The 72089-nt window shown below is 41.9% G+C and overlaps 3 protein-coding genes across 5 annotated transcripts; 1 reads left to right on the plus strand and 2 right to left on the minus strand.

The window, feature by feature from the left end:
- Positions 1 to 21744: 21744 nt before the first annotated feature.
- Positions 21745 to 29408, plus strand: tigarb (TP53 induced glycolysis regulatory phosphatase b). Its single transcript, XM_079494244.1, has 7 exons — positions 21745 to 21848; positions 22289 to 22326; positions 23592 to 23713; positions 23816 to 23893; positions 24090 to 24200; positions 26315 to 26440; positions 27055 to 29408. The coding sequence occupies exons 1-7, from the start codon at positions 21817 to 21819 to the stop codon at positions 27373 to 27375; spliced, it is 828 nt and encodes a 275-aa protein (XP_079350370.1). The 5' UTR covers positions 21745 to 21816; the 3' UTR covers positions 27376 to 29408.
- A 3192-nt stretch (positions 29409 to 32600) lies between these two features.
- Positions 32601 to 35760, minus strand: fgf23 (fibroblast growth factor 23; the record flags this gene model as incomplete). The annotated part of the gene is made up of 4 exons (XM_079494730.1): positions 32601 to 32750; positions 33378 to 33662; positions 35015 to 35118; positions 35523 to 35760. 4 exons carry the CDS (start codon positions 35758 to 35760, stop codon positions 32601 to 32603), a joined length of 777 nt encoding a protein of 258 aa, XP_079350856.1.
- A 3002-nt stretch (positions 35761 to 38762) lies between these two features.
- fgf6b (fibroblast growth factor 6b) lies at positions 38763 to 53168 on the minus strand. 3 transcript variants are annotated; one of them, XM_079494014.1, is made up of 4 exons: positions 52374 to 53168; positions 51357 to 51460; positions 48788 to 49012; positions 38763 to 38857 (listed from the first exon to the last, which is right to left on the minus strand). In XM_079494014.1, exons 1-3 carry the CDS (start codon positions 52720 to 52722, stop codon positions 48836 to 48838), a joined length of 630 nt encoding a protein of 209 aa, XP_079350140.1. In that variant the 5' UTR covers positions 52723 to 53168; the 3' UTR covers positions 38763 to 38857; positions 48788 to 48835. The 3 variants fall into 3 exon arrangements, with proteins under 3 accessions (XP_079350140.1, XP_079350141.1, XP_079350139.1); XM_079494015.1 differs by lacking the exon at positions 38763 to 38857 and adding an exon at positions 45084 to 48573; XM_079494013.1 differs by lacking the exon at positions 38763 to 38857 and having other exon boundaries at positions 45084 to 49012.
- Between the last annotated feature and the right edge of the window lie 18921 nt (positions 53169 to 72089).

A 72089-nucleotide genomic window follows, 5' to 3' on the forward strand; every position in this document is an offset into this window, starting at 1 on the left:
GGATCTCCATATATGGGGATAAAAGGCTGTCACTTGGATCTCCACATATGATGATGATTTATGGCCCATATGTGGAGATAATGGAAATATCCAATGCTGACATCGGATTGATGTGGGAACCCCATATAGGGATGTACACGTGTGTCATCGTCATATGCGATTGGATAGCATTGTCATTATGACACACATATAACTAAAAAGTATAAAAGGATTACAGTCAGAGACTTAAGGGGGCAGAATATCTTCTAATATCTTTGGCCTGAGTCAGTTGGATAGGACGGAATATCTGGCCAAGCAAAATATAGAGCTTTTCATTGGAGGTTTCCACATCCCGGTTAAGTTCGTATCGAACACCACTGTCGTGGGTCCTAACTAAATAACCAGCACTGGTTCGAGCTATTTTACAATGACCCTGTCTGACACAATATGTGTTAATGACTTGTTTCACATGAAGCCTGGTGAGATCTACCACTACCATCACCAGACAGTGATACAATTATTCTTTTCAAAATTCCCGATTGGCTAATTCCTGATTGGTTAAGATTTGACTAGTTTTTAACAAAATGGCTCAAATCATGAATGCAGCGTGCGATTGCCGTGCATTCCCACTAGGCTGAGGAAGAAATTCCACTTTTCAAAATGGCCTGTTATAGCGCCACCAGCAGGCCGATTTTTTAACAAAATACCCCATCATCATCATCAATCGTCCGATTTCCATGAAAGCCAATACTAAGAAAAGTTACCAATGCCTTTCTCTTAGTTGTGTGCATGCTTGGTAAACATTTCCACTCCATATTTATTCCAGTGGTACCCTGGACAGTAACATCCCATTTGAATGTCCTATACTGTAAACTGAAACCGTGCAAAAATAATAATGATTTGATACACAAATCCACACAAACACAAGTGACTGATTACATGCTTTTATTATTTTAAGATGCACCTGTGATTTTTTTACATTATTATATTTAATCTTTAAGAATACTAAACAGTACATTTTTAGTTTGTGTACAAAGCCTCCAACAATGAGGATCAAAAACATTACAATATACTGGTGATAAGAATGGTTACATTAGTAGTACAAACCTAACCCATCACAATAAAAGCCCAAAGTCTTTCGATTCATGGCTGCAAAAACATTACAGGCATCAAAAAGGAAGGCCGACAGAAAAACGTAATATAACAAAAACCTTTTAGTTTTAACCCAAAAATATCACGTGCACTTTCTTTAACTATAACAACCCTGAAATCAGGCGTTATAAATTTCCACAGTCATGACAGGCGTGTAAGTGTCTGTCATGGTGGCCTCGATTTTAAATTCACCGTCTGAGTAAGAGAAGGACTGGCCTCCTTTGCGTCTTTTAAATCCACTCTCATAATTGTTGTACATCTCGTACCAAAGATCGTAATCACAACTTTTGCTGCGGCTATAGAACCCCCCTGCATGCCAGTTGGAGTACAGGTTGTAGTCATAGGGCACAGAGAACAAGTAAGCCATCTGCTTGGTGGCTGAATTGTTGCGGGGATTTTGAAGCTCGTAGGTGAAGCAACCGACAGCACCCCTCGCAGTGTGTGGCGTCTTCTTGAACTCAACCATGTACTCGCTGGATGCGGGGATCCGGTGCGGTAAAGATCTGGTACAACTGCCACTCGAAACATACATGCTTAAAAGTAGAAAGAAAGAACAAAGTTAGAGCCAGAGGCGTAATTTCAGGGGTAAAAAATATTTACCAATTAGACCCCAAATTTTCACAATTTGTTGGGGTTGGGAAAGAATAAATGTTTGAAAATGTTTGCCTAATGACATGCCCAAAAGAGGAATGTTGTTGAATGTGTAGGCCTACTGTAAGTGTAAATGGTAATGGATCAGATTAATCCTCAACAAAATGTTCAGAGTTGGGGATTATACAGTACATAAAACAACTAAATTTGAGGTTAAATATGAACACTAGGTGAAGAAATTGTCATCCCGGGAGACTCTAAATGACACCACTGGTTAGAGCAAATGATGATGATAATAATAATTATAATTATTATAATTATAATTATAATAAGGGTATTAATAATAATAATAATAATAATAATAATACAAAAAAGGAATAGAAAACACATTAGTAAAAATAAGCAAATACTTGGGTTGGTTGAGTATATAGTTGGTGTAGTTGCTGATCGTAATGCTGCACTGGCGATGAGTTGGAATGAGTTCAGCAACTGAGGAACCAATTGACACAGCAGTCTGGGCAGCCATAAGATGTGCCGCCATGGTAACTGGAAAAGCAAAGCATGGTTAGAGTGCAAATAACATGTTAATCACTGATCACCACTGATGTGGTTCAGGTTGTATGTATGTGTGTGTGTGTGTGTGTGTGTGTGTGTGTGTGTGTGTGTGTGTGTGTGTGTGTGTGTGTGTGTGTGTGTGTGTGTTTGTGTGTGTGTGTGTGTGTGTGTGTGTGTGTGTGTATATAATATTACTACAATACAAGTCCCAAAAAACAAAAAAACAAATATTCTTACCTGGAATCAAAATGTATGTTCTTCTGTATTCAGTTCTTCAAGAGCTTCTTGGGTTCCTTTTCATATGTGACAAATGGCAAGAATATATAGGCTACAGTGAGAGCATTTGGGGCGGAGCTATGTCATCATATAGAGCATGGGGGAGGGCATTGTGCCATCATATAGAACATGGGGGCAGGTCTTTGTCATCATATAGACACCTCCCTTTTAATGTAAAAAAGTGAAGCCTAATAAAAGTATCAAAAGCCATGCACCAGAATACTGGAAAATCTCCTGTTCGTCTCCACAGCCTTGCCTTTAGCACAGCATTTGATACTGTGGATCATACCATTCTGCTGCACCGCCCATCAACCCACCTTGGTATCTGTAGCTCTGCACTCTTATGGCTCAGTTAATTCCTATACTCCATAGAACCCAGTCCGTTTCACACAGCTATTTAATGTCAAGTCCAAAGTCAGCTTTGGCGTCACACAGGGCTAGCTGTGCTTCATGGGCCCCTGCTCTTCTCGTAATACATGCCTGGCCACATATTTTGCAGGTGCATCCAATTTCACTGCTACGCTGATAATACCCCAATATTCATACCACTCACTCCCAATAACCCCTCTCAGATCACTAACCTTGAATTATGCCTAGCAGCCATCACAGATTTAACGTCCTACAATTTACTGAAACCCAATTCCAGCAAAACTGAGACACTTGGTCATTGGTCCTAAATCTAAACTTATCCTCTACACAGATCTCACTCTCAACTTTCATAAATGTCTAATCATCCAAAGCCCCACTATGAAGAACCTTGGCGTTGTCTTTGATTCCATTCTCCCTTTTAACACTTTTGCCACTAGTGAGCTTGTAGACCTGCTATTTTCACTGGTTCTTTTTTGAGTGGTGCAAACCACTCCAACAACTGGCTTTGTTAGTACCCGTGTGTGTTTGTGCCTGTACGGGTGAGCATGGTTGCTATGGTTAGTGTGTGACGTCACTGCACCACTCAGTTCACACGGGTGTGATTTTTATTTAAAAGTCTGAAAAATCTTAGATTGTGTGTCTACATTTTAAAGGGGATACCACTCATTTTCAACATTTTACTATGTCATTAATATACCTTAGAGCTGTTGTGTGGAAATAATAAAAAATAAAGTCCCCCCATTCTGTGTTTCCTAGAACTGGAGGTCTGAAAAGGTCTGTTTATTTTTTTATTATTTCCACACAACAGCTCTAAGGTTTAATGACATAGTAAAATGTTGAAAATGAGTGGAATTTTAAGTATCCTAAGGTCAGCTGACCAGAGTCGATTAGTCATTCCTCATGCCAGGTCGGGCGGCCATACCTGAACAGTCAGAGAGCCTGCAGGGGAAGCCAGGTTTAAAGTGTCCCTGAGAATGACACTTGACCGCTAACTGCTTCTCTGTGGCCATGGGAATCTGACGGGCCAAAAAGAAGATTAATAAGGTGACAGAGCCTGCGGTCTCTGTCACATTCACAGATACTGAAATGATGTTCCACAGGTCTTGAGAGTTGCACCCTCTGTGGACATTTTTAAGCACCACCTAAAAGCTATTAAAATATTTGTGGAATGTCTTTTATTTGAAGGGCTTTGTTTTTTGCCGATCATGCCCCGATAGAGTCAAGATTCGGGATGCACAAAATCGGTAGCATAATTGGAATCGGTCGTATGGGCCATAACAATGCCATATCGGAACGGTCTCAAAATAATCCAGATTATTTCATTGGTTTTCACCAGGAAAATAAATAAAATACAAATGTAAAAATAAAATATATAAATATAAATCAATATAAATCAAAGGTTTTCTAGTACCTCTGGTCTAGAACAAAAGCCAAATCAAATATGATTCTACATTTAATTTGTGTACTCATCTCATTCAGTAGTCATTTAGTTGTGAAAACAGACACTTTACATTTATTTAACCTTTATTTAACCAGTAAAAACCACATTGAGACTAAAGTCTCTTATTGTGAACTGGCCAAGAGAAGAGGCAAAATAAGTAACACAGCTCTGCCAGTAACAATAAATACAAGACAATAACAGGACAGACATGCAACGTTCATAAACTCAGTACCCACTAACGTAGAAGCTTAAAGGAAGAACTGGACGTCTAACGCAACCAATAAAGGCTGAAATATAAAAACTAAGCAACACATTTTTCTAATAAACTAAAAAGCAAGAGAACCAACAATTGCTATACGTCAAAGCAGGAGCAATGTTTGGGAAGTGTGGCCATGGCAATCCTTTTAAAACTCACTAGGGGAATCACAGTTTCAGCCAGTTTGAGTCTGGTCTGTGGGTCATTCCATGTAGGGTCCAACAAAAGCAAGGCTTTTTTTTCCCAGACTCAGATTTTGTTGGAGACACGACATAGCGCCAAGCCAAGCATTTGATCTGAGGTTAAGAGAGTTTTGGACAAGTTCAAATTTAGAACAAATGTAAAGTGGGAGATTACCAAGAATGGCTTTGTAAGTGAGAATATAGTAAACCAATGTAGCAACCTGCGAGACGTTAAGGAGCACCAACCCACTAATAAGGTGTACAGAGTACAGTGATGAGTCCTATAGGGGGAGTTGGTTATGAACCTCAATGCAGAATGAAACAGGGGCTCAAGTTTGCTCAGAGTTGAGGAAACGGTAGACATAATCGCCATAATCGAGCTGCAACAGGAAGAGACCTGTGACCAGCTTTTTGCGAGAAGCAGTGGAAAAGCAGGACTTCATTCTATAGAAGAAACTCAGCGTGAACTTTAGCTTTTTTGCTAAGGCATCGATGTGGTGTTTGAAGTTTAACTTATTGTCCAACCAAATCCCAAGATATTTGTACAACTCAACCCATTCAATGGATACTCCATCCAGAGTGGTGATGTTTGAGGGGACATTGACTATAGTCAGCCGACATGCTTATTTTGTTTAAAGTGGGAAATTTGGTATATGCTGTAGTATTGTTTTATTGGCCTAAAATATTGTCTATATACATACATTCATGAATCCACTTGCTGACCGGCTGTTAGTATTGGGCAATGTTTTTTGGCAGGCAAAATTGTCAAAAATATCAAACTTTCCATGTCAAACTAGGGGGTTTTCATGATTCTGAATCCATTCCAAGCATTAGTTTTGCACAAAAAACACATGACGTCTATGGCTAAAAATGGCCATAGACGTCATGACAAATGTGATGAGGTCAGGACAAATGTGTTGAGGTCAGCACATGTTGGGCAAGGCTGTTTTTAGCCCAAGGAGTGGATTTTGTGCAAAACTAATGCTTGGAATGGATTCAGAATCATGAAAACCACCTAGTTTGACATGTTACATGCTACTTAAAGCAAAAGGAAAGTTTGACATTTTTGCCTGCCATAGGATGTTAATGGTAGGGTCACAAGAAACCCATATAAAAAAGATTGCCCAATACCAACAGCCGGTCAGCAAGTGGATTCATGAATATATCCGGATATAGACAATATTTTAGGCCAATAAAAAAAGATTATATACCAAATTTCCCACCCGTCCACATCGACTGCCGGACTACTATGCTATTTGGAGAAAATAGCATGGACTTGGTTTTATGGCAATTTAATAGCAGTTTGCTATTAAATGGCTCCTAAGCTTGCGGTTGCTGTGAAACTTGGCCAAGGAAGTAGACCTTATCACAGACTTTCAGATTCCGAAAGTACCTGACAGGACCCGAGACCTCTACTCTGGATCCATATTTTATCATAATCACCCGAGACCGGGTCGGTATTGGTTCTATATACCTTGGAACTGGTCTGTCTATCATTATGTGTAATACCTGAGTGGATCCGAGATGATCTGTGCTGTGTGTGACTGTGTGGCGCCCTGCACTGATCAGGAGAGAAACGCAATTAAGTGTGATGTTTTAGGCTGACCTAGGATCAGGTTAGTGTAGCAGCAACATGAATGGCTGTGTAACTTGTGTGATTATACTGGTTAAGGATCACACATCGGGGGGGGGGGGGGGGGGGGGGGGGATTTGATTCCTGCTGGGGACGCTGTGGGCGTTATGGGCGTGTTCCCTCCTCCGCGTCATCAGTGCCCATACCCTAGGTGGGGTTGACAAAAGGGCCTTTCTGTGTGGAGTTTGCATGTTCTCCCCGTGTCCCCTAGGGTAGGTAATAGGTACCCTCACAAAAAACATGCAATAATCCTGGTCTCTAAACTACCTTCCCCTGGCCAGCCGGGGTGCCTGATGGAGGGGAAAGGAACTGGTCAGAATAACGTGTTCCTTCCACGTGCTACGTCCGGCTGGGGAAACTCTCCCTTGTCAGGTGAAAAGAAGCAGCTTGGACTCCTCATGCATAGAAGGAAGCATGAGGTCAGTCCGCTGCCCCCCCAGGTTGGCAGAGGAAGTGTAGCGCCCAGGATTACATTAGATAATTGACACTGGGTGAAAAAAATGGGTTGCAAAATCGTGGGCTAAAAAATAAATAAAGGTCACACATCAGCACAAAAAGTGTGTACCATACTGCACGGCAAGCCAGCTGCCAGTCTGATTTGAAGGCGTGCAATCTGGATTCCTCTGACACTGTTGTCCTCAACGAGGTGAAAGCAAAGCTTTCAATAGGTCTGATATTATTTCATAATGTCCACATTTATTTACGAAGAAAATAGAAAACGTCCACTGCCACGTACACGTTGACTCCACTGCCTCACCATCGTTTCTTTCTTTTCTTTTCCAACTGTTCAAAAGCGATATAATGCGAGTTCAACGTTTTCTAATTAAAAACCCTTTAAGTGTTTCCATAACCCATTTGCGCATTTCTTTTTTTTTTATATAGGCCAAAATTCACCCCCTTCCAGCGCAAAAGTGTTTTTGCGAAAAATGAAGACAGATTTTGAGGTGTTTCCATTCAGGATTTTATGCGCAATAAAGCAAAACCATGGCTTAATGGAAAGATGCCTTAAAGACAAAATCTGTAGGAGTAGTAGCAAAAAGTGTGTTTTGAGGAAAAGGCATGGCCTTCTAAGTAAAACAGCATCTGAAAGTTTGATGGGATGCATTTTTACACATGGGTGCAGTGACCACTTGTCCATTGTTGCATCTGCGGTGGGATGCGCGCATACTGTTTTTTTATCAGTGTGACGTCCTCTGATAAGGGGTCTATTGGCGAGTCAAGTGGGCTGTTGTAGCACCACCATGAGGTCGATGTGAAACATGTGAGGTGGAGGTTCCTCCTTGGCCGAGTGTATGTGCAAAGTTCCATAGCAATCGGAAGCTTATTTGAGTTTCGTATCCAAGGACACTCATTTTTATTGTATGACCTACTGTAAGGTTCAAGAGTTATAGGGTAAAACGTGAATCTGCCTGTTATAACAATCGGTTCATGATTTGAGGCATTTTGAGCAAAACATAGCACAACCTTTGAAGGAAACCACCTACAGACAATACAATTTGGATTAAAGGAATTCATTAAAGTGGTTATTATTAATTTAAGCACATTGACTCTATTACAGGACAAAACCACAACAAAACATACAGATTATATTTCTGTTTATACTAAAGGCTCGATTTTTCTGACCAAACTGCATAGTATGTATATTTTAAGATTCTGCCAGGTACCAGGCTGAAATAATGTCCCATGGGGTTCCATTTTTAACCATATCTGACATTTTCCTAACTTTGCTTCTACAGGGAAAACATGCACATTGCTCTTTCTTGCACTCTTTGTTCTATCCCTTTGTTTGCTGTGCTTGCTGTGTTTTTGTTGTTTTGAATGTTACGCTATCTATGTTGCTGCATTGTCTGAAGGAAGCCAAACAAAAATAAGGTTTACTCTTAAGTACCTGCACAAGATGTAACAATAAAGTACAACCTTGATCCTTGAAATATCCTACCCAAACCACCAAATGGAGCTAATCTTTGAAAGTATACAAGATACAGAGACAAAACAACACATTTTTTCCACTTAATGTATTAATTAAAATTTGTACTATTAAGATTCAAACATTGTATCTCTTCAGGGCAAAAATGAATACCACTGTCCCCAGAGGCTGCAGCTCTCAAGACCTGTAAAATGACATTTCAGAATCTGTGAATTAGTCTCTGTCACCTAACCTTAACCTTAAGCTTAACTTTATAATTGTTTGGCCCGCGGGGGAACTTCAGTATGTCAGTATGTGACCCTTTTCCACCGGTTGGGAACCGGTTCAAGTTCAAGTTTATTTGAAAACATCATTGCATAACACATGTCCTCATGTGTTTTATTGATGCGTCCCGTGCCTTCGATAGGATTAACCATAATAAGCTCTTTATGAAAATGAAGCAAAGAGGAGTGCCCGGTTTTATTGTGAGGGTCCTGGCCTACTGGTATGCCCACCAGACCATGCAGGTCAAATGGGGTGGGAGTATATCAGCTCCATTTGGTGTAAGCAATGGCGTGAGGCAAGGGGGAATTTTATCTCCTATCTTATTTAATTTATATATGGATGGTTTGTCTGCTCAACTGAGAACCTGTAACACAGGATGCATGGTCGGAGAAACACTAGTAAACCATCTGATGTATGCAGATGACCTGGTGGTCCTCAGTCCCAGTAGTGCTGGTCTACAACAGCTCCTTGATGTTTGCTCTAAATATGGTGTGCAACATGATATAAAATATAATGCTAGCAAAAGCGCTGTTCTAATATGTAGAACTAAAGAGGACAAACGCCTTAACTTTCCTATCTTTAAACTATCAGACAATAGTCTTGAGGTCTGGAATAAGTATAAATATCTTGGCCATTTTATTACGGATCAAATGACAGATGACGATGATATATACAGACAATGTCGGAAGCTGTACGCTCAAGCAAACACTATTGCCCGAAAGTTCTGTCATTGTTCCACTAAAGTGAAAGTGTCCTTGTTCAAGGCATATTGCACACCGCTTTATACTGCACACCTGTGGTCATGTTATAAAAAGTCTAGCATGCACAGGTTGCAAGTTGCATATAATGATGCCATGAGAATACTCCTTAAACAACCCAGAGGGGGCAGTGCTAGCCAGATGTTTGTCACTGCTGGAGTGAGCACTTTTAAAGCACTCAACAAACAGTATCATTGTAGCGCTTTCAAGCCCCTCAGTGAGCTGTTCACATTATACATCTAGTTTAAGGGTACACTGGCTAAAATGCCTGTATGTTTTACCTGTGGGTTAAGTTATGTAAGTTTTGTATTTGTTTTACATGCTTTTATGATTTTTATTGCCTGTTGTATCTCTTGTATGTTAACCCCGTGTATGTATCCCTATGGACCTGAGTCTGCTAATAAAGTTGAATTGAATTGAAAATTGAATTATGAATTATGATGTTTCTTACAAGAGGGAGAGACACAAGAGGACCGCTCTATTAAAAAACAACCAAAAAAAACTAATACAAATACAACACTAAAAACGTTTCTATTACTTCTGATAAAGTTTGTACGCTCTTGGGAGGAACGACATCTGGTGCCTTTTTGTGTGACTCACAGGTTGTGTGAGTGTCCTCCCATTCCGTAGTGAGTAGCGACTTGTATGTGTAGCCAGGCCCTGGATCATTGGACTGGTCCCTTCTCTCAGTAGTCTATTGAATTCCCAGTTCAGCACCAGTTTTTAGTCCATGAACCATCCATCCATCCATCTTCAACCGCTTATCCGTAGTCGGGTCGCGTGGGTAACAGCTCCACTAGAGTGTTCCAGACTTCCCTCTCCAGAGCAACATTAGTGACTTCCTCCTGGGGGATCCCGAGACGTTCCAAGGCCAGTGAGTCGATGTGTTTCCTCCAACTGCGTCTTGGTCTGCCCCGGGGTCTCCTCCCAGTGGGACGAGCCTCGAGGACCTCCCTAGGGAGACGCCCGAGAGGCATCCTAACCAGATGCCCGAACCACCTAAGCTGGCTCCTTTCCAGGCGAAGGAGCAGCGGTTCTACTCCGAGTCTGGGACGTTAATGATGAATTGAGTGGGCAAAACCATACCCATATTAAATATAAATATAAGTAAAATAATATATGATAACCCTTCCACAGTAGTAGCTTTGTCATATTTTCTATTCTTTGCATATTTTCCTACATAATGCCTATTTTGCATATTTAAATGTACAATTTCAGTAATTCAATAAATCATTGTCTTCGTGTAAGTAATCAATTGGGGAAGTTTCACGGTGATAACTATTAATTACATTTTTACCTATTCACCTATCACGTACTGTAGGTAAAAATTACAAAATGTGTGATAAATATGAAAAGTTACTCCTGTGGAAGGTTTATCATATATTAATTTACTTAGATTGATCCTATAAACAATTTAATATAGGTATGGTTTTGCACACTCAATTCATAATTAACATTTAAATTTTGGAGGTCTGGCTCATGGACTAAAAACAGGTTCTGAACTGAACCGGTTCCCAACCGATGGAAAAGGGGCCATATGTCAGTATGTCAGTGGTTCAAATTTTAGTTTTATTTAGTTTTTAAGTGCAAAATCGCACAAATGTTTTGAAACACTTCACACCATATTACAACGCAATGTACAGCAACATAAAAAAAAACAATAAGATCTTCATAAAAACAGATATAGGGCATAGATGCCAAGATTATAGAGCACCGAAAAGTGTCACTGTTGCACAGCCTAACACACAGACACAGACACACACAGGCCAGGGAGGTGGGCTTGTACAGTACAGTACAGTACAGTACAGTACAGTACAGTACAGTACAGTACAGTACAGTACAGTACAGTACAGTACAGTACAGTACAGTACAGTACAGTACCACTCACTTCAGGCGGGTCTGATTTGTATTACTTGCGCAAGCAGAGCGCGCAAGTATTGTGGTCGTGCTGGTACGAATGCACGTGTATGCTTGGTAGGTATTGATGGTGTCGTAATTAAGATATGTATCAATGCCGGGTTATAACTGGCTTTTGATGGTGACATAATAAAGAGAGGTTTCTGATTACATACATGTATACTGTACATACAGACATTACCTTTAATTCACCCGACACTGAAACATATCCTAATTTGTTTAATTTCATTTTATTTTGTTGGTGTTTGTAATTAAGATGGTGTTTGACCCCAAGAGTATTGGTGATCACAGGCCTGTGGTCATCCATGACTCGACCATCTCACAGGTCCCCTCATATAAATACTTGGGGATCTGTATTGACAACTCACTAACTTGGAATACACATGTTGACAATCTCTGTAGTAAACTACAGCAAATACTGCACTTCCTTCGGCGTCTCAGGGTTCATGGTGTTGACCAAAGATTTATGTTAGTGTTCTATCGAGCAGTCTTAGAAAGCCTGGTCAGGTTTGGCATCACAGGTTGGTTCGGTAATCTCTCCAAATTGTTCAGATTGGTGCAGACTGCAGGGAAGATCATAGGGGTAAAACAACTGCCCTCTCTGCAGTCTATTTATGAGCAGGCTACATTAAAACAGGCTCAAAAAATCGTCAGTGATGTTACCCATGTTTTAAATGGCGAGTTTGTACTTCTGCCCTCTGGGAGAAGATACAAAGAACCAAAGTGGAAGTACATCAGATTTTAAAAATCGTTTGTACCAGCATCAACTAAGATGTTGAACGAGGCTCTGAAACAGCAGTAACTGTGTGAGGCTTGATTATCCACATCATGTGTGCAATTGTGTAATGTTGTGTCTTCCTCTGTAATGTATTTTTGTTTGTCATTGATGTTTTATGTGTGGCTGTAGCTGGGGTGAAAGCCCAAGACAAATTTCCCTTGTGGACAATAAAGTTTACCTTGACCTTGACCTTGACGCCAGACAGAGTTGCAAACAATCCACTTCTCCCTGTCAATCAACATGCTTACCTTAATTGTCTTTAAGAAGACAGTTATTACTGGCATGCATGGCATGCAGAGTATGAATGTCACAAATGTTCTGCAAGTTTGGAAGGCAATCATTCCCACGTGGAATGGGATCTGAAAAACCTAACTTACATGACCCCAGATGATGTGCACCGGTTCATGTGAGTCTTGGTCAGTAGGAATAGTAGCAAAAAGTGTATGAAGAAACCCCATAATGGTGGAAATTGTAGTAAGTGTAAGTGGCCAGTGGCCTACAGTATAGGAGAGTGAGAATCCAAGGAATCCAGCGAAAAGATTATTTGAATTGCACAAACCATGTTTCAAGAGTTATTGACCACAATGAGGTCGATTTGAGGTGGAGGTTCTTCCTTGTATAGTGCTCTTCATGGGTCCATAAAACTCTGCAATTGACCGTTCTTTTTATGGACCCTAATTAGACCCGTGACATTTCTTCAGAGAACCGATTAATTCTGAGATTTTACCCAGACACCCCTTCAAAAAATTGCATAATGAAACAAATTATTGATTTAATCACTGTGAAATTGGATGCACCTGCAAAATATGTGGCCAAGCATGTATTACGAGAAGAGCAGGGGCCCATGAAGCACAGCTAGCCCTATGTGACGCCAAAGCTGACTTTGGACTTGGCATTAAATAGCTGTGTGAAACGGACTGGGTTCTATAGAGTATAGGTATGAACTGAGCCATAAGAGTGCAGAGCTACAGATACCAAGGTGGGTTGATGGGCGGTGCAGCAGAATGGTATGATCCATTCCACAGTATCAAATGCTGTGCTAAAGTCAAGGCGGTGGAGACGGACAGGAGGTTTTCCTGTATTCTGGTGCATGGCTTTTGATACTTTTATTAGGCTTCATTTTTTAACATTAAAAGAGAGGTGTCTATATGATGACAAAGTCCTGCCCCCAGGTTCTATATGATGGCAAAATGCCCTCCCCCATGCTCTATATGATGACATAGCTCCGCCCCAAATGCTCGCACTGTAGCCTATATATTCTTGCCATTTGTGTCACATATGAAAAGGAACCCAAGAAGCTCTTGAAGAACTGAATACAGAAGAACATACATTTTGATTCCAGGTAAGAATATTAGTTTTTTTTGTTTTTTGGGACTTGTTAGGAGTCAAGTATTATATAAAGCATATAGAGTAGTTAACTTGACATTGTCATATTGCATTTGTAATTCTACCTACGTGCAAACTACAAATATTTGTTTATTCTCCAAATGGATAAAACTGGTATCCCAACCGCGGATACTCTGGCCTGACTTTGTTATTCCAGTTACCATGAAGAAGGCCGGTTCTGCAATGAAGGGTGTGGATGTGGATCAGGTTGTGGCAATTGGTTCCTCAATTGCTGGCCTCATTCCAACTCATCGCCAGTGCAGCATTACGATCAGCAACTACACCAACTATACACTCACCGAACCCAAGTATTTGCTTATTTTTACTAATGTGTTTTCTATTCCTTTTTTGCATTATTATTATTATCATCATCATCATCATCATCATCATCTGCTCTAACCAGTGGTGTCATTTAGGGTCTCCCAGGATGACAATTTCTTCCCCTATTGTTCATATTTAACCTCAAATTCAGTTGTTTTATGTATAATCCCCAACTCTGAACATTTTGTTGAGGATTAATCTGATTGCCATTTACACTTACAGTACACATTCAACATGACATTTCTCTTTTGGGCATGTCATTATGCAAACATTTTCAAACATTTATTCTTTCCCAACCCCAACACATTGTGAAAGATTGGGGTCTAATTGGTAAATAATTTTTGACAATCCCAATTTTTTCCCCCTGAAATTACGCCTCTGGCTCTAACTTTGTTCTTTCTTTCCACTTTTAAGCATGTATGTTTCGAGTGGCAGTTGTACCAGATCTTTACCGCACCGGATCCCCGCGTCCAGCGAGTACATGGTTGAGTTCCAGAAGACGCCACACACTGCGAGGGGTGCTGTCGGTTGCTTCACCTACGAGCTCCAAAATCCCCGCAACAATTCAGCCACCAAGCAGATGGCTTACTTGTTCTCTGTGCCCTATGACTACAACCTGTACTCCAACTGGCATGCAGGGGGGTTCTATAGCCGCAGCAAAAGTTGTGATTACGATCTTTGGTACGAGATGTACAACAATTATGAGAGTGGATTTAAAAGACGCAAAGGAGGCCAGTCCTTCTCTTACTCAGACGGTGAATTTAAAATCGAGGCCACAATGACAGACACTTACACGCCTGTCATGACTGTGGAAATTTATAACGCCTGATTTCAGGGTTGTTATAGTTAAAGAAAGTGCACGTGATATTTTTGGGTTAAAACTAAAAGGTTTTTGTTATATTACGTTTTTCTGTCGGCCTTCCTTTTTGATGCCTGTAATGTTTTTGCAGCCATGAATCGAAAGACTTTGGGCTTTTATTGTGATGGGTTAGGTTTGTACTACTAATGTAACCATTCTTATCACCAGTATATTGTAATGTTTTTGATCCTCATTGTTGGAGGCTTTGTACACAAACTAAAAATGTACTGTTTAGTATTCTTAAAGATATAATAATGTAAAATAATCACAGGTGCATCTTAAAATAATAAAAGCATGTAATCAGTCACTGTTTGTGTGGATTTGTGTATCAAATCATTATTATTTTTGCACGGTTTCAGTTTACAGTATAGGACATTCAAATGGGATGTTACTGTCCAGGGTACCACTGGAATAAATATGGAGTGGAAATGTTTACCAAGCATGCACACAACTAAGAGAAAGGCATTGGTAACTTTTCTTAGTATTGGCTTTCATGGAAATCGGACGATTGATGATGATGATGGGGTATTTTGTTCAAAAATCGGCCTGCTGGTGGCGCTATAACAGGCCATTTTGAAAAGTGGAATTTCTTCCTCAGCCTAGTGGGAATGCACGGCAATCGCACGCTGCATTCATGATTTGAGCCATTTTGTTCAAAACTAGTCAAATCTTAACCAATCAGGAATTAGCCAATCGGGAATTTTGAAAAAAATAATTGTATCACTGTCTGGTGATGGTAGTGGTAGATCTCACCAGGCTTCATGTGAAACAAGTCATTAACACATATTGTGTCAGACAGGGTCATCCACCCCTGAACTACATGTAGAACATCAGTTTTGAATAACATGCATTGGAAACAAAAGTAATCCAATGTCACAAAAATGAATTGTCCTAAAATCTAAATGATTCAACTATCAATAATGACAAAAACAAGCAAATGATATATATATATATACACACACACACACACACACACACACACACACACACACACACACACACACACACAGATAGCTGTGCGTGGCCGGCATGTAGCTGGCATTGTTTGCCTGTTCGTGGGGGTGCGTGCGTCTCGTGCTTGAGGTACCGTATATGCGCCTACGTGTGTTTAAATGTTTATCACCGTTTAGTGTCTTTAAAACATACTATTGTCCTGACTCTGCAGTAGAGTTCTCATCGGGCCCGAAAATGAAGGCCTTAACTGGGCCCGTACCTAACTGATCAGGCCCGAGGCCCGGCCCAGCCCGACTAATTAGCATAGATTTTAGGCCTGGTCGGGTTTGTGCAGAATTTCAGAACTCTACACAGTAAAAGTGAAACGCCAGTCAGCACCATCTTCATAATATGAACTCTACTCTGCAGGTGCGCGCTGCTACCCCCCCCCCCCCCCCCCCCCCCCTTACCTGTTTGCCCTTGTTTGCTTCGCAAGAGGAGGCATTCAGACAGTCCACGTCTGCTTATTTTGTGCAAACCAGCTCATCCCTGAATTGATGCCCATATAGGGTTTGAATAAGGTATATTGGGCTCTGCCTCTGGTTATGCCACTAGTGCCTGCAGTAGCTAAGGGTGGGCTATAGTTAGTCCCGACAGGTGGTGGTTCACATGGTACTGTAGGCTGTCTTGGGGTTTTAACTAGCTATTGTGCATGATACTTTTTAGTGTGAAACCAGTGATGTGTGTGTATAACTATTTTCATGACACAAAGCAATGAGCAGACAATTGGAATTGGAACACTGTAAAATTAGAGCTGATGAATGGGTACTCTCTCCTGATTGGCTGAAATTGGACCCACCTGGAAGTTTTATTTTCTACTAATAGATGTTCTATTAATGAGCTGTAGGGACAGAGTGACCCCTCTGATACTGAACAAACAAGCTATAGCAATGATTACTACCACAATATAGAGCTTTAACCATATAACAAAAAAAACCTTTTTAACTTGCACTCCCTTTAACCATTTAACCCTGAACTCAGGCGTTATACATTTTCACAGTCATGATCATGACAGGCGTGTAAGTGTCTGTCATTGTGGCCTCGATTTTAAATTCACCGTCTGAGTAAGAGAAGGACTCACCTCCTGCTCGTCTTTTAAATCCACTCTCAGAATTGTAGTAGGCCTACATCTCGTACCAAAGATCGTAATCACAACTTTTGCTGCGGCTATAGAACCCCCCTGCATGCCAGTTTTTGAAGATGTTGTAGTCATAGGGCACAGAGAACAAGTAAGCCATCTGCTTGGTGGCTGAATTGTTGCGGGGATTTTGGAGCTCGTAGGTGAAGCAACCTAGCCTGGCTAATAAGCCAGACTCAAATCACACTGTCGTGTGGTATTGGGAATTCTTTTTTTTTTGCCAACGGCTGATTCGGTCTGGCTTATTAGCCAGGCTAGAAGCAACCGACAGCACCCCTCGCAGTGTGTGTCGTCTTCTTGAACTCAACCATGTATACGCTGGATGCGGGGATCCGGTGCTGTAAAGATCTGGTACAACTGCCACTCGAAACATACATGCTTAATAGTGGAAAGAAAGAACAAAGTTAGAGCCAGAGGCTTAATTTCAGGGGTAAAAATAATTTACCAATTAGACCCCAAACTTTCACAATTTGTTGGGGTTGGGAAAGAATAAATGTTTGAAAATGTTTGCCTATGCCCAAAAGAGGAATGTCATGTTGAATGTGTACTGTAAGTGTAAATGGTAACTAAATGGTAACTAAATGGTAACTAAAAACCAGGTTTTCAAACATAAACATTACTAGTTATGGTAACAACTGATGAGGTAATTAAGAAACTGAGTGCCCTCCAACCCCACAAGGCCACTGGCCATGACAATATTCCCTCCAAATTCAGCCATCTCTATAGCTCCAATCATCACCCACATAGTAAACCTCTCCATCAAACAGGGACAGGTCCCCCAAGATTTCAAACTGGCCAAAGTAACCCCCTTGCACAAGAAAGGGAGTAAATTAGACCCCGGCAACTACCGCCCTATTTCTATTCTAAGCTCCATCTCGAAAGTGATGGAAAAAATAGTCTATGAACAGGTTGAAAAGTATCTTGCCACTAATAAATTAATGTACGAGTTCCAATCTGGCTTCAGAACGTCCCACTCCACTGACACATGCCTTCTCTATTTGAGCGACCACATCAAACATGAGGTGGATGCTGGCAAATACTGCGGCATGGTCATGCTGGACCTCCAAAAGGCTTTTGACACTGTGAACCACTCCATACTGGTTAACAAGCTAAAAGCAATTGGTTTCGATAGCACATCAGTGAGCTGGATGCAATCCTACCTGGAGGGGAGAGAACAGATGGTGAAGGTGAATGGAACACTGTCCCCCCCCCCTCCCAGTGAGCTGTGGCGTTCCACAAGGAAGCATACTAGGGCCTTTACTGTTCCTAATATATGTTAACGACATGACTTCAGCTTGTGACTGCAACTTGTTCCTGTTCGCAGATGACTCGGCACTGCTAGTCTCGGACAGGAACAAACTGCAGGTTGAAAAGGCCCTCAGCTCTGAACTCGGTAGAATCTGCACCTGGCTCGCTGATAACAAACTATCTTTACACCTGGGAAAAACTGAATCCATTCTCTTTGGCTCTAATAGTAATCTCAGCAAGGCAAATGGCTTCTTGGTTAGAGTGGGTGACAATGTTATCACACGTAAAGATGAAATTATCTACCTAGGTTCCATCCTGGAGGCTAATCTTTCCGGTGATAAAATGGCCACCAAAGTAATCAAAAAGGTCAACCAAAGAACAAGATTCCTCTACAGGATCTCCTCACTGGTCAACAAAAACACCTTGAAGACCTTAACAGGAGCCCTTGTACAAGGTTTCTTTGGCTATGCATGCACCTCCTGGTACCACAGCACCTCAAAGGCCCTTAAAACTAGGCTCCAGACTTCCCAAAACAAACTGGTCAGGCTCCTACTTGACCTCGCCCCCCGAACCCACCTCACCCCTGCCCACTTCGACAGGCTGGAATGGCTTAGGATCGACGACAGAGTACAGCATCTTGCAATGGGTCTGGTCCTCAAGATTCGATACACCACCAAGATACCCATGTACCTGTCTAGATACTTCCTTAATGTTAACGAAGTCCACACCCACAACACCAGAGGGAGTGCAACGAACCATGTACAACCCAGATTCGGCACAAACAAGGGATTAAATTCTTTTCGCTCCTATGCCACCAAAATGTGGAACGCCCTACCAACAGTCATTAAGACATGCAAATCCCTTGACTCCTTCAAAACCGCTCTCAAAGGGCACCTACGGATGGCTGCAATTCGAAACTGGCCCCTGTAAAATCGGAATCCCTCAAACACGGACGCAAGGACAACACAAGAGACGGTCGCGGCCACACAGCCAACTCAAGGTATGGCCACTGAGCCGACTTGGGGACCCAACGCAAGGACAACACAAGAGACGGTCACGGCCACACAGCCAACTCAAGGTACGTCCACGGAGCCGACTTGGGGACCCAACGCAAGGACAACACAAGAGACGGTCACGGCCACACATCCAACTCAAGGTACGGCCACGGAGCCGACTTGGGGACCCAACGCAGCTCCTCCAAGGAAAACAAACAAATGAACGGAGCTGAACGTGAATCCCCCCCACCGCCCACCCCTTTTTTTCCCTCACTGTATATGTTTCTTTTCCCTTTTTACCTCCATTAGGATGAATTCCTGTTCTGTTCTTTGTCTATATAGAAGTGTCTATTTGTACGTCTATAAATGTTTTTGATGAATTGAACATGGTGGACCCTATTGGAAACAAGTGTAATGCTTAATTGGGTCGTCCACTCACAGTTAACAGCCTTTGTATTGAGTTTGTGCTTGAAATGTACTGTAATTCTGTAAACTGTTAATACATATTTCAATCAATCAATCAATGGATCAGATTAATCCTCAACAAAATGTTCAGAGTTGGGGATTATACAGTACATAAAACAACTGAATTTGAGGTTAAATATGAACACTAGGTGAAGAAATTGTCATCCCGGGAGACTCTAAATGACACCACTGGTTAGAGCAAATGATGATGATAATGATAATAATAATAATAATAATAATAATAATAATAATAATAATAATAATAATAATAATAATAATAATAATAATAATAATAATAATAATAATAATAATAATAAAAGGGGCAATACATTGTGTGGGAGGTGTGGGAAAGAAGACTGTAATGAAGAAGACTGCAAGGAAGAGAAAGCCAAGTGTGTCCATTGGGTAACAAGACAACTCACCCCTAAACTCACTTTTGGTGAGTTGTCCAGACAACTCACCCCTAAACGTGAAGACATCTCACCCCTGCTTTTTTAGGGGTGAGATGTCTTCACTTTCCGGGGTGAGATGTCTTCACTTTTGGCCACTTTCGGGGTGAGATGTCTTCACGTTTAGGGGTGAGTTGTCAGGACAACTCACCAAAAGTCTGACTGAATATGTAGCCTTTGAGCTATACTTTACTGAATATTTCACAAGAATATAACACAAGAGTCAAATGTACGGTCAAATGTAATGTAGTTTATTTAAATATAGAAACATTGTAAACAAAGTTCAAACAGCAGTTTGTACAAAAAATATAGAAAAAAGGTAAACATCAAAAGTTTAGAAAAACATCAGTTTGTACAAAAAAATATAGAAAAAAGTTAAGTATAGAAAAAATGTAAACTAAAAAATATAGTAAAAAGTTGTCATATCTACAAAAACACTGTTTCAGTGATAGAAGAAAAAAGTTGTGCTGTGCAGTGTGCTGTCCCATTTTGGTCAAAAGTTGTGCTAAAGTTGTGCTGTGTGCAGTGCAGTGTGCAGTGTGCTGTCCCATTTTGGTCAAAAGTTGTGCTGTCTGCAGTTCGCTCATCTCCACACTGGGGCATTCACTTCAGAAGCAATTGTTAGCATGTCCATGATGGTCAGATCGTTCCTTTCCAAGTCCTTCCACAACTGGGCCAGATTGCCCTGTGTAGCCTTGGTCTGCTTTCGCTGGTAGCGGCGTAGCTTGTTCTCTGAAACCATACGCAGCTGGAAGTCGATCAAGGTAGCTTCCTTGTGCAGCAAATCAATGAGCAAATAAATCGGCAAGTTTGCTCGCTGTGCTTTCCGATTTAGGCGGTTATGCCACCCCTCGACATCATTGTTCGTCCTGATGGCACGCTTGTACATACACCAGTGCTCTGGCTTCCACTGGCCACTTATCCAGGTGGACCGCATGTAGTCAACAAAGGGTTTCAGCTCGTCTGAGGCGTTTGCTGCGTGCAGGTTGAATGCTCCTTCAATCTCATGGACGGGAAGATATTGAAGGGCAAACAGCATCTTGAGGTATTGTCTGACCTCTGGTGTGGTTCTGTAGGCCACTGCCAAGCCAAGGTCTTGAACGTGTCTCCACAGAGCCTGGGTGAAGTGGAAACTACAGCCATGCATCCGCGCATCAGGAAAAACCTTTTTCGCAGCACCCCAAATCGCTGACTCAAAATCTGTCACCATGTCGAAATTGAATTATGCCTACTGTAATGGGTGCCACGGAAAGTACAGACTACTCACCCCGCAATGTCAGAAAGTGAAGACAGCTCACCCCGGAAAGTAAAGACATCTCACCGGGGTGAGATGTCTTCACTTTCCGGGGTGAGCTGTCTTCACTTTCCGGGGTGAGCTGTCCGGGGTGAGCTGTCCGGAAAACTCACCCCGACATGTCAAAAAGTGAAGACAACTCACCGGGGTGAGATGTCTCGTATTCGTTCATTGTGGATGTTCATTGAGCATCATGCAGGTTCAGCCCTAGCCCAAACATTTAGACTCTCCTACGAGAGTCTAAATGTTTGGGCTAGTTCAGCCCAGTAGAAGGTCAAGGAGACCCGTTCACACGTTGAATGGGGATACAATAGTCTGGTTGCCCTGTTAGGGTAAAGCCTGGTGAGGCCAGAGCCATGTCTATATCTAAGTAAATAAAAACGTCTGGGTTTCCGAGGCTAATATCTAAGAGGCTCTGGGTGAGGCGAGGTTACTGTTATGGCAACCACACCAATAATAAATGTGTCTGCAATGTGATTGGTCGGTGACGCGACGTTGTCAAGACGTCATGATGTCGTCGCTAATGACCCAAACAGGAAGTACTGTACAGCACACAGTTACCCGTCACCGAGCCGGGGCGAACCTGGGACATGTTTACCTTCAGCCTGACATTCATCCGACAGTAAGACAGTACACTTCATAGTTTAAACCATGATTATTATTCACTACATTATAGATGCACGTGACAGCATTTGTGTGACAAGCAAACTTCATAGTTTAAACCATGTTTATTATCACGACATGTACGTGCCAGCATTTGTGTGACAAGCAACGTCTTAACGTCATATTTTAAACCATGATTCATTATTATCACGAGTCACGACATTGTACGTGACAGCAACTAACACGAAACTAAGTCCCAATTTAGTAGCTCATTTAGTATTCTACGAAATTAAGCAACTATAGTTGGGGGTTTTGGGATCAGCCAGATAACATTGTACATTATTTGCCAATGAAAATGTTGATAATCCCTTGCCATGTAGCCTACGTGCAGTGTCAAACGTCTGTCTGTATAAATGAACATGAAACTGATGACACTGACATTGTGTTGTGTTCACACAGTGGAGAGACACAATACAACAGAGACAAACTGTTGCAAGGTATGTTGAAACTTTTTAAAGTCAGATTAAAAAACAATCTGTCCCCAGCTAAACTAGTTAATAATAGCATCAAAATCAGTTTAATCACTTTAACATTGACTATTTGAAATAGCTGATCTACAAGCTCACAACGAACCACGTGCGATGCCACCACTTCTAGATTCTCCTAAAAAAAAAAAACATCAGATGGGTTAGCCCTCGAATGGCTGTGATATTACATACATTTCATGTGTTCCATAATACACAGCCACAGAGCATGCCCTCCCCTGTGAGCAGAGTTAGCAGCGGTTGATGGGCGGCATAAATGTGGTCTGCACTCGATGTGTACTCACCCAGCAAATAAGTCCTAAGACTTGGAGTCACATATTGTCCTCTAGTTTCATATCCATGTGAAAGTTCTGGCAGAAAACGCGTGTTTAGTAAAATTTCTCCGCTTTTCCAAGAGCTACACACAGAAGATATTGACCGAAATATTCATCACATATTTTACTAAACACACGTTTTCTGGCAGAACTTTCACATGCATATGAAACTAGAGGGCAATATCTGACTCCAAATCTTAGTAATCTGAGTACACAAGGGCGCGGAACATCTTTGCCGCGCATCCACCGCTGCTAACTGCAAGCAGGAGGGCACCGATCTATGGCTGTGTATTATGGACTGTGTCTGTCTGTGGCCGAATAATACATAGGCTATTCAATTTGATGGATCCTGGACATGAAAATGTTTGAAAACTGCTGATGTGTAGAGTAGACATTGTAAAGAGTAAAGACCATTCTTTCTTTCAATGACTGCATCAGGCTTTAATGTTCTCATGGTGTTTTTTCTTGTCTTGTATCGTCAAGGCAAGTTGCAGAGGTAACCGGAATGCTCACGCCAAAACATACTCGCCCTCATTATTTTCGCGAACCACTCACCCCCAGCGGTTCTTGTGTATTTGTTTTATTGAAGTTAACCCATTTTGGACTGAGGCCGATTCTAAAAATGCTTCTAAATCCTGACCTAAGTTCTCTGAAAAACTTCAAAAATGTATATAGCAGCATCAAAAAAATGGACATTTTTGAATACTGTACATACTGTACAGAACCCCAAGAGGGGTTCTCGTCCAGAAGGGTTAGAACACCAAAAGGGGTTCCCGCCCACTAACGGTATGTTTAGCAATGAGGTTAGGGTTAGGTGGTCTGTCTTGTCTTGTATGGTCAGGTCAAGGTTTAGACACGATGCTGTCAGGCACTGTTTCATGGTGGTTTGTCTTGTATGTTCAGGCCAAGGTGTCGATACAGTGCTGTCAGAGACTGGACTCCAACAGGCAGAGGCAGTGGGACAGTACCTCAGAGACCTCCGCTTCAACAACGTGTTCGTCAGTAACCTTCAGCGGGCCCGCCAGGTGAGATGTGCCAGTGGTGTATAGTTTGTCCATAAAAATGTCTGCTTAGAACATTGGAGTTTATAGTGTCAACCATTGCCACATGTTTCCCTTCTGTTGCAGACTGCTGAGGGGATTCTGAGGAACAATGCTCACTGTTCTGACACAGAGATGGTTCTGGACCCTTTACTCAGAGAGAGGGTAAGTAAGTCAAGTAATGTAGTATTTTGTGTAGTTAATAATGATGTAAATGAGGTCTGTATGGGAACTCTGTTCACTTGCTTTCTGCTTGCTGACCATCGGCGGTGTCAGCTCCATGCTTCTATTCTCAACCAATCACGTACTCACTTCATAATAGAAGACCCTATTCAATTGTGTATGTGTCTCCATCATACAGGGTTTTGGCATTGCTGAAGGGCACCCCAAAGCAGACTTGAAGAACATGGCTAACGCTGCTGGCCAGTCGTGTCGAGACTATACTCCCCCGGGAGGAGAGACCTTAGACCAGGTGAGACTACACTCCCCCGGGAGACCAGACCAGTGTAGTACCAGAATTTAGTTGACCATGCCACACTGTCATGTTCAAAATAATTATCTAGGAGTGCATTGTATGTACAACAGCACCCCACAGTGGCCTTTTAGGGACATGGTAGTTTGTTCTTGTACTATTTATTTTGGAAACCACTTTGTAACTGCAGCTTTGACCGATGCCAGATTTTTGCGTCCAGTACCCATCCTGATTTTGGAAAGTCTTAGACCACCATAATTAGTTAGTCAAAAACATTTCTTATACATTTTGTGAACTTAGATTTGATTAAAGTTTCCATTTGAGAAAAATAACTTGAAAAACTATTGTTTTTGTATTCAGGAGAGCGTAAAAATTCAGGGTTAGGGTTCCAGGCACTAAGCAGTAAGCAGTAAAGGTCATTACACACTGGCGAATTAGCGACGCGAATTAAAAATTCGACACCGGAGCGAACACCGGAGCGAACAAATAAAGAGCGAAAACGGTCGCATTTTCGCACATTCGCACATTCGCCACTGATGTGGAAGCTTGCATTGACTTCAATTGGTTTTAAAAAAAGGCGAATTATTCGCACGAATAAATCGCGTCGCTAATTCGCCAGTGTGTAATGACCTTAAGCCTTGCTGAGCCATGAGGCCCATAGGGCAGGAGCCTATCTCCTGTTTCTGTAGCATGTAGCGTGAGGCAGCTTGAGGTACAAGTACACCCCCTGCGCAGGGACCAACCCTTGATGCTGAGTGCCAAGCAGGGAGGCACTGGGTCCCATTTTCACTGAGTCTTTTTCAGAGTCTAGAGGCGGCCACTCTAACCACAAGGCCAATGAACTGGTTGTTATAAGTAAAAGGCCTTTATTATATTTGGGCTACAAGAGACATTAAAATACACCAAAATGTCTCTGCTTATTTTAGTAATTTTATTTAACCACGTAAACCCGATAAAAAAATAGCCAATCTACAAGTTCACAAGAAAATGTTTCAATCTTGTCGCCTGTACAGTAATATCCTGCCCAATTATCGGTTGCATTATTGCTAATACCAATGTCATCAAAAAAGTCGAATAATAACAACCGGTATATTGGTCTGGCTCAGGGCTCATCATGGACAAATGTGTCTGTGGACATTTAGTTTTTTTTGCATAACATTATAATGTTCTTATTTTGATCATAAGACTTACTGTCTTACTGTACTTACTACTGTAAGTACTTACTGTACTTACTGTACTTACTGTCAGTCTCCAGGTTTTCCTCAGAATATGTAATTGATGATACTGATACTATGACAATACTTATGGCACATTAGGAGTCCACTAGGTCAGGACACTGTTTCCCAAACAGTGGGTCGTGGACACATTTTTATGGGTCCCTTCGTTTTTTGTTTCCTACACTTTGTCTTTAATTCATTATTATAATTTTTAAAAAAAACATTCCTTCGTTCATGAATTAATATCAAATTAAATTAGTTTTCCAAGTAATTTCTTGAATATTTATATATTTATATTTATTTTATTTTTTAAGAAAACAAATTAGAAAACAAATGTTTAAAGGACCACTTCACCAATTTTCAACGTCTCTTCATATAATTGGTTTTTCTACTCTGTCTGTGTCTCATAGGAGGGCTGTGGGCAGTTCAGACACCGTCCACCAGTGACAGCATCATTATAGGCGGATTTTCTTTTAAACAAGATTTGTTTTAAAATATATTTAGATTTTTGAGGGGCGCTAGCCCCTCCTATACACAGGTTTAATGTTTGTTTTGTAAACACACATTAATAAAAAAAAAAATATATATATATATATATATATATATATTTTTTTTTTCAAAGACGTCCACAGACGTCTTGGGCTATGCACGTGCGGTAATACCCAGGACGTCCACAGACGTTTTGGGCACAAAATGTGTCAAGGTAATTCAAGGCTATAGCTCTTTGTCTTTCTGGTAATATTATTGTCCACTCATTTGTACAGTAAGTCTGTGGCAAAAATAGAATTTTGACAAAAATATCCACCGCAAGCCAGCATGGGCCCATGGGGATGACCCCTGGTGTGGGCCCATACGTGAAGTTTCTTATGAGTATCATCTCTGTTCACCTGCTCACAGGTGAGGCTGCGATTTAAGAAGTTCCTCAAAGTCTTGTTCCAGCGGTTGGTTGATGAGCACGGCTGGCCGGGCCACAGTGACACCATGCCAGGGGTAGCAGCGGGAGCCGCAGTGGACCACCCCAATGTACGCATGTCACATTTATTTAGCAATTAACCCATTTTGACCTGGGGCCCGTTCGTTAATCTTTAACTATCGGTGGTTCTCAAACTTTTTAATGTAAAGGACCCACAAAATTATGTGTAGGGAACCCCAGAAGCAAATATTTGAGTTTAAAATGTTCACTTAAAGAAAATAATATATATATATATACCGTATATTCAAAGATTTGTGCGTTTTTTCAAGATTAAAAAAGAAAAAATCAGATCTACAACCTCATATCGCGGCATGAAGGGATGCACTATGAGCGTGTACATCTGCTATTTTTGAATAGCCAAAGTGTAAAATAATGGTTATAGTGGTTATACAGATGCTTTCCCTGTTTTAATGGGTTAATTTGTATATATTTAAGTATACTATTTGTCACATCTGCCCTGTGCAGTTTCTATTCACAAAGCCTAAAAGAAATGTAATTTTTCTTTATACCAAAATACACAATCCATTAAAACCGGGAAAACATCCATGTCATTTTACGAGACATTTTGTAGAATCGGCCTCGGGTCTTAATGGATTAAATCATTAATCGCAATGATTTGACAATTAGTCCTGAAATAAAAAAAGAATGTCCACGATCACGACAGCCCTGCGCCGACGCGGTCCCCCCTGCCGGCCTCCCCGATGACGGGCTGGGTGGCGCGCGAGTCCACGCCCTGGTGGTGAGTCACGGCGCGTACATCCGCGTGGCCTTCAGACACCTCGTGGAGGACCTGCACTGCTCTCTGCCGCCGGGGCTGAAGATGCAGCAGGTGTTCTCTCCCTGTCCCAACACCGGCATCAGCCGCTTCGTTGTCACGCTGAGCCGGGGGGGTGACGACGGCGCCGGACCCCTGCTGCTGTCCTCCGTTCGCTGTGTGTTCGCCAACAGGAAGGACCACCTGGCAAAACTCAAAGACCTTCAGTAGTAGCCGGTGCTGGTGGGGTGTGAAAAGAGCACCGAGAAGAGTTTACGACGGTGGATATGTTAAGTTGTTAACTGTGTTTATAATTTTTTTCATCATGTCTCTGTCGGGTGGAAACTTCCAAATGTGTCACTTTTCAGGATTCAAATTCAAACGTGGCAAAAGTTGCAGATCTACGAGCTTGGGGATCTGCTACTTTTGATGCTTTTGTGTGATGCTGTAGTATGTAGTACGATCAAGTAGGGCGTTAAATTACGAAGAAACACAAGTTCAAATATGGAGTGAGGAGGTTTCTGCCCGACAGCAAATGATATTCAAAATATCAGCAATCGGTGTCGAATTAATGATTGTAGACAATGGTAACTGTGTGATATTATTTTTCCATTCCGACACCTTGAACTCAGACACCCTGTGATTGGCTGACGCAGGGGTACAGAATCGCTCGTTTTGTTTCTGTTTATGATAAGACCCCCAGTTTGATATGCATTAGGAGGATTAGGCCACAGACCCCATTCGATACCATTGTTTATTTAAAGGAGTAGTTCACCAAACAAAACGACTTATTGTCTATTATTATGCACCCCATGAAGCCTTGAATTCATGGAGATTTGTTTTGTTTTTGAAAAGATATGCCAGGGGACCCATGATATGCATTAGGCTACAGACCCCCATTTAATGGCATTTCTCTGGGACCTCCAATTTATATTGTAAAATCAAAGTTATTTTTAACTCTGAGTGTACAGATGGAACACGTACACTCTCTGAGTAACGGACCCATAAGGGTAACTATCATTTAGCTGGGGACCCCCTGGAACTCCCTCAAGGACCCCTGGGGGTCACCGGACCGGAACCACTGCTGTAGGAGACTCAATGGAGATGCCGTAAGTCTCCTGCCGGAGACTCCACGACCACCAGTCATGAAATGATTCGCTTAGGAATGTGACAAAAACAAAAAAAAACTCTTTTTCATAGAATATATAAGTAATTTTTTGGGTGAACTACTCCTTTTAGTTTAAATGTTTTCAATTATCCTTTAAATAAATAAAAAAACATCTAGACCCACACAGTAAAAAGATTTCTCTAGTTACCATATGAAATAACAATGCCACCTCTTTCTTCTCGACATTCACCAAGATGTATGTCTTTAATGATAGACGATTACTCGGAACCCTGACCTTAGTTATCACACTCTTTGATCTCGCCACGTTCACGTGATTCATGTTCTGCGTCAACAGCCATAATGCCGATTCAACATGGAAAACATACAGTAGTGTTTGGAACTATTAGTCCACTGGGGGCACTGATTTCACTCCACAAAGCCCAGATCAGTTAAAAAAAACATACACATTGCGTTCAGTGTATCCAGAAGCATGAGGAATACCTTGTTATCAATCTGTGTGATCCCTGTGTTAAGGCCATAATTAGTATGTTACTGGTCACAAACACTTGCACTAGTCCATCTTGGGATTTTCAGGAATATTCGAAAAGCATCATTATATGCTACCTGAAGTTTTTTTTCTTCATATTTTTATTGCTATACGGCACCACAAGTGGGCTGTATATAGTAGAGTGCAATAGATTTTCAAAAGTGCTGTTTTAACATTGTCTGTACACGTGACATTTTCGTGCCAGCATGTTGGCTTGCCCATTTAGCTTACTGCACTGGCGCTACACAACATCACCACAGAGATTACATGAATATGTTTGGTTTACAGTGCATGTCAGAACTATGCTGATATTCAGTTGTGCATTATGGATTATATGATCCTCTACTCAGAGGTCCGGTATAGAAGCTTGTATTTGTCACACTATTCGTGTTTGTGTGGAATTGACCTGCACTTTTATGAAGGTATTTATTTTTACAGCACATAATTTAATAGTATTTTTGACTGTATTGCTGCTTTCGTGTTATACCAAAGTAAAAAAATAAGTCCTACTGAGATCTTGTCAGTGATTGTTGCATTATTTTGTTGATTTGTCTGTGGTGTAATGATCGATTGTGCTGCTGTTTCTTTACAAAGAAATATACTGTAACACAAACAACTGAACTTTTCTGGATTCATTATTGTTTTAAAGTGAGTATTCCATTGACCCAAAAGTTCAAGAACTAAGTTATCACGGTTATCACAATTCAAGTTGAACATTGTACTCGTCATGAGTGAGTAAACAAATATTGTATATTATATACAATATTTAGTATACAGTTTGACTGCTTTAGATTTGGTGCTGACCCTGACAATGAACAGTATACTATATTCACACACACACTGACAAAATAATTAGAGATGGATAACTGTACATTGCCAATATGGTTTTGCTGAAATCTGGCTACAGCTGCTCTTGACATTGAATACCACCAAATTAGCAATACCATTTCTCATTGCTCCGCTTGTTCTTCTAATCCAAACAAAAACATCCTTTATACATGGATGCCTGCATATTGCTTTTATGATAATGTATATTATGCATGTTGATATTGCGATACACATTTTCGATATATTAGCCCTAATTCAGATGGTACCTGTTCTTGGTATCTCCTGGAAGCAACATACTCTGGGGGACTAACAACTCTCACAGTAAAATCCTCATGGCTAACCACTCTTAAGAGTGGCATGTCTACTTCTTCATTGTTGTTCCTGACTGCTTACTGTTCAGCAAGTGATTATTTAAATGTATATTTAATATTGGATTGAAACAATGTTTTCAGTAAAGAGGGTGGTCTCATCACTCCCGGTCTTTGGTAAACAAGAAATTAAATTTCACGTGGGTTAGAAATGTCATCCAGTGAGCACTTCCAGTTAACACGTTATTTATCCTGTGTCCTGTATAAGTTGTATCTTCTGATTGGATGAATAGAGCGATTGTTTGTTCAGTAACGGGTCTCCCCGTCAGTCCAACTTTGTCAGTCCTGAAATAGGTTTCAGGTTGGTTGCCAATCTCAGCCATGAGAGAGTACCCATTTAGAAGCTTCAATTATATAGTGTTCCAGTTCCATTTTTGTCTGCTCACTTCTTTGTGTGTCATCACTTCCTATTTCACTTGTTTATGCTGTATCTTCTGTCTGTAAGTTCTCTCTCTCTCCTGAAGTTGGTATCATGTTCTGAAAATGTTTTGGGGCTTTTTCTGCCTTTTATTTGATAGAAAGTAGTCTGACAGGAAATGGGGAGAGAGAGATGGGGAGTCACGCAGCAAAGGTTGTCGGGATCGGAACTCAAACCCGTGACCCGGGCCATTTAAAGGAGAATTCCATACTAGAAGGTTTTCTTACCTTTTATATGTAGTTGTTACGTCCCCACCAAAGAGGTCCAGGTGTTATTTTGTGCAAAAGCTCATTATTGGCTATTTCCCCTACCATAAGCCCTAAATGAATTGCATTGAATTGCGTTGAATTGAATGGGGCTATGGGGTGTTGTGCTAATTCGCTTATTTCCATCTCTCAAAAAAACATTTTTTTCAAGTATATATATCCTCTCTTCATAATGTAAATATTATCCCAAGCGGCACACTTTACTACTTATTTAGTTGGAAATAAGCGAATTAGCACAAAAACCCCACCCCCATTGAGGGCTTATATTAGGGGCTTATATTAATAATGCACTTTTGCACAAAATAACACCTGGACCTCGTTGTTCGGGACGTAACAACTACAAATAAAGGTAAGAAAGCCTTCTAGCATGGAATTCTCCTTAACACCTTTTTTACAATAATATTACACCGCTTTAATGGGTATATGTTGCAGATTTGTAAATTAACAACAGGTATCCAATGTTGTGGAGTAAAAGTAATGGAAATACTCAATTGAACCAAATACCTCAAAATGCCACTACTTAAACCTGGTTATGCATAAAAACGGGTGACACAAATCTAACAAACAAATAATGTCGCTTAATGAAACAATAAATGACAGAAATCAGCAAATCACATGCACCCAATATTTATTTTACTTTACATTAGTTTATTTAATTCTATCACAGCAATTTCACCTTTACAGTCCACACAACTTGCACACATTCCTAAACTAAACATACCGGTAGTTTCTTGTAGGCCTATATATACTGTACAGTACACAAACTACTACATTATTTATATAAATAACAACGGATTTAAATAAATAAATATTATTTGAGATGAATTGTTTGCTGGTGGTGTCCTGCACCAAATAGCTTCTCAAATAAAGGAGTGTAGATTTGAAATCAGGAGCACAACTCTCTATGATGTAGTTATTCTTACCCTGTAGTTCAGTGGTTCTCAACCAGGGGGGGTCCCCAGATGACAGTAAAGTGCATGTAAGGACGTAAAAACGTAAAACATTTTTAATACGTAAAAAAATAAATTAAAAAGTCCATTACTGCCACAAATATACTATAAAAGAAAAACCTGGTCAAACATTGGCGATGGCCAAATTGTCAAATAATATAAGAAAGAGGCAAAACAATAAAATAGCTGATCTAGATCGGCTATTTTCACAATATTTATCTGTGGAACTGAGTCAATATAATCTAATGCCTCAATACAATTCCAAGTGCTTTTCAGGGTGGGCAGCTCCCCAGTTCAAAAGTGATGTTTGGGGGGTTGAGAACCACTGCTGTAGTTGACTTGCATACTTTCAAGTCATTGAGTAAGACTGGACTGGTCATTGAAAAGTAAAAATACACAGAGCAATCAAAACAAAAACAAAACTCACTGCTCTCACCAACCAAATAAATCATCAAACGTTTTTTTGTTTGTTTTTTTACAGATATTGAAAGATTAAGACTGAACAAAGTTTGGTCACAATCTTTAGAGGCAACAAACACAAATCGATTCAAGATTTCAATCTTATTTTCACAATCTCTCGCATCTTAGTAAACGGTGCGCTCAGTGCGCAAAGCCTTTGACGTGATGCAACTGCGTTAAATGCAACTTTAGAAACAATCCACTGCTTTAGAGTTCATTTCTCAATTATCACCAATTTCATTGTTAAAAAATGAATAAACCCTAACCTACTATCAGACCAATGGATTAAAGGCATGCATTATAGGCTACGGACCCTCGAATGGGTCCATCCATTCCTACACTCAGAGTGTATACCCCGCATCCCACATTGAGACCCACTGGGCTAAAGGTAGGCTTCTCCCATGTTCGGATAATATTTCAATTTGAGAAAAAATAAGTTTCCTCAGACCAGCTGTCAAAAACGAAGCTCATTATGGGAGGTTCACAAAACTCAAGGTCGGGTCCAATTTACATCATCCCATCATTCCCGTGATTCTGGGGCTGGCCGGGTTGTGGGCGTACACGTTCCAGGGGTCGTGGTTGGATGGCGCCATCTGGGTCTCCCTGGAGACGTGACCCTCTCCAGGCTCCATGTCCAGGTCTGCGTCATCCTCCGGCACCGCCTGGGAATAGCCATGGGACCATAATGAGCATTAACATGTCACGATTATTATTGTGCATGGGCAAAATAATTGCGATTTACGTTATATATCGTCATAATCTCTGTTTAAAACTCTTAAAATGCTTTTGCTAACAACTTCAACCACTTGAACCCCAGCATCACTTTTCTGGGACGGAATGTTTGCCAAAAATAGCAGATCTACAAGCTCACAAGCTTGTAGATCTGCTATTTTTGGCAAATAGATTTGGTAGAGATTGAAACAAGAAATACTATCAAGTACGTTCTTTATACTTCCCTTTTACCAATTATAGAGGGTTTTAAGTGGTAGGCCTACCGGATATGCAGCTGGGCAAATAAAAGGCGAATTGCATGCAGTGCCTAACAGGTCCATTTGGTTCCAGTTGTACACTCTCAGAGTTAAATTAACATAAATTGGGGGTCTCAGGGATAGAAATGCCATTAAACTGAAATAATCATAAAATTGAAATTAAACAGGTTGAGAATCACTGCTAGAGCTGTAAAGATATTCTCTCATGGGGTGTCCCTGGCATATCTTTTCAAATGGGGGTTCGCGGGCTAATACGTGTCAATTTGGGGGTCCTTGACATGAAAAGGTTTGGGAACCTACCTGGGAGTCGCAGCCCTCCTCCGTCTCGCCATGCAGGTTGGCGCCGTGCGGGTCCACCGCCAGCCGGTTCCTCTTCTCCCTGTTGTGCTGCAGCAGGCGCTCCAGCGGCACCGTGTTCTTCTCGGAGAGGAAGAGGGCGGTCTGCGGGAGGTTCTGGCCCGCCACGAAGGGCTGCTTGGAGCCCTCCAGGTTGAACAGGATGCCGGTCCTGGTGGAGAAGTACACGTCCCGGTGGTTCTCCAGCAGCTTGTGGTTGAACAGACAGTCGTCTCTGAGACAGATGGCCTATATATACCGGAGAGACGTGAAAGTATATGAAGCCACGTCAAATGCTGTAAAGCACTGGTTCACAAACTTTTTCATGTCAAGGACCCCCAAATTGACACTAATTAGCCCCGCGGACCCCCATTAGAAAATATATGCCCATTTTTTTTACGGCTCTAGCAGTGATTCTCAACCCATTTAATTTCAAGGACTCCCAGTTTCACATGCATTAGGCTACGGACCCTCATTTAATGGCATTTCTATCTCTGACACCCCAATTTATATATCGCAACATCAATGTTAATTTAACTCTGAGAACCACCCTAGCGGGTCCATTTGGTTCCATTTGTACACTCTCAGAGTTACACATGACCATAAGGGCCCATTTGGTTCCAAACTATCATTTAGCTGGGGACCCCCTAGAACTCCCTCAAGGACCCCTATGGGTCCCCGGACCCCACTTTGGGAATCACTGCTGTAATAACTCCATCATTTAGAACAAATATTTAAGAAGTAGTGAAAATAGATCTTCAAGCTCACAACGCAGCACGAAGCGATGCGTTTTGAGCTTGTAGATCTGCTATTTTCACTTCTTTGGGTCCTGGGGGGCAAACGTCTAATTTCTCATTTTGGTCACGGGCTAAAAGGTTTGGGAACCACTGCTGCAGGCCACTATAGTTCCCAAGCAGTGGGTCGGGACCCATTTGTGGGGTGACGCATTGTGAGGTTGTAGATCTGCTATTTTCACTAGTTTAGGTGCCAGGCAAAGATCTAATTTCTCTTTTGGGTCTTGGATTAAAAATGTTTGGAAACCAATAAAAGGCAGTGTATAGGTGAGTATATTTTGTTGAAAACAAAGGCTCTACAGCAATATAGAGTATTCGTTCAGTGACAGGATCTCCCCATCTCTCCAGTTCTTTAATAAACAGACTCTTTGATTATTATTTTTTACAGGGGTCAATTTCGAATACAATTTCCAATTTCACGTGTTGTGTTGTGTTGTGTTGTGTCCTGGATGAGTTAGTTCACTCCCCTTGTTGGAATTTGTTATCCCGACCTGAAAACGTATTATGTGGCTTACTAAAGAGCTGGAGAGATGGGGGAGACACCTGTTACTGAACAGACACCATACCAAGAGCTATTTAACACTTATTTTAACAAATCAGTTGCACCTTTTTAAGTATATGAAATAATAACATAATGGGCTGCGACTCTCTAGGCCTAATCAAACTTTCATAAATGTTGATTTTTATTTTATTTTATCTAAATTTTAATATAGCCGAACTAAGCTCACAACATTGTGATGTGACTCATTGACCTTGTGAGCTTATAGCTATATTTTCACTATCTTTGGTATCCTACTGTATACTCACAGAACTGAACGGGGTTCCAGCTGCATCCATGCACACATAACGGTTACTCTTGATCCCAAGTATCGCAAGGCGCTCCCTCGACTCAGACTTGAGTAAAATCACACCTGTTACAATACACAATACAATTCGTTTATATATAGGCATTCCAGATAACGGCCGGCAAAAGCAACATGAGACATGCAGTATAAATCATATTATTCAAGTATTCAATTCAAAAGTTTAAACAAAACGTTTCATCAAATTAAAAACTATTCCAACATTTTTCAAAAGTATAGGCCTATTTCATAAATAAAATGGGGAAACCCATAATTTCCATTAAGAAAATAAAAACGTTTAAGAATAGTGAAAATAGCTGATCTACAAGCTCACAACGCAGCGATGGCTGTGCGCTTAGCCTTGTAGATGTGCTATTCTCACTAGTTTGGGTCCCGGGCCCCGGCCAAGCATCTCATTTCTCTCTTGGGTCTTGAGCTAAAAGGTTTGGGAACCAGGCTACTGCATGACTTACTGTAAGAGCTCCTGACTGTGGTTTTGCGCACATGGCCATTTAAACTGATCTCCAAGTAGAAGTTGTTCAGATCGGTGGTGGTCTGCAGATGGACATATCTCCTCGGGTTCCCCCAGTTAGAGCCAACCAGTGGCGACGGGTTCGCGGCACATTCCGCCAGTCCGAATCCCTGGATAACCGCGAGGAAGAGCGCGAGCACGGTGTCCTTGGTGGCAGATCTCTTGTTGCATCCCTCCATCCTGGAAAAAACAAATAGCCTCAACGCTTTCTGCTCCGAGTTGCTTTAGAAGAAGACTTGTTGAGCAAACTGTTGGAGCTGCTATATAGCTATAGAAGAAGACTTGTTGAACAAACTGTGGTTCAAAGTTTGGAAGTGCACGCTATTTAAAGGCAGCCAGCCTGCTGCAGCCACTCCTGCTAGCTTTACCCATCCTTTACGCACGCAGCGCTCCTCGCCCCCAGATGTGCGGCTTTCTGGCAGCGGAAGAAGGGGTCCATGTTACATACCGGTAGCTACCCTGTCTACTCAATCAGCCATCCTGGTCTATATTGTGCAATCTGTTTATGGTAAGATCCTTCCTGACTCACTCATCATAAACATTTAACTCATATAGTCTATAGTGCCTAATGCCTATACACTACAGGGTCCATTTGGTATCATTGTGTATAGTCTCAAGGTTACAAATTCATACACGAATAGCCTAGGATTTTACTGTATTCCATTATGGAATACATTATACATGTACTACATTTCCATACTAAAATGAAATAATTTGATCAGGCTATAGCTGTATTGTGTCTGTCTGAAGACATATATGTACAAATATTTGATTGTCTGCCCAGGAGTAGGCCTATACCGTATTTTGAGATGAATTGCCTACATGAGGTTTCCTGTTATGTTGGTGAAATAAGTAGGCTAAATATACTTAGTCCTACATAAATAAGTGCACGTGCCTGGTTAAAAAGATCGTTGCCTCGTGCATATAATCTATATTATGGCATTAATAGGGTGTTTTTATTAATGCCATTTTAAATTGTACAGTCAGTGCGTAAACTGTAGGCAACAGCAAATAAACGAGCAGTGGGATTTTTGTCAGCTGTTACACTGTTTCAGCAGTGGAGGGCGCCAACGTCTAAACCAAAGAGTTGCCCTCTGCAGTGTAGCGTTTGCTTTGAAAATGATGCTGATCAACTAGCCAACATATAAATGAGTTAATGAGGCATTGGTGGAAGAAGTATACTCAGATGTTTTACTTAAGTAAAAGTAGTAATATACCACAATATAAAATACTCTGCTAAAACGGTTTGTCTTTGACTTGACAAAAGGTCCAAATGTTTACTTATAAAGTAACCTATTCACCATGCAGAATGTCCCATTTCATCATTTTATGTTTTCTTAACACATGAAAATTCACTATTTGCAAGTCATGTTTATCTGCCTGTATTTATTGCCCATTTCTGGGAACCTATCGGCGAAAAAAAGAAGTGTGTGTGTGTGTGTGTGTGTGTGTGCGCGCGTGTGTGTGTGTGTGTGTGTGGAAATACTCCTAAACTAACTGTAGGCCTACCTAGAAAGTATTGTACGGTAATTGCTTACAGTAGCCTACTTGAGTACATGAAGGCTACTTAGTTACACACCACATTATTGTAATTGGTGCATACAAAACGAAACCAAAGGGCTATGCCTCAACTCTAGAATTAAGTTTTCACCATGGGAAAGGTTCAACTGTAAAGTAAATAATATATAAAACAGTGGTTCTCTAACCTTTTCACGGCAAGGACCCCCAAATTGATGTGTTTGGCTGCAGACCCCTTAAACATTTTGTGCCAGGGACCCCAGCAAAATGTGATTCTAAAAAAACAGCCAAAATACGCACTGAGCTTGTAGATTGGCTATTTTTTAATAGCCAACGTATAGGTTAAAGTGGTTAAAATGATGATGCTATATTATATTATTTTGCTGGGGACCCCTGGGAGTCCCCGGGCCCCACTTTGAGAACCACTGAAATAACATGGCCTGTGCCTTGTTTGTTAAGGCAGTGTTGAAATTATTCCAATACAAACTCTGTGTGAAAGAGGCATTTTATTCCATGGAGAACTGGAAGTGAATTGAAGGTATCCACAGTGGAGCTGATGAAGATATTCATGAGAAACTTAATTCTACCATGGTGGAAAAATAGGTCAGCTCAAGTTTCTTATTGTGGTGCGTACACACACACACACACACACACACACACACACACACACACGTGCTCATGCGTGCTCATGCGCGCGTGTGTGTGTTCCATTTGCGTGCGTGCGTGCGCAGCCCCGCGCACGCACGCGCACACACACACACACGTTTGTACTACTATACTGGTGGGGAATTTTAGGACGTCAATTTAAAATATGACGTTTTTACCAACTTGTTGCATGCTGGAAATAGCCAATCTACAAGCTCTCAGTGCGTCCTGAGCTTGTACTGTATCTGCTATCTTTGGTGTGCAACTACGCATAGGCTAAATCAGACATAAATCCAACCCTAACCCTGGATCGTAATCTATATCAGTGGTTCCCAAAGTGGGGTCTAGGGACCCCCAGGGGTCCTTGAGGCAGTTCCAGGGGGTCCCCAGCTAAATGATAGTTTGGAACCAAATGGGCCCTTATGGGACTGTAACTCTGAGAGTGTACAAATGGAACCATTTGTACACTCTCAGAGTTAAATTAACATTGATTTTACAATACAAAGTGGGGTCTCAGAGATAGAAATGCCATTAAATGGGGGTCCGTAGCCTATTGAATATCAAACGGAGGGTCCCTGAAATTAAAATGGTTGAGAATCACTGCTAGAGCCGTAAAATGTTCTCTTATGGGGGACCCTGGCATATCTTTTCAAATGAGGGGTCCGCGGGCTAATTAGTGTCAATTTGGGAGTACTTGACGTGAAAAGGTTTGGGAACCAATGCTGTAAAAGGTAAATGACTGATCCCCAATCTGAAATTGGCTATTAACCTATAATTGTAGCCTAATTCTAAAAGTCAGTTTTCTAACCCTAGAAAACTAACTAAACATATTACTTGTTACACCATCACTAAACACGGGTATAAAACATTCAATAAAAAAATATTCTCATAAAAATATATTGAAGTACAGTAATGCATGGCAACTTGAGGTACTCGTCTTCAATATTTCATCATGACTTTTCACAAAAAAAACGTGCACATTATTTTATACATATTCCTTTAAAAAAAATGGAGTTGGGAACTTCTCCTTTGGTTCCTGGGACATGTGAGAATGGTCCAGTGAAGGAAAACAAAACAAAAAAAACACACGGAGGTCTTCACCCGAACACCTGCCTGTAGAAAAAAAACAGGGATGTGGGCAGGGAAACAAACATACCTTCTATGATGTCACTGAGCATCATGAAGGTACTGAAAGACCCTGCACTCACCTCAGACATCAGCAACATTATGAAAATTACAAAAATATAATTGTCTGGGTGAAAATCACCCGTGGTTACTGCCCTAGGGTTAACCATAAAACAACCATTTCCCAACTATTTCTCAAAATCTACTAATTCACAAGTATAGTAAGCCTAAGTAAGTAACACACACACACACACACACCAGAGAGAGACCAAATAATCCAACAATGAAGGTATGACTCCAACCCCAACCAGTAAAAAACAAACTTTTATTGGTTTATCTCAGGAATACAGTAGACTGCTGTGCACAGCACATACGTACAAAAATAAAAGGAAAAAACTTTTTTTTTTAATATCCTTACAGCACTCAGTTTTTTCGGAAACAAATGATTGAGGAAGTCTTGCTGTTGCTTCTCATGTGTTACAGTCATCTTAGCAAACCCAAACTAAGGCAGAAGGTGAGGTATATATGAGAACACAGATGACAGGAAGAAAATAAAAAAAAGTGGAGGTACAATAAAACAGCAACGTGACCACATTGATACACAAACAATGCTGTGTCACGCATGGGGGCAGCCATGTTTTCAATTCAGCTGAGCGTGATTAAAGAAATAACAGTTTCCTCACCTTATATGCGCGTGTGTGCGTGTGCGTGTGTGTGACAAAATGTAAAGGTTATAAAGCAGATACTTTTGGATTGCGTTTTTTTGGTCAAAGCTGAAAGGGGAGATTTTCACACACAGCAAAATCCTGAGTGTTAACTTAGCCCCGGAGTGTATAAAAATAGACCCTCTCAGGGTCCATTTTCACACTCCCAGAGTTGAATTAGCACTGCAGCGTACGTACAAAGGAACACATACTCTTCAGTGGCCATGGTGCTGGAGCATGATTCAATTGTGAAAAGCATTACTTCCTTTTATGCTTTAACCACGTTAACCCTGTGTGTCCCTATTCTGGACATGTAATTATAGGTGAAATCTTTCAAAAAGTCTCAAAAATGTTTTGAACCATTTCAAGATTATTATATATTTTTAAATTGTCCATAATTAAAAGAAAAAAGAAAAAAAAGAAAAGTTCAAGACTTTCCAGAAAATAACCCATCTAAGTTGGGAGCGTATAGATCGGCTATTTTCGAATATCCTATAAAATAGGGCTTGAGTGGTTAGAAGATGTGGTGAATAAGGTGCTAGAGATGCTAGACCAGTGGTTCCCAAAGTGGGGTCCGGGGACCCCCAGGGGTCCTTGAAGGAGTTCCAGGGGGTCCCCAGCTAAATGATAGTTTGGAACCAAATGGACCCAATATATGGGTCTGTAACTCTGAGTGTACAAATGGAACCAAATGGACCCTAAAGGGTCCACTTGATTCCATTTGTACACTCTCATAGTTACATTAACATTGATTTTACAATATAAATTGGGGTCCCAGAGATAGAAATGCCATTCAATGGGGGTCTGTAGACTAATGCATGTCAAACTGAGGGTCCTTGAAATTAAACGGGTTGAGAATCATTGCTAGAGCCGTAACAATGTTCTCTTATGGGGGTCCCTGGCATATGTTTTTAAATGGGGGTCCAGGGCTAATAAGTGTCAATTTGGGGGTCCTTGACATGAAAATGTTTGGGAACCACTGTGCTAGACATCTTGACGTCAGAGGTTGGTGAGTCTTTCAGAAAACTGTTAGGATTTAGAAGGCGTTTGTAAAGTCGGCCTCAGTTCTTAATGGGTTAAGTGGATTCAAATGTTCTGGACAAGTAGTTTAGAACCTGCATGCAGCCTCGTACAACAGCATTACATTTTTTTTTCTAAGCCCAAAAACTTGGAGCTTAAAGGGCTTTCGAGAGCAAGAATTTTTAACTATAGAGAAAACTGAATATAAATATTATTTTAATCGTTAGTCCACACCACAGGCGATGCTGAACGACGAGGCGGGGATCACTTTCAGAGCGATTTGACCGGCGGCCAATCATAATTCACCTGAATTTACGCTCCAACACGTCCCTCACATTCAGCATGTTCACCGAAGGCTATCGTTCATCACTGCGGGCACTCACATCATTATTTTATGGTCGTCTTTATAGGTATCATTCTTGCTGCATTACGACATCAATATAACGTTGTCATATATCAATAACACATCGTTGCCCTCATTCATAGATTCCCTGGCAACCAGGCCAGAAGCAGAAAGGTAGCATATAGAGTCGGGAGCTGAGGAGAAGAACCTCACGATCAATCAATCTTAAATAGTACTACAAGTACCCTGTGTTCATTTAAACTGGAGAGGACAGATGTAACCAAATTGACCGCTCTCACAGAGTTACAAATGGATAAATGAACACGAATAATTTGACTGTGTAGCAGTATCGTCCCATAGCAGGACACTAGCAGTGACACTGTGGTGTGTTCAAAGCTCAAGGTTACTTTATTTTGTCTCTGGGGAGAAATGTGTCTTGGAAACAAGGGACCAGCCGCATTGTGTGTGTGTGTGTGTGTGTGTGTGTGGGGGGGGGGGGGGGGGGGACCTGCTTTGATACTAAATTAGAATAAACATACCAAGGATTCGCCAGTGATGTCACAACTACACGTCATATAGTAAAGTGTTTCAGAATAAAAGTCCAATGAAACCCCTTGCAAAGATCTGTTTCATCAGAGCCATAGAGTATAGACAGAGTTGTGACATTGAGGAGGCAGAAAACAGCCCGGTCACGTGGTTCATGTACTCGCGCGAGCCCATAGACTCCAATGCATTCCGTAAACTTCCGGCGTCCCTATTCGCCAATAGAAGTCCATGTAGAAGACCATTAGACTGGCCCCATGAAGTGAACGGAGTTGTCGTAACTCTGTCTTACTCTATGTCTCTGTGTTTCATTCACACCAAAAGTATAAAAAGCTGACGAACAAAAAAACACCCGCCTCTCTATGAGCTCTTGCACATATGCTGCCAAATTGCCGACCCGTGAGTGGCTATGCCACTCGCTAATTCTTTAAATCGAAGCCAGTTCAATTACAGTGTTGTTGTTTTTCCGTACATGGAATTGTCATCCAAAGACATGAATAAATAAATGAGAGGGGGGGGGGGGACCATTCCAGCCCCTTAAAAAGGATATCTGTTCCCCAAAGATGAATTTACGTGCAAGCAATGCATGTCACAGCTAGAGCGAAGAGTAGACTGAGGACAAATCCTACACAGCAGAGGGTAACATTTGCTGGCATTAGGCCTGGGTCGGCCTTGTGTAGCCAATCTAGCCATCACCTGCTATCGGAGATCTCCACCTTTACATCTGGCTACATGAGACTAGGCCTCTGTCACCCAGCTAGCCACTCAAAATATCTTGCTAGCTATTATCTTACATATTCATCAAAATAAGCAAGCCTCAGTGCTTTACAACTAGTACCGACTACTGACAACAACAAATTAAGATAAGTGCTATTTCAGTGTTAGGGTTTTCCCCAGATGCGTTAAAGACTGATTGATCAACACTAAATCTCTTTCTACACTGACTCAGTCAGTGTACAAAGATTAATTTGTACTTCACTAGACCACAACACATCATTTGTAGTTTGTTGTAAATAACTATTTTTTGTCGAGCAGCAATATTAACAGTATCAAAAGGTTTATGTGATCAACTGTAAATTAAGCCATGAAAATATTTCTTCCCTATGTGTTGATTATCCAAAATATGGAAATTGCTGTTGTTAAAATATGACAGACAATGCACTATACTCCAGCTTGTAAATGGTGCATTTCTATAGCACCTTTTCTCCAAAGCGCTTTACAAGAATGCCACAGACGAATAACAGTCTAAGTCCACACTATTGATCCATAATGTATAAATGATAGATAAGGGTTCAGGACAACGAGGCCTTTTCATGGAGGGGTCAGAATGAAATTTGGACTTAGACTGTTTTTCGTCTCTCTCACACACACACACACACACACACACACACACACACACACACACACACACACACACACACACACACACATTCACACAACAATGGTGGAGGAATCCATGCAAGGCACCAACCTGCTCATTGGGAGCAATTGGGGGTTCAGTGTCTTGCTCAAGGACACTTTGACACACAGACACGAGACTCTCTGCTTACGGTAATAAAACACATAATATAATACCCTGATTTGATTGGGAGAATCAATGACAAATTCCCATTATGGTTCAGTCTGTCATATATGGTCTGTTGCCGATCAATGAGGCTGTCACACTAGATGCTCATAAAGACGCCTCTTGCATTTCGAGGTTACTCCAGCTCTAAGGATATCGATTAATGCCAAATATTATACAGTAGGCTATACTGTTGTTAACTGCACTGTGTGTAATTTATATTTTCAATGTCACTGTAGTGTAATTATGCAGTAAACTGCACAGGCTGCCACTGACATTTTACAGTTTCAGAGGCAGCTGTAGCTCAGACATTAGAGTGGTAGTTCAATCCCCAGCTCTTCCTGACTTTGTGTCAAAGTGTCCTTGAGCAAGACACCGAACCCCTAACTGCTCCCAATGAGCAGGTTGGTGCCTTGAGTGGTTTCCTCCACCGTCGGTATGTAAATGTGTGTTTGAATGTAATGCACATTGGAAAGCGCTTTGGATCAAAAGCATAGCACTGTTTGAATTGTTTGACTGGTAAGATTATAAGATCTTTTTGTAATTGTTGTATGGTTTGTCAGATTGAGACTGACTATATTAAAATTGTTTTGTTGGTGCAATCTTGGGTCATCTCAGGAATTCACCCTTTAAAATACAAAAGCTCTAGTACTGTCTGTACATCTGTAATGAGTACATGGAATTGTCATCCAAAGACATGAATAAATGAGAGGGGAGGGGGGGGGGGGAAACATTCCCCCCTTAAGGATATCTGTTCCCCAAAGATGAATTTACGTGCAAGCAATGCATGTCACAGCTAGAGCAAAGAGTAGACTTAGGACAAATCCTACACAGCAGAGGGTAGAATTTCCTGGCATTAGGCCTGGGTCGCAGTGTAGCCAATGTGTAGCCAATCTAGCCATCACCTGCTATCGGAGATCTCCATCTTTACATCTGGCTACATGAGACTAGGCCTCTGTCACCCAGCTAGCCACTCAAAATATATATAATACATATTCATCAAAATAAGCAAGCCTCAGTGCTTTACACCATACCGACTACCGACAACAACAAACTCAGATAAGTGCTATTTCTCCAGGTTCCAGACCAGAGGAATTGGTCAAGGGAAGATTTCCCAAGTTCAAGTACTCTTGTCATTTGCGCACAGAAAACAACCGGTAGCTCCAAACCCTCTATTGTGCAGCTTTGTGATGATATAAAAATTATATAAATATCTTAATATATAGGCCTAAAGCCCAAACCACACCAATGGGTCGACACGCAACAAAACCATTTTAGCATTTGTTGCAGCGGTGTGATATGTCCTGTTGCACGTAGGCGCATGTCGACGCAAGTGATTCAATTGGTTTAATTCAATTGTTGCTTGCAACTACATGGGTCTACATGGGTCTACTCGCAACCGTTTGGTTGCAAGGAGTTGAATGGCGACCCATTGATGTGGTTTGGGCTTAACAGTAGAGACCTATAGTTCTATTATTGAACAGCAGAGGTGGAAAGTAATTAGTTACATTTACTTGAGTACTGTAGGCCTACTTAAGTACAATTTCAAGGTACTTTTACTTTACTTGAGTATTTCCAATTTTCTGTACTTTTACTTCTACTCCACTACAATTATTTGAAAACATTAGTTACTAGTTACGTGATGCGACATGTTGTGAGCTTGTAGATCTGCTATTTTCAATACATTTTAATACATTTTATACATGATACCATGTGAACTATAACGAGTAGTACTTTTACTTTTGGTACTTTTATGGTATAATTATGTTGATGCCAATACTTTTGTACTTTGATTTCCGGACTGTTACGTAACAGAGTATTTCTACATTGCATTACTTTTTCCACCACTGTCGAACAGCATGAACAAAATCAAGAGCTAGGCAACAGAGCTAGCTGTGAACACCAAGCCACATCGTCAGAGGGACACACCCCCTCACCCCACCTAGACGTGGTTGTGCTTAGCCTCGTTCCCAGCCTTACTCATCTGCCAAGAGAAAAGCCTGGTCACGACCTAAGGAGAGTGTTCTCGAGCCAGAACATCCGTCGGACATATTTCCCCCGGATATGTTATTTTTCGACTAATAACAACACTTGTTTCATTCACGGACAATGTAAAGCGTCAATGTCATTTGCTACTGCCAAGATTCTGGTACTTCCATACCACTCAACCGGCTAGGTCTTGCCCGGCGTGGGTTGTGCTTGGGAACAGTGGAGCTAATGCAATTATAAGCTCAGATTGCATGGTTAACCTGAAGCTGAAACAATTAATGGCACTCCTAACATAAACAGTCCACAATAAAACAGAATTAAATGAAAAACGAATCATTGAAGTGGATCTTTAATTGTCAGGGCCCTGTCAAAGCACAGGCTACACCCACGTCTGACTGCTTGTGATGTCACTGCAGTCCAATCCTTGCATGGCATCTTTATTCCTTTAGGACCAATGTGCTGTCTCCTTTTTTTAAGAAGGCATTTTTTTTGGCATGGACATTTTTGGGTACGCCGCTCTAGAGGACATGTTCTATGGTTTTCAATCACACCGGGCAAGTCCAAAGAATCAAGGCACACCTGCCTTGTCTAGAGTGTCTATTTTCGCTATTGTTTTTTCTTCATTTTTTGGGCGAGAGACGTTTTTTAGGGTATAGAATTTGCCTCTGAATTGGAAAATGAGTGTGCACTAAAGTACTGATACAGTAAATATAATAAAATGGAAAAAAAAGGGAACCACTGCTCTACAGAGAGAACAAGGATACGACTAGCTCTGCCTTAACTGTCTTCTGTGCTGGCTGCTCCGCTCCGCACGCACACACTGCATTAACTCTGCAGATGTCCCATCCCCAGAAATATCCCAACACGCAACTACTTGGAAGGGAAGGGAGGGGTGGGGGTGGGGTGGTTGTTATGGAGCTGCGTTTCAAAGAGGCAGGGTGTTCAGTGTTGTTCACAGTACACAGGGAAGTCGGATTCTTTCGAAACATTCTAAAATCAGTGGTTCTCAAACTTTGTCATGTCAAAGACTCCCAAATTGCATTTGGCCATCTGGAAATAGTTTGTGTCAGCCATGCAGGGACCTCCAGTACAAGATTTGTGTTGATGATATGTTTAATGAAATATTCCGCGTTTTTCAATTTTGTCCGAGATTGTTTAGAAAATAACGGATGAATATAGAGTTAAAGTGGTTAAACTGATTTCAACACATTCTGGTGGGGACCCTCTGGAACCCCCAGGGGGCAGGGGGGCCCCCTGGGTGTACCAAGAGCCCACTTTGAGAACCACTGTTGTAGAGAGCTCACCGACATGCTCTCACTCCCTCTGTCTCATCAAGAAATCAACATCTGTGTTTACGTTTCCTTATTTTAGACACAGATACAGCACAGCACACACACATACGCACGCACACGCCGGAGGTGACCAGGACTGAGGCCATGGTGTTCCACTAACAATCCGTAAAGCGCGTGATGCTAGTGATAAAGATGAGAGCTTTCGGTACAGACAACTCGTCTTCTTGCATTTATGCATACATGGATAAACGTTTTCTCGCTTAAAAAACAAAATAGGCCTACATTTCAAATTCCTTTTTTGTGGGAAAACAGTGTAACGACCTACATACTGTACATAAGCAGACCACCCTGCCTGGCCACTGGGCCCGGTCCAACAGTCCACGACTCTGACCTTGAACTAAAAAAAGGCTCATAGGAGAGAGAGGAGGAAGCTCCCGGGTTACAGCTGGAATCCCAAGGTCCCGTCGGGGGGCTGGGGTGAGGGAGGGGGTGTGGGGTGGGGGGGAGTTCGGCTCAGGTATGTGGCAGGCTGCCTGTCATCCAGGCAGATCCACATTCTTGCAGGGGGTTCGACGGACAACAAAGACAGTGGGCCAACGCTCTGCCATAAGTCTCTCTCCTGGATTAAAATAGTCCCTCTTCCTTCCTCTGTCTGTTCCAATAAACGAACGACTCACACCGGTCGGTTGTGGGCGGAAATGTAACCTTCCTCTTTCAAGTATACAGCTGCAGATATTATAAGCTGTGACCGTCAAAGGGGTGAATGCACACGGCAAGATTCTCATTTTGTCCTAATTAAAATTCACAGCCACACTAATTTAAAGGGGATATATTTTAGTATTGCGACGCACAATGACGATAGGTTTACAAAACATGGCTCATCTTCAGCTTTGTAAGCCGGTTCATAATGGCATTTTGGGGAATTACACCATTTTGTAAAAATCCAACCAAAATCCATCCTTTCTCAGGGATGATTAGTACACAGTAAAATCATCATTGTTAATTTCAGCAGACAAAGTATTTTACTGTGCTGTACTTCAATTTAGAGAATTGTCAGGTGATCTTGCAGCGTGCATGCACTCTGAGTGGAACTGCACTGTCCTGGGTCCAGTGCCATACATTGACTTATCCATAATTACATCTAAAATCCATCTGCCTCGCTGCCACTGCAGTGCTGCTGCAGAGCTCATTGACAAGTGGGAGACTGACGGTGGCCCACCAATGCCATCCTGACACAAATGCACTGGAAATAAAACGAACACACAATGTGGGAGAACATTTTCTTATCAAAGCGCTTAGGCACCATCGTTGATGGCCACTGTGCAACCTGAACTGTTTTTGCCTCTATCGGGCAATTGCGCTAAAAGCAGCGTAAAAAAAAGCTCCTGTTTCTCTTTTTCGTTTGTTTCACATTGTAAGTATTTACATTATTTTCAACGACAGTAGACATCATTTTCTGCAGCAACTGGCAACGCACTAAAGCTACAATCCTTACAATTGAAAAACAGCGACCTAAAGCTAAACGCTTTTAGATCAGTATATCAACAGTGTCCGAGATAATGTGCACATACACGTCTACTGTGCACATTTAATTTTCCCCTAAGTCTGTTCTTGTGGAGACAATCCAATCGGAGGGAAAGAAAATCGTTAAATCTTTAAGAGTGTTGCCCCAACAGCCTGGACAGAGGTAATGATCTCATGTCAAACATACAGGTTCCTGTCAACATCATTGTGTACCAGGGGAACCATATTGCTCTCTGCACCAGAGTGAATATTACTTAATCGATCTAATTACAGAAAAGAAAATAAACCAGAGATAGTCCTGTCCCCCTCCGAGGCCTCTCCAGAGTGTCAGCCCTATTTCTGACTCCAACTGGGTGTCTCTTACATGCATGTTTACAGGGGCCACAAGTGGGAACAGCAAGGCACCTTTACATCGTGCAGCAAAGGAAGTGCATTGAAAGAAGAAGTCTCATTTTTCACACTGCTGGCCATCTAATAACTGAGCAAAAAAACGCCAAAGCGCTAAAAAGGTCAGCTTTTTAGAGAAATTAGGAGCTTTAGCGGACAGTTGAGCGAGAAGTCCATGCATCCCTTCATCCAGTAAAGTGGTTCTTTGAGGTAATAAAAAGTATTCATTTCACTCTGTAAAAGCACAGGATACAGCTCTCATCCTCCACAGGAAGTGACATACTTCAGTTACAGCAAGCACCAATGTAAAGTGAGACAGGCAACGGCTTCAACTCGTCCTGTCAATAACCATAAAAACAATAAGCAGCACAGTATGGCGTGTATACATATATGTTCTGTATATATATGTATACATAAATACATATATATATATGTTTTAATACAAAGAGAGCTATCCAAATATACATATATAAAGAGAATAAATATTTGTGTAGCTTTTTCGCAGTCCCATTTGTGTGTGAGTATGTGCGATCACCGCATTTCTGTTATTACCTGGACGTACATCCACATGTGCAAATTTTTGTGAGTTATTGCCAGTTCTCATAGTCGGGGGAGGAAGTGTGTGACAGTCATGGCGGTGGTGGCCTTGTTGCCTCGCTTCACGCGGCCGTGCTTGCTGAGAGCGATGTAGAAACCCTTGTAAACAGAAGACTCATAGGCGTTGTAGTTGTTTGGCAGCAAGGTCTCCTTGAACTTGCATTCGTCTCGGAAGGCTCTCTAGGAAGTGTCCGAGATATGGAACAGGGTAAGCAAATCAAGCGATGCATGATGAACATCACAGCACATGACATGGTTTCCTTATGACCTTCACCTAATACTTAGAAGGCATACTTTAAGGGAAATTGGAGGAGGTGGCATTTTGTTCAAATAAGAATTGCCCTTTTCAAATGCAGACGCACCACCCTCTTACTTTTAACCTAGTCTTGCGTTTGCCAGACGATCAGAGATCTAAGCCTATACCAATACATCTGGTGACATCTACGTACAATTCTACCTATAGGGGATGGAAAACTGGGTGTAAGTAACTTGTACATTTAACCCTTTAAGACCCGAGGACGACTCTACAAACGGCTTTTAAATTAGTAGTTCTCACACTTTCAAAATGTTTAAAAAAATAGCAGATGTACAAGCTTTGAGCTTGTGTACCTGCTATCTTTTAATTGCCAACGCAACAATCTAAAATGACACAGGTTTTAATGGGTTAATAATTAACTACATTTGAAAAATGTTTAGGGAGATCCTTCATATTGGGATGGTATCAGATGTGGGATTCAAAGCAGCGGCTGTATAGTGTAGGTTTGCTAGTGGACATTCTCACCGCTGTTCTAGCAACTACATTGAATCTAGACGTCACCAGACATATTGGTAGGCGGATATCTCTGATTGCTTAGCAACACAAGACTTATTTTAATCTAATTTCTTGCATGACATTAGCTTTACAAACATTACATGGTGGATGCAAGCCAATAACCTACATTTCTAATTATAACATGACATGCATATTAACATGACACCATAGAGGTGTGTGTGTGTGTGTGTGTGTGTGTGTGTGTGTGTGTGTGTGTGTGTGTGTGTGTGTGTGTGTGTGTGTGTGCGTGTGCGTGCCTTATACTCTATTAGCCTGAAACTCAACTGATTGTTGATGATTTTAATCAGGGGCTGCAGCCAAGCAAACAGGCTACTGTATGGTTCTCCAACACGGGGTCCAGAGTGTACAAATGGACCAAAATTGACCTGTTTGAATTACTCACTCTCAGAGTTGAATTAACACTGAGGATTTTGCATGTTTTTACAGGGCTCCCAGAGGTAAAGACGGGGGTCCGTGCGTCGCCTAATTAAACTGGGGGTTCTTGAAATTAAAAATGTACTCGATAGCAGTGGTTCTCAATCTTTTACGGCCGGGTTCGACGTTCCACAGATAAATATTGTAAAAATAGCCAATCTACAGCTTTGTTGTGATGCGTTTGTGAGCTTGAAGATCTATTTTCAACAAAACAAAAAAGAAAATCTCTTTCTTATAATTCACAATTTGGGAAATGTTTATAGTAGCGTTTGTTGATTACTTCTGATGCAGTAATTGTCTGATTAATTTCTGTTTTTCTTTTTCTTTTTTCAAATTAAATTGTCACTTCCCTGTCACCTGGGGACCCCCCCAAAAAAACAAATCATGTGGGGTCCCCGACCCACAGGTTGGAGAACCACTGGCTACAAAACTGATTTTCTTTTTTAACACAGTAATGTGTCACATACATATTGACATTTGACCCACATAAGACAGGGATGATCTGTGCAGACATCAATAGGCAATAGACCAAATACAGATGTGTGATTGTCTATATATATATAGCCTATACCTACATCGATTTTCTTCACTTTTTGGGAAAAACCTCAGCTCTCATGATGCTGAGAGTCATTATCAGGCTCAATGCAGTCTATGTACAAGCAAGTGAAACTGAATTATCATTCATTATGTTCACTCAAGGAGAACTCAGGCTACTCAATGTCAATGATATAGACAAGTGGTTCTCAACCTTTTCAGGCCGTGACCCCCCAAAATAATATTTTAACTGGGGACCCCCCCAAAATAATATTTGAACTGGGGACCCCCCACAATAATATTTGAACTGGGGACCCCCCAAAATAATATTTGAACTTGAGACCCCCCCAATATAAAGTAATATTTTAACTGGGGACCCCACAAAATAATCACATTTGAACGGGGACCCCCTACCCTGACAGAGTTGAGGCATTCAATATTGTTTGACTTGGTTACACATATATTTTCAAATGTTTTGACTCATTCTTATTTGACAATTTGGTGAATGTTTGACCAGTTTTCATGGTAGACTAGTTTTGTTGATTAGCTACTTTTGATGCAGTATTGGTCTTTTTATTTTCTTCCTTTTAAAAGTCCTTAAATTGTCACTTCACACTGTCATCTGGGGACCCACAGGGCACAGGTTGAGAACCACTAAATTACTATAGGCTATTATTCAGGACATATTTCACTTCATGAACGTATATATACGAAATATAAGGCTACAGTTGCGCGCACACGTACCGTTCCATACAACCTTCCTCTGCTGTTCATTGCGACAAACAGCTGACTTCTCACGCCACACATGCTGATCACTCCTCGCTCCACCGTAGATATCTCTATAAGACCTTTAAAACCAAACAGAGCCGAGTTAGTTATAGTTAACCAACCCTCATGTCCTCCTGTCCAGCACAGCACACACACGCTGCCACTGCTGCGACTGGCCACTATAACACGTGCATCAATGCAGCAGTGGGTGTAACCTTGCAGGTGCATTGCGACTGGATGGAATGCATTGCTCCATGGTGAAATTGCAGTTTATCAGATGAGATGCATCATGCAACGTTTGTATTTTAAAAAGCTTTAATGTCTCTCGCCAGACGTGCATGCATGCGTGCATGCATTGGTAATTTGTTTCAGACCCGCTGCGGGACTGGGGAGAGTGTAAAAATAAGTGTGCGTCTATATCGGTCCAAGCATTCATGTCATGTTTTGGCCTGGGAAGATATTTCGCAGTGACGAATGCGAGGTTTTTTAATAGATTTGCCTTTGCTTTCGCAAACTTTCAACAATGCCGACACGACAACCTATTAAATATCATGCAAGATCAGCAACACACGGTGTGATCAGTGTTCATTTAGCTCTGACAGTTACAAGAAAATACATTGGCAGACTCCTTTATCATTTTGTAACTATTATGTAGGTTAAAATAAAGCTGCAATCCGGTGATTATTTCAATCAACAAAACGTCATTTAACCAATGTGTGTAGTGTAGAGTATCTGAGTAGGCCTATGTTAATCCAATACAACAAGTTCATCTGCAGTGGTTGGGAGGAGGTGGTCCCTACATTAGTGTCGGGGAGGTCTAACATAGCCTACATGTATGCTCATGAACGGGGATTCCGTATAGATGCGGAGGGAGGGGGACTAGCTATAGGGTTCGAATCCCCGGGGCAGGACGGATGAAAATTGCGGATTGCAGCTTTCAACCCTCTACAATGGATGCACGGCGCATCGCCGGGCGGATAGGACACAACTCACTGTATTGGTTCTCGCTGTGTGTGCCGCTTATCCTGCCGTCCGGGAGCACCTGCAGGTGAAACCCAATGCCCACGTTGCAGTAGAGCCGCCGCACTCTCTTGATGCCCAGTAAATAGTCACTCTCCCAGTTCAGCTGAGACTTGTCGCCGGTCAGACCCAGATAGGAACGCGAGAAAAGGCTTTCCCAGCGCTTCTCCAGGGAAGTTGCATTAGTCCTGCTCGGGACGGGGTAGGACGACGCAATCCCCAGCAGAGAAGTCGCTAATATAACGAGCAGCGCTGTAGTGCAGTGCGTCCAGTGCGTGCGGGTGGGCATGCTGTGGGCGCACCTCTGCGCAACAACGGCCATCCGGCGCGACCTTTGGTGGGGCACGTGGGCAAAGTTACTAGCGGCCCTGGAAACACGGCTCTTCTTATTTTGCCTCCTCGTCCTTTGGCATTGTGGTAAAGAAGGCTTGTTTTGGGAAGGCGGGTGATGGTGGTGATCACGGAGGCCCCGGGCACGGAACCAGAAGAACCAGAACCATAGCCCGAGGATATCTGAGCGGTGCTGCTGCGACGGGCAGGGCGACAGTGACAGAGGAGCGCTACGGAGCTTGAGGTGGCGGCGATGACCATCTTTTGCAGCTCCGCGCCTCGGCCGTGGAGAGGGACCACTCACCAAACTAGCTCACCTTGCAGGAGCTGCACTCGCATCCCGATCTCGTGTGACATCACTCTGACTTCACCCACCGCCACCCCATCACCACACGAGAGAGCGAGAGAGAGAGAGAGAGAGAGAGAGAGAGAGAGGGGGGGGGGGGGGGGGGAGAGAGAGAGAGAGAGAGGGAGAGAGAGAGAGAGAGAGAGAGTTGCAATCCAGCAGCAATGAGTGCGCAGCGCCTCTGAAAACGCAGCAGAATGCGGTGAGCTCTCAGTCCGGACGGTCTGTCATTTGGTGGGACAGACGGTCACAGGACAGGACAGGGGACGGGAAGGAAGGGGACTTTCATTGGGGAGCGTCGTTGAGCGATCATGGGATGCGATGGATCCTGTAGCAGAACCCAAATCGGGACGGCTGGTCATATGTCTGACAGCCCCCGCTGCCTTATTTAGAAAGAAGGTGTAAAAACAGTGCGCAAGTCACCGGAGAGGCAACGGGCCTGGCACTTCCTTTAGCTGTTTGTCCAGGAAGTTTACACGAGCAAATACTTTGGTCCGGTAACATAGCGCGTGTATTATTGTAAGAACACACCTAGCGTGCAATCCGTGCATACTGTGATGATACCATACCACAGCTAGACTAAATAAAATACTACGGATTTTCTTTTTTCTTTTTTGGTGGTGGTGGTGGTGGGGGGGGGGGGGGGGGTGGGGGGGGTAACGTTACATTGGATTATTCAGGGTGGTGGAGGTATAGGAATAGGGGTATAGGAATAGGATGGGCACACCGTCCGCGGGGAATGCCCGTGCGTCACAGGACACCGCTCCAGGTGTCCATGTGCTGCCAAGGAACGCCTCTACTCCCCCCAGGCCCACCTTGGCAACCAGAGAGGCGCTGTTCTGAGCAACACTTGTCACAAGAGGGCTGCCATTGATGCATGCACACAGTATAAATCCCAATCCATGTCCATTTGGTTACATTTGTTACACTCCAGACTCCAGAGTGTACAAATAAGAGCTATATGTATCCTTTTTTTTGTCACTCCAAATTGTCACAACAAAGGTTGGAGTGACTAAAGAAAGGATAGGCTATCAGCTCTGAGGATTTTACTGTGCAGGCAATGATGAAGAATTTGAGAATCACAATGGATTTTCTGAGATGCATGCCAATAAACAATTCCCTACTGCTTAAGGTAGGAACTGGCAGGTTGCATGCATTATGCAGCAGATTAAAGTGAAAATGCCCAACAACTGTAAGGCAAGGAAAGGTTTAATAAAAAGCGTTTTTATCCGAGCTGTTTTTTCGCCATATACTTTCAACTACAACGACCCTATCGGTTGGGAGGTGTGTTGCACTCTGAAACACTGGGTGCGTTCGAGATATGCACACTGACCGCACTGCCTATACAAACTAATAGGCGAGTGCTCTCTCGGGGTTAAACTGCGAATTTCCGAACGCACCCAGTTTGAGAAAAATAGCCGCGTTTATACACGTTTGCTCTGTAAATATAGTGGTCCCAAAAACAGGCTGAAGTTGCAGCATGACTGTCATGATTATGACAGCCATGTTTCAGGGCTAGGCCTAGATTAAGCATTATTAAAGTGTTAAGTGAGTAAGTGACAATGCAAAACAAACTGAGTTGGTGCAGACCTGACGTTTGTCCCATAAAACTGAACGCTAGTATGGGCTACTTGTTATTCTGCACGTTCAGTTCTCAGTCTGGGTTCAGTAGCAGATGGAGCTGTCCCAGACAGATGCCCTGAGATGTCTGGATGGTTCATGATGGAATAGCAATATTAGTGTATTTTTAGAATCCTTCAGTCACACCTGGACAGGTAGTACCTATAGTGCGGTACGAGGTGTACTCTTGTAGGATATTTGTGCTAAAATAGTTTTTTTTTGCAGATCTTGGTTCTAAAGAGTCCAAACTATGAGAAACCGATGGAGTTCAAATTGTTTCGGACCCCCACCCCCTTTCTGGGTGGGGGGGTCATCTATTTTGGGACCTCCCAGAACAATATGCCAGCCATTTGACGCTCCTACATGTTCAATACTAAACCTAAAATAATGTTTTTTGACACATCGTACTGCACTATTAGGGATATTTCTTTCCAAGCACATGTAACATCAACCATGGAACCGATTTTTTGTCATTCGTCCAAAAAAGATCATAATGGAGATAACTTGAAATGGGAGAGATGTAGGCCTACCGTCCCCAGTGGGACAGACTGACTGACTACACCAAACTGAATAGCAAATTAATCTGGGTCAGCCTCTAGATTTGCTGGGTAAGCACAGCCTTGCAAGCAGGCATACCGATAGCCTGAATAGACAAAAGTACAGAGCCATTGACAAAGTAAACCTTAAATCAATTTGTGAGTGGGCGACTGCTATAATGAGGAACGGTTTGGCACGCTGCTGAGCTTGGACACAGATTCAGCCAATACTGCTACAACACTTTGAGGCAGAGGTCATTAATGAAAGGTTTATTTAGATGTAACTACATTTATTGTGATTAAAGTAAAACCTATGTGCCTAAATCTCTGATCTTATCTGCTCTCTATTCTGTTAATAATTTGTGATGTTGTAATAATAATATAATGGGATAAAATCGTAATTATGTTTTTCTTTTTTCTTTTGTGTGTGTGTGCGCGTGTGTGTTTGTGTGTGTGTGTGTGTGTGTGGGGGGGGGGGGGGGGGTCAAACTAAATGTAATGCCTCAACTCCCACAATTCCAAGTGCTTGTCAGGATGGGGGGGGGGGGGGGGGGGGCGGCAGCAGTCAGTTCAAATATGATTATTTGTAGGGGGTCACGGCATGAAAAGGTTGAGAACCACTGGTCTTAACTGAACTACATGTTGCACTTACCTTTGTCATTTTTGAGTGGTGTAAACCACTCCTACAACTGGCTTTGTTAGTGCAGAAAAAATGAGCATGGTTGCTATGTTCACCCTGTTCACCCGGGTGTGATTTCATTACGTCAGACACAACTGGCTTTGTTAGTGCAGAAAAAATGAGCATGGTTGCTATGTTCACCCTGTTCACCCGGGTGTGATTTCATTACGTCAGACATGATTTCATTACGTCAGACAGGCACACCACTCAGTTCACACGGGTGTGATTTTTTAGATAAATATAGAGAAAGAGACAACGAATTATAACAAAGTAATACCGTAATCATGATAAAATTGAAATGCACTTATAGTGGATCCAAACACATACATAGCAAGGTAACAAGAAGGCAGTCGACTAAACAGACTGTCATCCACACAGCACAGCTAATTAAACTCGCATTGACCCAACGTATTAAGAGTGCAGATGGAACCCACAGAGACAATCACACAGGTTATCAAGTCAGCTGTCTTTGTGCCAATTACAGGGTCTACATAGCATGCACTGCACATAACATGCATTCACAGGCACACGCAGACTCTCTCTCAAAGACACACGTTACGAATCAAATGAATCAGATTAGACTGAACGGTATAGACCCATACAAGCAGGCTATGGCTCTGTATATATATATATATTACACAAGTGTAAAGTAACCGGATAGGCCTACACTAGGATATGAAGCTCTTTCAATTAGATTTGTATTAACATAGGGTTTAGAAGATGATATTCAAACAACAGCTGGGAAGAGCCGCCGCTTGCAGGGGATTTCACTGGAATGACCTCAGAAACTAAAGCACAGATGGACAATGATATTGTCTCTCAGCAACTGTTGTGTCTGCAGACTGCCCTCAAAGGCTTCACATTCACATCAGTGATGGAAAAAGTTTAGTATTGAAATTTTCAGTAAAGTAAATGTACAAACGTATTGCCATCAAAGTGTACTTAAAGTACCAAAAGTAGGTTACTAATACTCATTGTGCAGAATGTCCAAATGAAAGTTTTCAAAATGTATAAAAAAAATATTTTTTAAAACAACAGATCTACAAGCTCACAACACCTTGCTTTGCGATGCGTTGTGAGCTTGTATATCGGCTATTTCCATTACTTTCTTTACCGCAGGGGTCCTTGAGGGGGTTCAAGGGGGTCCCCAGCTAAATTAATGATAGTTAATCTTCACCATTATAATACTGTAATTAGAGAATGTACAATAATGGCATCTGTCATCACTATACTTACATAGACAGTAAAGGACTTCTGGACCTAATATCAGATCATGTGTAACAATATAATTTTTCTATTATTCCCACCCCCAGCACGGGGGTGGGAATAATTTAGCCGATAACCTAACAGTGACTCAACGATCAATGAAAAACGATTGGATTTCAGTCTAAAGGAATATGGGCTTGTAAAATAAAAAAGCCATAACACAGATGGAGCTTGGGGACCAGATTCCTGCTGAATCGGCTGATGTATAATTCAACAGCAAAACAATGGACTACGCCATGCGTTCTCATGCTGCTTTGTCCTACAAGCAGAAGACAGTGTTCTGTTGGTTGGATACAAGATCCATTTGATTCAAATTAAAAAGGAAAACTGGAAATTAAATTAAAATGAAAAAATAATTAAAATAATTAAATTAAAAAGGAAAATTACTCGCTGTCTGCATGAACATGAAAATAGTATTTATTGTATTTTAACATGCTCATAAAATGCTCTGTACGCAAAGTGAGGGGTGCAAAAATGTAGGAAATGCTTCGATCCTTTGTCTATTGGCCATATTCAGACCGCAGCCATCTTGCCAGCAAGGTGATACCTAGGTGATACTTCCCATAGACAGCCCATTCATCCAAACAGAGAAGTCCTCTCTAATTATATTAAACAACATCAAAATCACCAACATTGCAGCTGTAGGGAAAGCTTGAATTATCCTCTTTCAATCTGTAAAGTTTTTGTTTAATATAAATCCACCGTAGACATGTTATGAGCTACTTCCTGTCAAGAAATTCCTTGCAGATGATTATTTTCTAAGTATCAACGAGTATGGAAGCGCTCGTTATCAGTAAAGCAACCTCCTGCTGCCTCCTGCATTATGTGCACATTCAAAACAGGTGGTACACATGGGCCGTTGAGTGATAGTCAACGAGCACTTCCAAACTCCAGCACTTAGACAAAAATCACACCCGTGTGAACTGACGTAATGTCAGTGACCATAGCAACGATGCTCACCTGTACGTGGCCGGTACACACATACATAGACACATAGACACATAGATACAGACAAAGCTGGTTGTTGGAGTGGTTTGCACCACTCAAAAATCATCTGCAAGGAATTTCTTGACAGGAAGTAGCTCATAAAATGTCTACGGTGGATTTTTATGAAACAAACACTTTACAGATTGAAAGTGGATAATTCAAGCTTTCCCTACAGCTGCAATGTTGGTGAGTTTGACGTTGTTTAATATAATTAGATAGGACTTTTCTGTTGGATGAATGGGCTGTCTATGGCAAGTATCACCTAGGACAGGTAGCACCTTGCTGGCAAGATGGCTGCGGTCTGAATATGGCCCATTGAGTCTTCCTTAGTAGTTTACTCAGCGAATCTTTTTCTGCCAGTTTTCCTTTATGTTTTTGAGACCACCGCACCTGCATTCAACCCAAAGGACAAAGGAGGGTGCAGCAGTTGTGCACACGCTGTGCTGTGATTCAAATGAATCAGGTTTGGTCTCCCTCCATCAAATCCCAGACATTGTCACAAACTGGAGAAAGAGAGGGAAAACATTTTGAAGAGACATGGAGAGTAAGAGAGATGAGTGGACGAGAGAGATATTGCTCATTGGCCGACTTATATAAAACACTTTCATACACGCAGGGGAAGCACACAAGCCGTTTCACGCAGCCGTAGAAACTTCAACCCTGCTTGGGACTAGGGTTTATTTTCCCGAGAAGTAAGAATATTATAGAGTGAAAATAACATTGTTGAGGTCGTACTGACAGCTGGAAAGTATAACAATATAATCTAACCCTATCATGCATTTATACACTTTGCAATGTGCAATTGTGCATTCCATTCACCCATTGATGGCAGATAAAACCATGCAAGGCACCAACCTTCTCATAAGTAGGCTACAGTAGTTGTTCATTGTCTTGCTCTGTGATCCTTCAACATTGGCTGGGATCAAACTGGGAACTTCTCGATTCCCATGCAACCACACTACCCCTGAGAGACTGCCTCCACTGCTGTATTAGCACTAGCTGGCCAAATAACCGGGAAAGAGGTAATCTAACGGAATGGCATGAAATGGAACCATGATGTATTAGTGTCGGCTATGAGCAGAGAGAAACTGTGACAGAAAAAACGTGATGGTGCCCCGGATAGCTGAGTATTAGAGGTGCATACCACATAAATAACTCCCACTGCAACTGGCTGGGTTTGAATCTGACCTGATCAGGCTCTTGACTGCTTGTCTGTCTGTTCACTTTATTCATCTGAAATAAAGCAAAAATGTGTCAAATAAATGTAACAAAATAAAAAACAACAAATAAAACAGAATAAAAGAGTGGAACTTTTATTTTTCACAAATTTAGAGTAGCCACCTTTATCTCTCCAATTTAGTGCTTGGCACTGTTGATATATACCCTACTGGCTCACCTGCCAGACTAGTGAGGAGCACCCACCGGGAGGACATAGCGCCTCCATGCTATTCCTCCTGCTTAACATTCCACATTGGCAAGCGCCACCCCAGCCTATAGGAGTATGTGTCGTGCAGTGGCAAAGATCGCCCTCCCCGCCCGGCTTACCTGCCTCGAACACGGCCCAATTGTGTTTGTAAACGTGTCCTCATTTTGAGGTACAGTTTTCCATCCGGGACTTGCCTTGCCTAATCAACCCCGGGTGGATCCCTATTATATTTAGGCCTATTTCATTGTACAACGATCAGCGAAAATAGCCGATCTACAGTTACACACAGAGTATCGTGATTGCGAGCTTATAGATGTGCTATATTTAAACGTTTTGAATGTTTTAGGAAATTCTTTCTTGAAAAGTTTTGAAACAATTTGGAAATGCTTCAAAAATCTTGCCTAATGATAATGAATGACATGCCCAACATTTCGGTTAACGTGGTTAAAACAAATGTGGAATGAGGCAGGCTTGTGGCACATTGAGCGTACGCCTGCCATATGAAATGTGCTATATAAATAAACTTGACTTGACTTGAACTCAGAGGTGACTCACCGCAGTGTCACCCCCAGGGCGGGGACGACCGAGTGCCTAGTCTATACCAACAACCAGTCAAACGTCAGCCATTGGCCATATGCCCCTCCCATACCCCCCCCTCTGCCTGCAAACTACTGGACCAGTAAAAGAGACAGGAAACACACACACACACACACGCACACACACACACACACACACACACACACACACACACACACACACACACACACACACACACACACACACAGGGGGAGGTAACTAACATCCCATCCCACCAACCCCGGCGTGGTAGTGGGGTGTGATTCAAGCCCCCAGAACAGCTGGCCAACGTTGAAGCACTCGGCCCTACTGGTCAAAGCTGGGACAGCAGGCGCTAGGCGGGCCCGTGCAGTGCATGACCTCGTGCAGCTGGGGTTTAACATTGAGCGCTCATGAGCACTTCCGCATTTTTGACACCAAAATTTGGTGTCCGCCCTTTATCCTTTACTAGAGTGGCCCCTGTTGGGCACTGGCCTACTTAGAACGATGCAAGTTGGAAATGCATGCCCCACCCAGTTATTATGTCTGTGTATGTCTGAGTTCTTTATCAGGCATGCCCAAATGTGGAGTCTATGCAGATGTCAGAACACATTGGATGTTAGAACAGGCCAGCTCCATATATGGAGATCTAGGGGTGATCAGGTGTGATCAATTGGCTAATTTCGGGCCCTGTCCAGAGCCTGGGCAGGGGCCCTGTCCAGATCCTCTATAGCGGTGCCCATAGGTTACTGGCCTACTTGGAACGATGCAAGTTAGAAATGGAGGCCTGCAACCAGTTAATATGTCTGTGTCCCTTTTATGCCCATATATGGAGTTTTTTGTCAGGCATGCCCAAATATGGAGTCTATGCAGGTCAGAACAGGCCAGCTCCATGGTGCACGTTTTCTTAATTTCTGCCTCATGTAAGTGTATACTACTGCTATGGAAAGGGAAAGAAGGTCCCAGTGTCAAAATGTGGCTAGCTGACCTGGTAAATACGTTGGAGGTGGAGAGGATACGATACTTGAAACTAGACCAAACTGATGCGTTTGATTTGATATGGCAACCCTTCATACAACATCTGGGATAAATCGCCAGCTACAACACTGCTGCTAAATGATGACCAATATAGTAGTCTGTAGTCGCTGCCCCATTCTGGATCTCAGGGTTTTAGTTTCTAGGGGTCTTTGTTTTCTTTTTTTCTTTTTTTCTTTCTATTTTGTATTGTTTTATTTATATGGGTATTAATCTTTTTCCTTTCTAAAGTACCCACCTATAGCCATATTACCCTGACGTGTTATTGTTACTGTCTGTCATTCATACATGTGTATGTATGTACGTATGTATAAGGAAACCATGGGTATGTTTAATCTGTACATATGCAATTGATTGATTGATTGATTTAAATATTTATTAACAGTTTGCAGAATTACAGTACATTTCAAGCACAAACTCAATACAAAGACTGTTAACTGTGAGTGGACGACCCAATTAAGCATTGCACTTGTTTACAAGAGGGTCCACCATGTTCAATTCATCAAAAGAGAGAGAGCAACAGCTGTAGCAACCACTCCCTGGATCTTTAATAAAAATAAAAATAAAAGAACAGGCCAGCTCCATACAGTATATGGACATATAGGAGTGAACAGGACCAGATCCCGGGCAAAGGCTTTTGTGCTGTTTCTGGACAACCGGCTATCCGACGGACTCGACACCGGGCACTGCACTATCTCTGAGGGGCTGTGGAACGCGTCGAATTGTCCTCCGAATAAAGGGACACTCTCTGTGTCCCTTTATTCCTAATTTCCTATATGGAGTTCTGTGTCAGGCATGCCCAAATATAGAGTGTTGTGATGTCAGAACAGGCCAGATCCATATACTGTAGCCTGGGCAGGGGCCCTGTCCAGAGCCCGGGCAGAGGCCTTTTGTGGCCTTTTGTGGTGGACAACCGTGGATCCGACCGACTCGACACCAGGCACTGCACTCCCTGTGGAGGCGTGGAACGCGTGTGTTGAATTTGAAGTCGGTGGGGCGAACAGTTCTCGAGTTACGTGCATTACAGACAGACAGAGACATGGTGCATAGATAAGATATGCACCATATATAGATAGATAAGATAACTCTGGTGTGATTTGGGTTCTGCTGTGCATGGGTGGAGATGCATGGTGCCAAGGTTATTCAGTGGCAGGTTTTGTGTTTGTATTTAGTAGAGTGCTGGCCTGGTCCTGGGTTTATTGAGGCTTCCCAGACACTGAAAGACTGTTATGTGTGGAGAACTGGAAGTGCAACTGAACATCTGAACCAAATCCGTGTGGCAGGCAACGTTCCCAGCATGGCTGGACTGACTTTATTTTAGCACTGACGGTGTTTGTTCATTTTCATCTGAGTGTCTACCAAGGATCTTCAACATTTTTCAGGCCAAGTACTCCTAGCCTGGCATAGCCAGACTATTATCACTGCCCCAGGGAGTTATTTTCCTGTGGCGGATTTGTCTGGTTTCCAGGCTAAAATGACTCCTTAAGCTCTCGTGCTGTGAGCTTGGATATGCTATTTCCGCCTAATGTTCCTCCCAGAAAATTGATGCGAGTGTTCAAGTGGTTAATGTAAAAAATATAATAATAATAATAATAATAATAATAATAATAATAATAATAATAATAATAATAATAATAATAATAATAATAATAATAATAATAATAATAATAAGGTCCCCATCACACAAAGATTTGGCGGCCCCTCTTCTGTATTTCTGAGGACCCCCTTTTGAAGACCCCTGATCTAAAGTGTGTATACCTAACAACCTTCTTCCACACCAACATTGGCATGCCAGTGATGACATATCTTGCCCGGCAAAAAGATTTTGTAAATTGTTAGTAATTCTTGTCCTTGAACTTCCTTGCTTCCAGGGGGTCCCCAGCTAAATTGTAGTATGGAACTAAATTGACCCTTAAAGGGTTATGGGAGTCTGTGATATACATTTGCAAACCAAACTGGAGATCCTTTTAATTAAAAGGTTTGAGAAGCAATCAATCTACTATAATGTCACAATAGAGAATCTACCCCCACCTTAAGAATGTTTTTACCCATGTTGGGAGTGCTTCACAGGCATGTGTTTCATAAAGTTTCTCTCCATATCTAAGAAGACCTTGAACTCCTATTCAATGAAAGAGCTTGTTTATCTCTGTTCAAAGCGAGTATGTCGTCTGTCTACAGTTGTTTTTTGTCTCTATGTAACTATGTTTTGGCCCCTGTCTGTCCGTCCATCCTTGTGTGTGTGTCAGTGTGAAACTGTGCTCACATGCTCACTGAATGAAGGCCAGAGCAGAACCTCGGCTCCACATTTTTCACATTGGCAGGTTATAGCTTCACCAGGAGGCAAAATTTTGCAAAACACATTTTTTGCTATTACTCGTACAGATTTTGTCAACACATCACCCAAATCGCTTCACATCTCTATAGTCATGTGATCAAGACATTTGTCATATGCTTGGCCAAGACTGGCTTCCAAAGTTTGCAGGAGTGGCCCGTTTTCTACAAAATGGCTCAAATCATGCCATGAAACTGCACGCACATCCCCACTAGGCCAAGGAAGAAATGCCAACCTACATTATACAAATCAGCCTCACGGTGGCGCTATAACAGGCTGATTCACCCTTTGGCCTATAACTGGACCGATCAGCGTGAGCACACACACTCCCTAGAGGGAAATGAAAAACCTCTGACCCAAAATGTTCACATCACCTGTTACAGCCCCATCAAGGGGCCAATTGTTGTGAAACACATTTTCTGATATTACTCCTACAGATTTTATCCAGTCATACATCACGCCAATCGGTACACATTATCTCTCAAGACGCATCTTTTAGACTATTCATATTATATGCATATTATGTGCGCGACTGCGCGTAAAATAAGTTAACCTCTTTAATATGTAGGCGTATATGGAATGTTATTCTATTTACTTCATGGGGACGAATAATGTGGGAGTGTTGACGTCACCTCTGTAATGAATCCATTATCCAACATGCATGCATTGCTTTCTTGAAGGTGCATGTGTTCAACCTAATGGGGTATTAGGTGGCTCCTTAATCAAACTTATGTATGTTACAAGTCAGTGCAACTCAATCAATTATCTTTTATTACATGTGATATTCTTCCAAACCCAAATGCGTAATGCTCTAAGTGTGCACAGGCCAACTCCCATCCGAAGCGGCAGAGAAACCAAACAAACTAAGCATTAACAACCATACTGAAGCCAAAAGAGGGAAGCTCACCAGCACACCAGCTAATATAATCAGGCATTGGCGCTCCTTCCCCTCTGTTAAATGTTCATTTAACTCAGAAAATGTAGTTAAGTGTGAGGGTCTTACCAATAGTCTGACATACGTGGCTGGTTAAGACTCACCCATGGCTTCCGCAACTAACGCTACTATTGTTTTTAATTAGAATGTGTTTAATTACTTCAGGGATGATCAAGTCCCCATTTTGGTGGGTGAGTCTTTCTTAACAAAAGCACACACAATGGGAAATCCAGCAAATCAGTAGTGCAAGAGGTGCATGGGTTGGTGAGAACTGGGATAAGGAGTGTTGTGTACATATACAAAAGCCAACAACGTAACCATACAACAGACTAATGGGTGTGTAGCCTCAGGAGAGAGTGTAAGGAGTTTGCTTCCTGGCTGGAATATACAGTCTAGCAACAAGCAGTCAGGTGCCAACCGCTGGCCATATGCCCATCTCTGTTTGTTCTGCCTGCATGCACTCAATGTACAAGAGAAATGACAGTAAAGTGACAATTTAAGGACTTGTAATACCCTTTTAATACCTTGACATTTTCCAAATTGTCAAATAATATAAGAAAGAGGCGATGTGAGCTTGTAGATCAGATATTTTCACAACATCTATCTGTGGAACCGAGTCAAACTAAATGTAATGCCTCAACTCCTACAATTCCAAGTGCTTGTCAGGGTGGGTTGTCCCCAGTTAAAATATGATTATTTTGGGGGGTCGCAGCCTGACAAGGTTTAGAACAGCCTCCCGATATTGGCAGATAATAGCTTAAAAATGCATTATTTTTTATGCATGCTATTTCACTGACTAAACAAAAATCTACAGCAAAAATAATCAACTTGTTTGTTTTACTTTCTGTTATGCATCTGTGAGGTCTGAATAGATATTATATTGATACAAATAATGTGCGAGTGTTGACGTCACCTCTGTAATGAATCCAACATGCATGCTTTCTGGAAGGTGCATATTTTGATAATATAACAATTTTATTTAGATATGTGATATAGTTTACTTTTGGTGAAAAAAGGACTGTATCGTTATCGGTTGATATCGGAATCGGAAATTAAGACTTCGACAATATTGGAAGATCGGATATCGGCAAAAAACCCAATATTGAACATCCCTAGTTGAGGACCACAGTTTTGTGGCAAAGAACAGCTTGCCACTGCCAGTGTGTTCCCAATGAAATACAGTACATTGGCAAAGGTACAGCCTGTACCACCTCACAGTATGTGACTGGTGTTCAAAACACACCATGATGACTAAGGCAAATGGAGGGGTGGCTTCAGCCCTGTCTCAACCAAAATAGCTCGTGATACAGCACTTTTACCAAGTTGGTAGGGTCATTTGTTTCACATAACTCAAAGGACAAATGGCCGCTCTATGAGATCTATATATGATCATTATTCATTCATCACAAGGTTTTTATAGTTTTCGATTCTACAAATTCTGTAAAAAATACTAGTTCTCACACTTTAAAGATTTTTCAAAAATGTAAAATAAATGTACAAGCTTGCAGCGGCATGAAGAGACGCACTGTGAGCTTGTATATCTGCGATTTTTGAATAGCCAATGCAAAAATGTTGATTGATTGATTGATTGATTGATTGAAGTGTTTATCCCCCGCCAGGATTCATGTATTTATTTATTGCGCATTGCCAAGGTTTTCCCCCTTTCAAACCATTATTTTGAAGAGCCAAATATCCGTAACCGGATGTTACGATGACGTAATGGTGTGTGTGGTCTCTTGACCGGTTGTTGTTCTCTCGCTGAAAAAACCTGACCGCGAGTATCACAGCGCCGGCTGTGGGCAGTTGAAAAACCTTGTTTTGACCAGAAACGACATTCATTGCGCCGATTTGGAGATAGGCCATTGAAAGCAGCACATAGAGTGCAAGTGGATGCGCGCGCATCTTAAAATGGCGCCGGCCAGTGTCACACTTTACAGTGGGATGCTAACGGGAGACGGCTATCGACTTGATCGTATCAAAACATGGATTCAAGAATATAAAGACATTTTTGACGTAGCCTACAGTCTTGGCGGGCGGCCAGACTAAAGCTTATCTACGGTTCTGGCAGGCTTCGTGTTAACAGTTTGCAGAATTACAATACATTTCAAGCACAACTCTATACAAAAACTGTTAACTGTGGGACAACACCATAAAGCATTACACTTGTTTACAATGGGGTCCACATTTTCAATTCATCAGAACATTTAGAGATGTACAAATATACACTTCTATATAACCAAAAACAGGAAATCATCAATCAAGAGGAGGTAAAAAGGGGGGAAAAATACAGTGAGGTGGAAAAAGGGGTGGGGGGGGGGTTCAGATTTTACAGGGGCCAGTTTCGAATTGCAGCCGTCCGTAGGTAGCCTGGTTAATAAACCAGACCGAATCAGCCGTTGGCAAAAAAAAGTTGCCTACCAGCGGATTACGGTCTGGCGAGGCTCAGTAGCACGCCTCTTTCCTACAGCAGAGAACAGGTCGGACCAATCGGGACACGGTATGCAATATGGGCGGGCTTTGGTACAGTGACGTTCAATGCTTGAGACTTTTGACTGACAGTAGCTCTGACCAATTGCGTCAAAGAGAAAATGTTCCCCGGGAAATGAAATCCAAGTGGAGCCAGCCCAGACTGATATACCGCGACAGTGTTGTGTGATATTAGTCTGGCTTATTAGCCAGGCTAGTCCGTAGGTGCCCTTTGAGAGCGGTTTTGAAGGAGGAAAGGGATTTGCATGTCTTAATGACTGTTGGTAGGGCGTTCCACATTTTTGTGGCATAGGAGCGAAATTAATTGTTAGTGCCGAATCTGGGTTGCACATGGTTTGTTGAACTCCCTCTGGTGTTGTGGGTGTGGACTTTGTTGACATTAAGGAAGTATTTAGACAGGTGCATGGGTATCTTGGTGGTGTAGCGAATCTTGTGGACCAGACCCATTGCAAGATGCTGTACTGTAAGATGACCCCATAGGAGGCCTTAGCTATGTTTCACCAGTTTCAATTGAAACAGGCCTCCACCCTCAGGGGGGCCTCCAAGCTCCAACTGAACATCAGGCGTCAGTCAATCACGAGGGAGGCCACAATATAGATTGTCTTTCACTTTGAATGAAGAGAAGGGCTCACTTCAAGGCTATTGATTTACCTTAAAGCTAAATGATCACATTCTCGCCTCTAGAGGGCTGGACACATGTAGAAGCATCCATCTTTCAACAAGATCTAAATCAAGCAGATTGGCTCAACTAAACCAGCAACCTTAAGCCTGAGTTATAGGCTACGTTCACACTGGCAGCCCAAATCAGATTTTTGGCCTATCGAGATTGGAATCAGATTTGTTTAATTTAAGGACCACTTTACCTACGTTCAACCGATCTTCCTACAGTCATCACTAATGCTCGTTATAAGATGGCACCATTTCTGTCTATTAAGGCTATGTCTCAGAGGACGGCTGTGGACATTTCAGATACCGACCTAACCTTAACAATGGCAATGATGGTAGGCAGCTAGTCTCCCGTGTTTGCTCTAATATTTCAAGTCAATATGACTGCTGTCACAAATAAAAACATATTTTGTCTCAAAGTGGGTTCCAAATGGACCCTTGCAGGTCTGTAAATTACGCGTCAATGTGGTTCCATTTGTACCCTCTCAGGGTTATGGCCCTGGGGTCCTAGAACTAAAACGTTAGAGAACCAAATGATTACTATATTTACCCAGGGTATCTGGGCTAAGCTCAAGAACTTGTTTCCAGCCAGGCCCTGCTCATAGAACACATTTCATCGTAGTGGTTCAATGCCTTGTTCAAGGGCACTTCAGCGGTGGTAATTTTAACGTGTCGGACAGCTGATTCGAACTAGCGACCTTCCGGTATCAAGACCGATCCGCTATCCGTTCGGCCACCGCTGCCACAATGTCTAACCACTGGTCTAACCTATTCATTGTACTGTCAGAGGAATGGGTTTAGGGCTGGCGGCGAGGATACAGATCAGAGGAGGTGTCAGCTGCTGAGTGGGCAGAACAAGCCTCCCCCCGTCTCCTCTTCCCTTCCTCCCAGGAACCCAACACCCAAGCCGGGCCACCAGGGCTATGTGAACACTGGCTGACCAAATCAGATCTTTGGCCTATCCAGATTGGAACTAGATTTGTTTTTTATCAAGTCTGAACAACGACTGAACTGATCTACAAGCTCACAGTCACAATGCGGCGGGTGGTGAGCGTGTAGATCAGTTATCTTTGGCAATCCCTGAATACAAAAATCTGATCTGATCACTTGTGAATGACATGTCGGTCCTAAAAATCATATTTGAGAAATCAGAATGCGGCCCATTGGATCCAGTCTGCAGAATGTGAGGAATCCTTCTGCCTTGTGCTTTCTCACACGTTCTCACTTCACCCCTCATCACACGTAAACGTTTGCCACAGCTTTGAGCCCGGTGTGGAGAAAGTAAGTAGGGCTACTGTACATTTACCGGTACTTAAGTACTGTATTTACATTACTGTTAAGTACAATTTTGAGGATTTTACTTTACTTGTTATGTAGTATAGAGCACAGTGCTCCACACTCCACAGCATCTCAGAGCAGGCACATTTTTACACTACAATTATTTGAAAACTTTAGTTCCTTTGTAGATAAACATACATTAACCAATATAAGCTATAGTTTACACTTGATCAACTCAAAAAGGCTCGTACGTAGAGCAGCTATTTTCAAAGGTTTCAGATGAAAGCAGGCAGGCAGCAATAAGCAGAAGATGATCAGAGTTATTTGGTTGATGATGGAAGACAGGAGATGGAACTGTGCTGAGTGAATCAACCTATAGAGACAACTATACTGTCATTCTGCCAGCAAAACAGAATTTTATTGAATTCCTTTGAATCCTTTCTGTTGCTGCCTCTGCAGAACACAGCATCTAACCAGTGGTGGATAAAATACTATAGGCTACTTTTAAATAAAAGTACCAAAGTACAAAAGTATTGACATCAAAATAAAAAAAAGTACTCATTATGCAGAATATCCCGTTTCAAGTTTTCAAATGTATAAAAAAATCTTTTGAAAATAGCAGATCTACAAGCTCACAATGTGACACATCGCGGCGCATTGTGAGCTCGTAGATCGTAGATAGCTCTGCTATTTTCAAATGGCCTAAATGTATATAGGTATATAGCCTAGTGTATGTTTTGTTATAATAATCAAAATCTACAAAGTAACTATTAACTAAAGTTTTCAAATAAATGTAGTGGAGTAAAAGTTATATTTGGATCCGAGATGTGGAGTAGAAGTAAAAGTATTGGAAAAAAATGGAAATACTCAAGTAAAGTACAAATACTGTACAGTAGCCTACTTCAGTAGTTACTTTGTGTAGATGTACACAGCACCACACACAGCTGAGCTAAGAGAGTTGTATCATTGGGTTGAGAATTGAGAATTCGGAAATGTCTAACTTACTAATATGATACTTCCTTTAAGAAATTGAATGTATAGGTAATTCAAAATGTATTAGTTGTCAAATGTATTATTTTGTAGATTTGTGTTCCTGATAGTATCTAAAACAACGTTAACATATTGTGCTAATATGAGGCTAACATGTTGGCCAGGCTGATGCAGTAATTATCATCTCTGAAATACTGTAAGTAAATGCTTACATACAAGCTTACAATAAGCACTACACACACACACACACACACACACACACACACACACACACACACACACACACACACACACACACACACACACACACACACACACACACACACACACACACACACACACACACACACACACACACACACACACACACACACACACAGAGAGAGAGAGAGAGATAACACAAGGTTGGCTCACAGTCAATGCTTGACATTGTAGAAAATTGCTGCTGTAGCATTCTCTAATGTAAACACTGCCCTCTGGTGGGGAGAAGATGCCAGGACAGCCCATTCTTATCTGGGGGATAATAATTCACTGCAATGCAGTATATCAATGAGATAGTACAATCGGGATCTGGGTTGACAGGGCTTGCATCACTCCTTTACAACAATACATACACGTAAACAAGCACGTGAGATCTACTTTATGACCACAAGAAAGTATACGGAATGTGTGATTGCAAATATATCCAATCTCTCTGTTTTGTCCAAGTAGGCTACTAAGCTAAACACATCCTCTGCATTGCAGGAAAAAAAGCCTCCTAGATTAATTTGCTTCTTAATGGGCCATAAAGCCATGTAGTCAGCACAATTGCAAAGGGATTTTCTTGCCAGCTATAGGCCTAAATATGTAATCCAAGTTCTTCTTCAAACCCTAGAGGGAAGCCGGTGAAACATGTCTCTTTATTGTGAACACTCTTGGAGGGAGAACCCATGCATTGCAACTACTTGAAACTAAATCCCAACAGAGTGATTTGAGATTGTTTATTACGTGGTGGGTTGTGTCTTCCTTGTGGTGTAAAACACAAAGTGTGGCAGCCAGGTGCTGCAGTTTGTGGACGTTTACAGCATTTGTCTGTGCATGTACTTGTTACTAGCTACTTGTTGAGGGCCAAATGCCCCCACAATACATAGTAGAATATCAGAAGTAGATATTGCGAGGATTATTTTCCAGGTGCTCTCAGGAGAATCTGAGATTTTATGGTTAGAAAAATATGTTTTTGAGGGGCGCACATACACAGCTTTGTGTGTATGTGTGCCTGTCTGTCCGATTGAGCACAAATGGTTTAATTAGGCATACAATTTTGAATAGATGCAGGTTTGGGTTAGAGTTATTAGGGTGGGAATTATGCCTGATTTATACTTAGTTGCTCGTCGGTGACATGCACCAAAAATAGTGGATCTCAAGCTTAATTTATAACAATTTTAATGTTATTTATAAAATTGCTGTCCTAAATTGTTGATGTCCTCACATAATAGTATAGCAACACAAACATGTGCGAGTGCACATGCGTGTGTGGGTGAGTAGAAAGCAGACACACAATGTTTGACATAATGGTTGTACCAGCGAGTGAATGCTCCACACAGCAAACGTGTCATGGAGCTTGGTAGGAAAAACATGTCAACATGATGCACAACGTCCACACAAACAAGCCCATCAAAAAGCTTAACATTTTGAGTTAAGGACTTCACAATGAAACACGTAAAGCAGAGGCAGCATAACACCATGGGCTCTCAGTGCTCTCTGAGGGTGGCTACTGGCTAGAGTCTAGACACATAACCACTGAGGTTTGATGTGTTTGTGCCACTTGACCTCCAGAGAGGTCAACCTAATGAGCATGCTCCCCTGGTGCCCTTCAAGTGCCACGCTGGAGTGCAGAAAACAATGCCGTTTTACAGATGCTATTTTAAATGGTGTCAGAGTGTAAGACTGGCAGCCCTGAATGGTTGCCGGGCTCCTTTGATGCTGTTTATATCCGTGGAGTCTGTCAGCACATATAATCATACTGCAGATTCCTCACTCACAGCCTGATACAGGCCACTCCGGTGCCCGGCCACTCCGGTGTGCACATGTTGTCCAAGATGGTTCAGCACAAATATATTAGACCAGTCGTTCTCAAACCATTTTTTAATAACAAGGACCCCCAGTTCGGTGTGAATTAGGCCATGGACCCCCATAACCCTGAGAGTGTACATGGAACCAAATGGACCTGCCAGTGCCGCCTA

Source organism: Electrona antarctica (assembly GCF_951216825.1).
Source record: "Electrona antarctica genome assembly, chromosome: 23".
NCBI lineage: Eukaryota > Metazoa > Chordata > Actinopteri > Myctophiformes > Myctophidae > Electrona > Electrona antarctica.

Coding starts and splice junctions, on each gene's coding strand:
- tigarb (XM_079494244.1), top strand. CDS start 21,817: ATGTTTACCTTCAGCCTGACATTCATCCGACA. Junction 21,849..22,288: donor AGCCTGACATTCATCCGACA/GTAAGACAGTAC, acceptor GTGTTCACACAG/TGGAGAGACACAATACAACA. Junction 26,441..27,054: donor CCGCAGTGGACCACCCCAAT/GTACGCATGTCA, acceptor CGATCACGACAG/CCCTGCGCCGACGCGGTCCC.
- fgf6b (XM_079494014.1), bottom strand. CDS start 52,722: ATGGCCGTTGTTGCGCAGAGGTGCGCCCACAGCATGCCCACCCGCACG. Junction 51,461..52,373: donor ACACAGCGAGAACCAATACA/GTGAGTTGTGTC, acceptor TTGGTTTTAAAG/GTCTTATAGAGATATCTACG. Junction 49,013..51,356: donor GAGGAAGGTTGTATGGAACG/GTACGTGTGCGC, acceptor GACACTTCCTAG/AGAGCCTTCCGAGACGAATG.